Source organism: Amblyomma mixtum, chromosome 9, assembly GCF_055824585.1.
Source record: "Amblyomma mixtum isolate Tamu chromosome 9, ASM5582458v1, whole genome shotgun sequence".
Classification (NCBI taxonomy): Eukaryota; Metazoa; Arthropoda; class Arachnida; order Ixodida; family Ixodidae; genus Amblyomma; species Amblyomma mixtum.
Window position 1 is genome coordinate 82,898,525 of NC_143020.1, and position 70,674 is coordinate 82,969,198.

At 47.0% G+C, this 70,674-nt stretch overlaps 4 protein-coding genes across 4 annotated transcripts; 2 read left to right on the forward strand and 2 right to left on the reverse strand.

Annotated features, from left to right (window-relative positions):
- The first annotated feature begins 3,750 nt into the window (after positions 1–3,750).
- Positions 3,751–10,520, forward strand: LOC149329886 (dehydrogenase/reductase SDR family member 9-like). Its single transcript, XM_089560623.1, has 6 exons — positions 3,751–3,970; positions 4,736–4,939; positions 6,497–6,679; positions 7,537–7,669; positions 8,019–8,201; positions 10,295–10,520. The coding sequence occupies exons 1-6, from the start codon at positions 3,751–3,753 to the stop codon at positions 10,518–10,520; spliced, it is 1,149 nt and encodes a 382-aa protein (XP_089416749.1).
- A 4,564-nt stretch (positions 10,521–15,084) lies between these two features.
- Positions 15,085–31,074, forward strand: LOC149329887 (retinol dehydrogenase 5-like). Its single transcript, XM_089560622.1, has 5 exons — positions 15,085–15,307; positions 16,399–16,602; positions 19,076–19,258; positions 27,575–27,707; positions 30,520–31,074. Exons 1-5 carry the CDS (start codon positions 15,085–15,087, stop codon positions 30,998–31,000), a joined length of 1,224 nt encoding a protein of 407 aa, XP_089416748.1. The 3' UTR covers positions 31,001–31,074.
- On the reverse strand, positions 30,306–39,936 carry LOC149329888 (uncharacterized). Its single transcript, XM_089560624.1, has 5 exons — positions 39,801–39,936; positions 37,657–37,777; positions 37,027–37,221; positions 32,769–32,924; positions 30,306–31,183 (listed from the first exon to the last, which is right to left on the reverse strand). Exons 1-4 carry the CDS (start codon positions 39,913–39,915, stop codon positions 32,798–32,800), a joined length of 558 nt encoding a protein of 185 aa, XP_089416750.1. The 5' UTR covers positions 39,916–39,936; the 3' UTR covers positions 30,306–31,183; positions 32,769–32,797.
- A 12,992-nt stretch (positions 39,937–52,928) lies between these two features.
- Positions 52,929–64,753, reverse strand: LOC149329889 (pancreatic lipase-related protein 2-like). The gene is made up of 9 exons (XM_089560620.1): positions 64,476–64,753; positions 63,049–63,195; positions 61,808–61,916; positions 61,411–61,533; positions 60,618–60,737; positions 58,944–59,210; positions 57,196–57,313; positions 55,167–55,337; positions 52,929–53,341 (listed from the first exon to the last, which is right to left on the reverse strand). The coding sequence occupies exons 1-9, from the start codon at positions 64,731–64,733 to the stop codon at positions 53,233–53,235; spliced, it is 1,422 nt and encodes a 473-aa protein (XP_089416746.1). The 5' UTR covers positions 64,734–64,753; the 3' UTR covers positions 52,929–53,232.
- Between the last annotated feature and the right edge of the window lie 5,921 nt (positions 64,754–70,674).

Consider the following 70,674-nt stretch of genomic DNA (forward strand, 5'->3'; position numbering starts at 1 on the left):
TTCGGAATGGCACCAGCACCGACCTACCTTCCACTCCCCTCCGTCCCACTTACCCACCTGCAGCAAATCCCATCATCAGCATGACTACGCCCACTGCAGGGCAAAGGCCTCTCCCATGTCTCTCCAATTAACCTTCTCCTTTGCCAGCTGAGGCCACAGTAGCCCTGAAAATTCCTTCCCGATCCGAGCAGCAAATCCCAACCCCATCCCAAGCCCACCTTTGTGACAAGATAACCGGTGACCCGTTATCTCGGCCAGCTACACGTGTCCTTTCGCTCATGCCCATGTGGTAACCATTGTCCTCCGACAGCAAATGAAGGGAAGATTTTTTTTTACACCGCCTACACCGTTTCAGTGAAACAAAACTCTTCATATAGCTATCGATGTGCCAAAAGTTCCTTAGCTCTTCGGTCTGATCTTGCGCCGACGCAACCTCCGCGCCATTCACCACTGCAGCCCGGCCCCAGCAGCCCACCGCGCAAGTTCATCTCCCCTCGGAAGGCCGAGGACCTGCAAAGGCACAGCACGACCGATCAGGCGGAGCCGGATGCGGAAGTGGTGGACTCAGACCAGAAGGTCTCGCCGGAAGACCCTTCCGCCACGGACGTCCAGGACGGGGGCAGCCTGCGCCGCAGACGAAAGACCAAGGACGACCATGAGGAGACCCCATATTATTGACGGGTGGCGTAAAGCACCGATGCTCGGACTGTACATAGCCACCAAATTACAATGTTACAGTGATACCTTTCGCAAATCAGTGCAAATAGAATGGTCGATTACCTATTAAGCACTGAGTGCAGATTTTTTGCAGATTTTGTTTGCACCTGCTAATTAGCTCACTAATTAGCTTTACGTATATGATGCGCAAACGAGTTTACTGCTGTTGCACGTTTTTTTTTTAAATGAGCGCTAAAATATTCTTTTGGCGCTAATATACCTCCCATGAGACATATTGTTTTCTAAATGTGATTTATTCTGTATTGTCCTCGTCTTTTCACATGAATTCATCGCCTTCTATCGTGCCTTCAGATACTTCAACGTAGCTTTTGTTGCTTCATGAAAATAAAGCAGACCACGGTTCTGTCGGCGAAAAGTTAGTTACTTCTCTTATTAACAACGTAGCATTTGCTGTCTTAAAATTTTCATCCCTAAGAGGCTATCTAGAACTCTGCTCAACACTGGCATAAACAGAACCTACAACTCAGTTTTGCTGGTGCCACATCAGGTGTTGTTATATTCGCGGTGAGTTCGTTTAGTTCTGAGCTGGTTTTCTTAGTTCTATACATTCATGATCGGTTTAATTTCAGCGTCTAGTGTCTGTTTTCTTAAGTTTTCATGCACTGTGCACTGGTTTTTAAAACTATTTTCCACGAACCATTGTTTCCTTTTTCTTTATCATCACAGTTCTCTTGCTGTATTGGAGTTTCGTTTGTTTGCCTATATACCTTAATTTTATTCCAGCTTACTTGCCATCTTATTTGTTACTCCGGCTTATCCTAATAACACCATCTCTTATCTTGTTCGTAGTTATGACTGTTTTGCTTTCATGTCCCCCTCCCCTATAAATTTATAGGGGGGGGGGGGGACATGAACTTAAAACAGAAAGGCCTTGCTGGGCCTTTAGGGTACTTGAATAAATAAGTGGTTCGTAGGTGTGGTCTGCTCGTGACGAATGAATGCGATCTAGGTATCAGCTGTGGACACCAAACATTCGCCAACGCACGATCTGCTGTTCTGCGCATGCGCGAAAATGCGGCAATACTTTTGAGAACAAGTAAGACAAAAAACCCGTTTCCGTTGCTCATGTAGCGCAGTCAATTAGTACTGCGTTTTCGAGCGCTTAGAACGGAGAACGGTCGTTCAAGCGTCTGTGGATAAGTTCCCTGTGGATAAGTTATCTTTTAGGTAGTGCTCTGAGGTGCTTTCAAGTCGAAATCGCCTTTAAACACATCTCTCTTTTTTTTTCTGCGCCTAAAATTATTTGCTCGCAAACCAATTAATCCTCTGCGGATGTGCGCTAGGTTTTACGCAGCATTTCAAAATATTTTGAACAAAAATTTGCCGTTTAAAAATCTCATAAATCCGTCGGAAGGAGAAACCGGAAATTGCTGCACTGCACCGTTGCGCATGCGCACGACGCAAGATCGTGCGTCGCCGAATGGCAGGTGCTGTAGACTGCAGAAATGGGTCATCAGGGAGGTAGAGAATGCCTTATACCCCCTGTCAGTTAACTATGCTGGAATCAATGTTGGTGATAAAAAAAAAAAAATCTTTAAGCCATGGTCATACAGCAGTAGCAAGCGTTGGTGTTTGAATTACATCGAGGAGTTCATGCGCCCTTGGCTGCAAATCTCACCTATTTTCGAGTGTAGCAGTGCATAACATGCTAGAATTAATATTAATTGCTGCTTACAAATGAAATCAGACTTTTAAAAACTTCAGGACGCAGTCCTTTGGTGGCCAACAGCATACTGCAAAAACAGTATTATCCAAGCACTGTTGGCGATATTTCGTATTCTTCAAGAGAAGCTGTAAACTGCTATATCAATTCAGACCACCAATCCTTCTTAAGTGATTTAGAAACGCCACTGACAAGACCAATTTTTTATTCATAAAAAACAACTGCTAACCAGGTATGCAAAGTACATCGGACTCATTCGTAGACCATGTTTTGGTAATCATGATGGTGTCAATGAACGCTTCCAACAGTTTTCAGGAAAATCGCTAAATAAGCTTCCTTATATCGAACAGACCTACCATTAATATAGCGACATTTGAATGACGCGTAGAAAGCTGGGCCGACATAATCCTTGAAGTTATCTAGAAGTAGAAAAGGCACATCTGTCGGTGTCTGTATTCCTGGTAGTCAATGAAATGAAATTGCAGACTCAATTTCACCATATCTTTCCAGCTTGTCAAGGTCGCAAGCTTATTTTACAATTGCTGTTCGCGCACCCAGAGTTTTTTTTTTTTTTTGTCAAAACTTTTGGCTTACTGTTCCAGTCCTACTTTTATCTATTAGTCTTCGCCAATTCTTTTACTTTCTTCAGCAGTGCTCGATTTCCGTTGGTCAGGTTTTCCAGCCCGTTAACATTCGCTTTCCTGCTTTAACACCAATCGGTAGGCTGCCTTATCAGGCTACAGTAAAGTCTTGGCAAGGAACAAATCAAAACAAATCATCAGAGACAAAGACTGCCATCATGATGTGCAAAGCCACCAACAGGTCACATTTACGGCGCTGCTTTATCCCTCCGCTAGCGTACCCTGGCGGCCATACTGGTTAAATATGCGAGAAACAGGCCTGACAAATAACTGGTCTTGACAACTCCTTCGTCTTCCTCCGAGGTGCCTGGTTTCTGTGAGCCTACCTCAGTAAAGCTCCTTTTATCATGTCCGCCGTATGTTGGAGGAAATATTACATCCAGTTCACAAAACCTCACAATCTTCCTCGTCTGGACCGCCGGTCATAAGTCACAAGGTCGATTCCATACGGGCTACTAAGAATCTTGGCCATGTACCACAGCGGACAGGGGCGCTACTGCCGACATTCTGGCATGCACATGCTTTCAAGCTTTCCAGGACCGAAACCTACTTCGCACTTACTATGCCAGTTGCTGTATACTGTCAAAATTTTAAGCGACCGACACGTTGGCACTGAAGATCTATGGTAAAGGAAGACGACGACGTTCCCCACCTGGTCCGCCTTAGAGCCCCTTGTGGTGCCTTTGGGGCAGACCTTGTGGAATAGCGATGGAGGAGCCCGGAGGGGGCCGAGACCGCCTCCTAGGCATGATCGTGCTATCCAGCATCACCTTCATCGTTATGGCCATCACGCCTCCCCTGCGTTTCCTCATCGGCTTCGTCTCAAATGTTATCTTCTCAGTGGTCGTCGGCTTCCACCTGGCAGAGATAATAGACCGCAAGTACCGACGCGAGGTTCGGCTCAAACATCCAACAGTCTTCATAAGCGGTGAGGTCTATAGACTGGTTTACAATCAGTACAGCGGCTTTGAACGTTTGGAATGGTGTTAGTTGCACATTGGTGCCGTGAAGCAACACGGCCCACATGTCGTGTAGTCTGTGCACGTGTAAATTTTGGAAGTGTTTAAATAAGCCGTATTTACTTTTACCGTGATGGTAGCAATGCACTAAACTTTCTTATTAACAAAACAAAACTAAAACAGAGCACGAATAGCGCGACCCTTACTTTCATTATCGTGATCTGTGTTACTCGTGAGCCGCTTTTTTACGTTCCCTGGATTAGGAGCACGGCTTGTCAAGAAAAGAAAAATGACAAGGGTAGCATTGAAGTGTAAAATAAACAGTGCAAATTAGAGCACGAACTGCAGTTAATTATTTAGCAGTGGAGATTAGTAGAGTAAACGAGCATGCCTAGTGATGTAATTCGGTGAACGGTATACTGATGATCTGTTAGGACAATAGAGTAATTCTGAGAGAATGGAAACTTGCTGAGTGTGTGCTGATGTAACGTTGTGTGGGCAGATAAGGTTAGGAAGTTTTCACGGATGTAGTAGCGCGGGCTGGTGAAGGCGTTGTTTGATAGTTTGAGAGAATGTTTCCTCTTGTAGATTATGCAATTCAGCTGCTGCTGATGATGACGGAGACCACGATGATAATGACGATTATTAATTATTATATGGCCCCAAAGAATGCTAGATTTCTTATTCACAAACAAAAGGATGCAGCTAAGTCACAACGCACTGCCGCCTCGCAGGCTGCGACAGCGGCCTGGGCCTCCATACGGCCCGTCGCCTTCACGAGCACGGCTTCGAGGTGTACGCCGGCTGCCTGGACCCCGGCTCGGACGGAGCCAACGTCCTCAAAGACATGCGCGTGCAAGTTGTGCCTCTCGACTACATGGACGAGGAAAGCATCGTGCAGGCCTACAAGACAGTCGTCACCCACCTGGGCGAAAAAGGTATAGTGCATGGGTTGGCTCACCAGACTGCCCGGCAAAATCAGTGAACATATCAGCTACATCTTAACGTAGCCTGATAGGGTGTGACGAAATTAGAAGGCGCCGACCAAAAGAAAGCCTGATAGGGAGAGTTTTAATGTCTGTATATCGAGGAATAAGAAACTTTGAGATAACCATAATAAGAATGGGGTTGAGGGCATATGGCAGGTTCTTTCACCATGAATGGCAGTTTACCAATATATCTTATTAAGAGAAAACAATGTAAAAGCTGTATCTTACCGGTACACGCCTATGAGGCAGAAATGTAGAGGATAATAAAAAGGGTTCAACTTAAGCACTACGCAGTAAGCTATGAAAGGAAAATGATAGGTGCAGCTTTAGGAGACAAGAGGACAGAGTGGGTCAGGGAACAAACGCGGGTTAATGATATCCTAGTCGAAATCGAGGGAAAAATGGAGCTGGGGCAGTACATGTAATGCGAATGCAAGATAACCGAGGATCATTAAGGGTAACGGAGTGGATTCCAAGAGAAAAGAAGCATAGCAGAGGGAAGCAGAAAGTAAGGTGTGCGAATGAGATTAAAAAGTTTACGGGGATATTGTAGCCGCAGCTTCCACAATACAGGGTCAATTGGTGAGATATAGTACAGAAGTTATGGACGGTGCGGGATAGAGAAATCCTAAAGCTAGCTGGCTTACTGTATTGGTTTCAGCCTTTTTCCAAGTAAAAACCGGGTCAGAACCGATTAGTTCCAGCACGTTAAGCTTGAAATGATCACCTACAAATCGCATCATACTGCACATACACTTTTCATACTTTTTTTCTAGCCACGTATATGGCACGCACTGCTGCATTACCGCGTAGTTGGTGGATTGTTATTCATATTACCCTGGTGAGCTCGGAAGGAGAGAAGAGATATAAGGGATTCTATGGGAGCTCTCTAACGAAGTAGAAGAGCGGAAAATGGCGATATAATTAGTCACGAATCAAAGAGCAGTCAGTGGGAATGGTATTTCGCCATCACTTGCCTCAGACGTTTCGCGGATGAATCTGCGATATTTTCACTTGTTCTCGTCAAGGCTGCAGTAGTCACCCTTGAAGAAAGCCGTGTTGATCTAGTTCAAGGGAACGAGCAACACGAGAATACCGTGACATATTATCCAATAGCAAAAAGTGCTGTGGTCGGCAAGAAGTCGAGGCGCTCAATTCTCCCTCCTCCAGGAAGCTCTGGCCACGCGCAGAACAGGCTGCGACGCATTATAAAGACCAATCGCCCGTATCCGATCATCACAGCGATCGTTACTACTGGAACACAAGACCAGATACTTTAGGCGGCACAACAAAGAGATGAAAGCGTATGTTATGTAATTGGTAGGTCGGTTGGTTGGTTAGTGAGTTTGTTTTTAGTGAGTCATTTAGTCAGGCAATTTAATTGGCTATTAACTCAAGCAGATTAGCTGGTTTGTTGTTTATTTAGTTAGTTTCTTTGGGTTTATTATCACATAAGTGACCAAAGGGGTAAATTGGGAGAGCTTAGCGGGTCGCTTGCCACTGCAGAGTTGTGGGGCATCGTGGCCAACGCGGGCGTGACCAACTACGGCGAGCTGGAGTGGATGTCGTTCGACGAGCTGCGCTGGCTGTGCACTGTCAACGTGAGCGGCACCATTCGCTTCGTCAAGGAAGGCATCCCGCTGCTCAGGAAGAGCAAGGGACGCATCGTCATTATGTCCAGCGTACACGGTAAGCATAGGAAGGCATGAAATCCTAAGTAGTCGCGAGTTCTTTGTGGTTTCATCTCCGGACTGCCTGAGCGCTTCCCTATACGGCAAAGCTAGGGTGCCTCAATGCAGGAACACTGTTCGAGGCCATGTTGTAAGATATATGTATGTATATGTAAGATATATGTATAATATATGTATAGATGTACGGTATAAGATATATGTACGTATATGGCGAAGAAGCGGACAGTGGCACCGGACGGAGCGCTCGCGCTAGGCCCGCGAACATTAAATTATGTCACCTGTCATCATGTTATCCTGTTCCTTGATTTGCAACTCCATGACATTATTTTACACCGGTATCTAGGCACCCATCCGAAGTTCGCTTGTGCTGCCATCTACTTAGCGTCCTTGTCAAAAAAAAAACAGGCTGCATAGTTTGCTTCTCACCCTTATAGTGGGGACCTTACGGCTTCTCTGAAGATCAAGATGTCTTGAAAGGGGAGGACAAGGACTTTTTTTGCCTCAAAGATTTAGAGCTTGAGAAGTGGCATAAGTGCTTCACTATACGAACAGTTGTGCAGTCGCTTTTAATCTTTTCCTTGTTTTCCTGAGCACAGCTATAGTTGAGGACGATAGCACAATACTCAAAAGTATGGTGTTGCCTTCGCACCAACCACGCCCAACACCGTGGCTGCTTGTACTCTGAGGCCATCCCAGCTAGCGGCGGCTGCTGATGAAAAATTCATATTTCTGAACAAGCTGGATAACACTAGTATTTATTTTTCGAGAACGACTACCGCAGTCACTTAGTCTAAGTAAAAGCTTTGCGTCTGAAGCTTTTTTTATAATTTTCTTTTCTCGTACCTGTTTGCGTAGGGCGTATGTCCATACCAGGATCAGTCGGGGCATCCGCGACGTCCGCAGCACTCTGTTCGCTCGCCGATGGTCTGCGGCGGGAACTCTACAAGTGGCAGGTGAACGTGTCCACCGTGGAGCCCATGCTCTACAAGTGAGAGCCCCGTTTCTACTACTCTCACTTCAGCTGCTTTTCGGAGGGAGTTTTGTAACGCTTGAAAATAATCTAAAGGTTCCATTAGGATTCTGACTGCAAATTGAAGCAGTCATACTAGAGCAGAAGCACAAGCCCTTTCGATGTCATTCTTTTAATTAAAAACACGATTTCCCTGGACATTCTACTGCATATTTATAGAGGTCCATGGTTAGTTTATCAGCCGTGTTTACAATGAGCTCCTCTAATGATCTCAAAGCTATTGATTGCCATGTGCGCCGTAAGCACCATGGACCGGAGTGTGCATTGTCGGTAGTAATTTACACAACACGAGCCGCTCTCTCGACAGGACACGTATTACGGACCCGGAGAACGTCAGGATAGGCATCAACGAGGTCGTCAACAGGATGAATCCCACAATGAAGGAGGAGTACGGCCAAGTGTACCTGGACAACTTCAAGAGCCTCATCCCCAAGCGCATGCAGAAGTACATGCACGTTAACCTCAACGACGTCTCTAAGGCTGTTCACTGGTGAGCCCAATGTTCTCCAAGGCATCATCTGTTTCTACCACGATTCTGATGTGGGTGCTAACAAATTTGGGAGGGGATATCACTGAACCGCAAAGGAAACTTAGTCGGGCATTTTCAGCGTCTGACTTGATTTCACCGCGTCTGAAGGCAGACTCTAAAGGATAATGAGTCGTCATATCCATGCTCGCAGGCAAATCTAGGCTATTTGAAAAATTACTGCGATTGCGCACTGAACTTCAGCTGGAATCATGAAGCTTCGGCGACTATATATACCCTGTTTCATATATCAAGTGCAACACTGTCAGATCTAGCACGCTTGTTCGCGCTGCCTACATCCGCTATCAGAAAGTAACGTGTTCCTTGTGGTTACCGAAAAAAAAAATAAATGCTTTGCCTGCAGGCTTTTTACATTATACATTAGCCATGAGCTACATTAAATGCACTGTTACTGTTGACGACACGCTGTCGCTTTCTCGCGCCTTAGACCACTCGGCCAGAAAACAAGCGCGTTGTAAGACGCCACCTTTTATTTTATTTTCATGCGGTATACTTTCGTACTTTTGAAAGCGTTGCACCTGGTATGTGAAACAGAGTACAGGTATGCAGTGTAAGATGCCTTGGTCCATTTATTGTGCAATAAGTCTTGGGAAAACTTCCCATTTCATAGGCTTTCGGCTGCCCTGCTTCTGTGTAGTTGCGCTATATGCTGTTCTGATCTCTTCGCCAATTCAATTCTTGCGAAACAGCACCGTGGTTCCCAGGAATTCATTTCATGGCTGTTGCAGTAAAGCTGCATTTATACACACCGCATATACTGCACTAATGCCCCATTCCGAACATTGCACTAGTTGGAGATGTGGTGAAATACGACATAGGTATGCATTTAGCTGCTCTAGGGTGCAGTGCACGCGGTTGCACTTTTTTTTCTACAAGACCGCTTTTCGTTCTTTTTTCGGCGACCTCTTTCTCGGCAGCCAGTTCTTGTGCTGCAGCCGCTGCGCGAAGCTACAATGGCGGCGACACCTGTCGCTGCCTTAAGAAAACACCTTTTGTTGCTTTAATACACCGCTCAAAAAAGAAAAGACACTTGACCCTCGCTCGACCGCACGGGAGGTGTAGGGGGGATAGAAAGTAGTCGTTGACATCCTTTCTTACTGTAGACATTGGTGTTTCGTACAAAATTTCCTGCACATAATTTTTATTAATTGCTTTTTGTGCATGCCCTTCGGACGTCTTTTTGAAGGATAGGAATGTTAAATGTGTGTGGGTATAAAATATTTATTTCAAGATATTGTTAACCCCTGCAGGGATTTTAATAGGGGTCGGGGCAAGAAGAAATGGACACAGACTGCGGCTAAATCTTTGGCACACAAGCATAACATAGGACAAAGAGGGTTCAGCTTAAGTTAAGGGCAACGCAGCGAGCTATGGAAAGCAAAATGATAGGCGTAACGTTAAGAGATCGGAAGCGGGCGCAGTGGGTGAGGGAACAAACGCCGGTTAATGACATCCTAGTCGAAATCAAGCGGAAGAAATGGGCTTGGGCAGGACATGTAATGCGATGGAAAGATAACCGCTGGTCCTTCCAAGAGAAGGCAAACGTAGCAGGGGACGGCAGAAAGTTAGGTGGGCGGATGAAATTAAGAAGTTTGCGGGGATACGGTGGATGCAGCTGGCAAAGGACAGGGTTAATTGGAGAGACATGGGATAGGCTTTTGCCTTGCAGTGGGCGTAGTCAGGCTGATGATGATGATGATGATGGGGACAAAATGTGGCACAATCAATGGCTGAAATTATAACAGTCGCACCCCAAGGATAGGTTCAAGTAATAAAGGAAGCGACACACAGGTTTGTGTTTCAGCATACATCTATAATAATGACGATCACAAAGTGAACAAGGGAGGGGAAAGCCTCATGGTGTTTCTCAACGCTTCGACAAGAGGACTTTTCTTCGTCTGACACAAGAGATGGGCACACAAGAGGTACAATCAGTGTTCAAAATACATGCAAACAACCTGTAACAGGAAACACGAAAAACAAAACCATAATACAAAATCTAGCAGCACTCTAACTATTCAAGTTATTGCTTCCAGTGCCCTGACGGATCCCGTTCCCAAGGCCCGGTACCGCTGCGGCAGCACAGACGTGGCCTTGTGCAGCCTACTCGAACTGCTGCCTGTCGAGATGGTGGACAGCGTGCTCATCAACGCCTTCCAGCCGAGGTCCAAGGCACGCTCCGCTTTCACGACCCTGTCCGCACCCTTGTCATCCATTTCCAGCCCCACGTCCTCTGCCCCGAAGGTGATGAAGGTGCAGTGACCGATTCCCACCGCCACCAAAATCCCACGTTTGCCACGGCGCAGATGAAATTGTCTGTGGGCGGCGGTACCCCCGCTGACATGTAGCGCGGATGAGACACCAATAAAGATCCCGGCCTTGTGACGCGTCGGACCTCAGCCGATGTCTTTCACGTGATGCTTACATGCATTTCAGAACGCATTGTTCCTTTGGAGCGAAAGCTCTACTTCTCCAGTACAAAGCTCAAGGTCATGTGGCTATTAAATTCGACCTTCAAACCAGTAGGAGCGAAGGCTTGGCTCTGACGTCATGCTACATGACTCATCACGCCTCGCTACAGCTGCGCGCGTTGAGCCGACAGCGCTCGCTCGGCTCGCAACTATCGAATCACGTGACTTGCTGCGCCTCGCCACGGCTGCTTATGCGGAGCCAACGGCACTCTCGCAACTGCCGGAAATCACGTGATACGCCTTTTGCTATAAGCGCGTGGCGTGTGCTTACCTTAACAGAGCTTTCGCTCGTCTTACTAAGTGCTGCGGGGTTGAACCACAGCAATTTTTTTTTATCTTTTAATGCGCTAGCACTAGAACTCCCATTATCGCTAAAAGTGCCCGGCGTTGGCGTGTCAGGACTCGGTGGAGAGTGGCCAAAGTGTAAAGAGAGAAAGCCTCTATTTTTTAAGCACGGATGAGGGACAAAGAGGAAAAGTGGGACAGGAAGAGAGGGTGGCAGGCGAAGGGTGACGAAAGGGAAACCGTGATAGCCAATCAGAGTCGAGGGATGGGGATAGAGGAGAGCGGGTATGGCGCGTCACACTATGATTGCTGGATTGGATCGCGAGAGCGGGGGAGGGTCACTGCTTGTCACATGGGGATTCATGGAACGAATCACGCCACTTGCTCGCATAGTCTGAACATAGTCATAGCTGTTGCTTCGTCCGGAGGAAGAGGGAGAGGGGAGAAAAACAGGCTGCCAACTTCGACCTAGAGAAGCATTATGCCTGTCAGTAGAAGCAAGAAAAAAACAGAGGATTTCGAGACACAAAAAAGGGTGAAATAGGACGTCATGCGATGACACTGACGTCATTAGCTATTGTCCTCAAGTAACACTAATTTGTCCATCATGGAAGAAGCGCAGAAGACAAGGCCTCAAGAATAGCGCCAACACGAAGGGAATATTTTTGCGCTTCTTTCATGATGACGTCTCGATCCCTTTTCTTTATCACCGCACAGCGCTCCGAAACAGGGTGCATCACCGTCTCAATTCACCTACGTCATTGGGCGCCGATGTCGATGTAATCCGACACCAGTACTCTGCTTCGAAAGGGTAAGAAATTTCGAAATCAAACCGTAGCCGAATATCCTGTACGAGAACACACTTCCGTACCAATTATATAAGAGCAAGGTAGGATTGGCCCAGTAGCAGCCAATATCGTTTGCAACCACATATACAATATAATCTGAATGCGCCAAGACCAATGAGGTCATATTTAACTATGTGGGTTCCCGAGCGAGGTCCTGCATATCCACAAATTTAATAAAACCACGATACGAGCCACATACGGAAAAGCTGGTCGTTGTGACTGTCGTGGCAATCAGTGCTGCTAATCTTGCACCTTTACGAAGTGCAACTTTTGCTGAAAAGGACTTCTAAATGTCACCTAAATGAAAAGACATCTCGTGTAGACGGAAAATGATTTTCGTATTGTTTTTGCGACTGTAAAAATTACAGGCGATAAAAAAATTTTCGGGAGTAAGGGATCCGAACTGCCGTCTTACGCATCCAAAATCATATCGACGATTCATTGCGCTACTGATGGTAGGTAATAAGAGAGAGAGAGAAAAATTCTTTAACGGAAAAACTTAATTTAGGTGGTTTAAGGGCTTTAATCGTCCACTATTGCAGTCTCATAAAATTTCTACCATTTGCCCTAGGTGGCACTGCTTAACCGCAAGCTTTGGGACTACCGCTCAGAGAACGGAATCCCACCTGAGATGTACACTTTCTTTTCAGGTTGTTGTTGCTGTCGTTGTTGGCCTGATACAAATGGCGCATACCCACAAGGTGATTGGCCATGACCAGACGGTGACTACCTGTTTTTTTAGAGTGCATGCGGCAAAAACGAGATGTTATTCGTAATTTGAGCAACTCACTTTCCGTGAGAGGAATGATTGATGGTGTTAATGGGGTTTAATAAGCTTAAATTTTTGAGAAATAAAGAACAAAAGAAAAGACAGAAATAAATGAACAAAAGGAGCATAACGAAAAATCATGATGAAAGTCGTTTTGATTCCAGAAAAAAATTTGAATACCGGAGCAAACAACTAGCTTTGGCGAATCTTATTTTTCCTCTTTCTCGTGATTGTTTAGGAACAACCGTTTTTTTTTTTCGGTGTAAAGTAATTTACGGTTGCCTTCACCCTCCCAGCTCACCATTTCACGTCATGCCAGTCATGACATTAACTTAGGCTCGACAGCAGTGGCTGGCGGAAGCCTTGGCGTTCGTGAGACAGAATGTATAAAGCAGTTGTGCAGTTTCTTGCTGCATTGTGCCTGATTTTAACGCAATCAGCACCCCCCCCCCCCCCCCCCCTGGCTACAATAATGCCCACATGGCACTGCAGATTTCTAAATAAATAAATTATCTTCAGCTTAACAATGTCCACTGCAGGACCAAGGCCTCTCTAAGGAGGTTATATCTCTTGATATCCAATAACCTTATTAAATAAGTCTGCCAAGGTATACATTAATAAATTATAACCAGTGTTTGATACCAAAGCTCCTCCGTAAAAGCAGCTATAAAACGTTCATTCTCTTTTTCGTTCGCTAATATAAAACCTCTGCTACCACGAACCAGAGGCAGACACCGCCGCGCTTGGTAGTGCAGTGCGAAAGACAACGAAGTCAGTAGCTGCCTTTTTGGTGTGCGTAGTGAAGAAGAAAGAAGTCTAGCTAGTTGTATGCGAGATGTAGGGGGCTACTGAGGGACAGAAGTCGCTACAATTGCGACTCCACTGACCCCGACGATGCTGCAATTATGACCAGAGCCGACTGAAGCGGTAAGTCACAGCGGTACGGTGTTTAGAAAAAAGAAGGCACCGGAATGCAACATATATTGAATATGTAGGGCCCCTAAGTTGGGGCTGTTGTGTGCATAAGTTGTTAAACGTGCTAAACCATACCACACGAAAAAAAAACACTCAAGCTAGTAGTAGCGAACTGGATATATATTTCGGAAGTTAAAAATTATCCGCAGTATTAAATAATGTCCTTAGTTCATCGGATTAGTTTCAATTTGTCCAGTACGCTGGGTTTTGTTCCTCTGTGTAATATCAATACCTTGGGGCAGTCATACGCTCTCCTGAACCAACTCGAACAGACGAAAATTATGGTGTAGTGTTAAAAGACAGGAAGAGGGCAGAGTTGGTCAGGGAACAAACGCGGGCTAATGACATCCCAGTCGCAATCATGATAAAGAAATGGGCTTGGGCTGGGCATGTGACGCGAAGGCAAGGTAACCGGTGGTCCTTAAGGGTAACGGAGGGGATTTCAAGAGAAGGGAAGCGTAGCAGGGGGCGACAGAAAGTTGGGTGGGCGGGTGAGATAAAGAAGTTTGCTGGGATATGGTGGCGGCCGCAACTGGCAAAGGACAGGGTTAATTGGAGAGACATGGGAGAGGCCTTTGCCCTGCAGTGAGCATAGTAAGGCTGATGATGATGATGGTAATGATTATAGTTGTGCCGTGCTGCAATCCTGAACGTAGCTGGGAGTCTTGAACCGCAGCTAAAGCAATCAGTCACGTAACCAGTGCCATCTTTACTTACCTTTTCTATCTTCTGATTTCATAATTTCGTGCCTAGAACTACAACTCGCACCTACGGTTACAACTCTGTCCGTTCTGTAGTAGCAGCTGGACGCAGTACTCAGGGGAAAATAAACTTGCTTTATGCTTCCAAAGAGGAATTATACTCGGAAGAGACGGCTACATGAACACCAAAGAGCTTTATTTGGAACGTAGCTTATTTGGAGCGATCATTCGTGCGTTCTTAATGACTATTACAATCATCGTTATTACACTACTAATGACTAAATAGCATTTCATATCCTTCCAATTAACCCTTTTATCTTCCATAAGCGGCCACACTATGCCCATGAGCTTCGTAGTCTAATCCACCCACGACTCTTTTCCACCTTCTATTGGAATACACTGCGCTAACCCACCGAAAAATCGGTTATATTCTTTTGCATTACATGTCCTACCCATGTCCATTTCTTTCTCTTAATTCCTGCTCGAATATCCCTAACTCGCTACTCTAACTTAACCCACCCTTTTCATGTTGCGACTGCATTATTTTCGTTTCCATAGGTCACTGCGCTGCCCGTAAATTAATCTCAAGCAGATTATATACTACTCCAAGTTTCTGCCCACGCATCCACCGCCGTATAAAAAAAAAACACGCACAGTCCTCAGCCATTCATAGCGTAAAGTTAATGAATTAGGAGGCTAATGCAATGCATGCATGTCCTTAGCGTCCAGGTGTGCCCGCGGGCCAACGAGGCCGTACCAGCGAGCGGAACCGTCGCGATGGAGAGCGGGCGGCGCCAAGCGAACGCGCCCATGGTGGCCTTCATGGTCGTGGCGCTGTGCACCTTCGTGGTGACGTCCCTGACGCCTCCGCTCAAGTACGCCGTGTCGGTGTTCGGCCTCGTGGCCTTCTCCATCATGATTGGCTTCTGCATCAAGCGCCACCTGACGGCCAGCTTCGGCCGCAGGCTTCCGGTTACTGGCAAGGCCGTCTTCATCACAGGTGGGTTCTATTGTACCACTTGCCGTTTATGTCGGTGTTCCATTACCCTTTAGTACCCAAATACTGGAAACGCCTAACAAAAGTTGACCTCCAAGATTTCATCGCTAACGTGCCCCTGATTGCAGAAATGTAAAAAAAACTTGCAGACCTATTTTTTAAAGATAATGCACACCACATATAAATGTTCCCAATGTTGATAATACCTGCATGTGTGAGGACGAAAAACTGAGCCAAGTATGCAGCATACATAATAAAAAGAGCAAAATTGAAAACTGGTTAATAAGCTCTCAGTGCAACATTACGACGGCAGGAACGTTAGGCTGTTTAGCCGTTAGGGTCAGATTCTGCTTTATTTTGACCTTCAGCAGGCCTTGTGCACTTCTTCCAGAGGTATTTCGATCTTACTTTTATAGCTATGTCCGAAAGGGCCGTATTTTTTCGTATGTTAGCAATACATGTAATTCTGCAAGTTGAAATGATAAACCTTCACATTCCTGCACTTTCTTTCACGATCGAATATGTTCATTGATCAACCAACTGCCGAACACAAGCTGTACTCAAGTCAGGAGGAAACGGGAAAGAGAATATCAGACTAAACTAGGGGATTGGTAAAAGCCAAATATTGTTCACGTAATTACTCAACCAACTATTCCATGTCTGTCCTCGAGCAAAGGTAATAAATAACAATGGACTAGCCTTAAGCTTGCACAGGTATAAAGCCGTGTTTAGAATTAACGACACCTGCCAAAAAACGCGAAAAAAAAGCAGAAATAAAGTACAGGGCACCCAGTTGTGTTCTTTCTAGAATTTTGTACGTCCTGCGTGTCTGTGGAAAGTGTTTGCCTACAGGACAGGGTATAAAGGAAAGAGACACACATTGTATGCTTGTCTACTTAACTACTTTCCCTCTCTCTCTCTCCGCAACCATTCAAAATTTCTAAAATTCTATGAGCAGAATCACTGTCTGTTCTATACAGCCTTATCATCTATAGCCCCAACTATCCTCTAAACCAAGGCTAAGACCAAGCCTAAAGCAGAAGATGACGGTGAAGCCTAAAGCTCAGCGGTCTCTCTCCCATCGCACTGCGCAGGCTGTGATTCGGGCCTCGGTCAAATCGTCGCTCTGGCGTTGCAACAGAAGGGTTTCACCGTGTTCGCCGGCTGTCTGGATCTCGACTCGCAAGGCGCACGGAACCTGATAGCCAACGCAGTGACCGTGCTCCATGTGGACTACCTCAAGCACGAAACCGTCATCAGGGCCTACCAGGACATTAGCGAACGACTCGGTGGAAAACGTACGCCAAAGAGGGCGGGCACTATACTCCATTCTAATAGTTCCTAGCAGCACATTGCCAAAGCTGCGATGAGTGCATAGTCAATGTTCTGACGCTACGGAATGTAGTGCCAGTATAAAATAGGCATAAGGGACAGCAGGACAGTGCGTATGCGTCAAACGCTATTTCGTGGCGATCCCTTAACGTCCACTCGCGCTATGTACGCTATTGTCGTCAGCGTGTGCGACTCTTGCGTGGTCTTAAAACATCGTTTCCAAAATGGCGGCGCCCTTCGAAGTAGGACCCCTTGCCTCATACTGAATTCGTCGTTGTTAATGCTGTTTTCAGTATGTTGGCTGGCCACAAATTGGGCACCGGGCTTTCGCTTCGTCTTATATCGCCTATAAGAAAACGACTGAACAATAATTCGCTTTATTTTTTATTTATAGTGACAATTATTTCACTTCTAGTCCTAAAGAGGAACGTCGATTAGTTGACAAAAATTCTTCCCGTTCTAAAAACCAGATGGCGCCACTAGGTGAAGGTTATCTTTAGGTCGCCGTTAGCATAGGACGAGCTAAAAGTGCAAATGTGACACATGACGTCACGTCCCACAAAATGCTTGCGCTTAACGTATACGTAAGCGTGCATACGCTTATGATATGCAGACAAAGTCAATTTATACTTTTTTCTAACCATACATGTGTGCCACGCAAGTAGACGACATGCAGACGACTAGGCCCGGAGGGGCATTTTCGACGAGCTCTCCTGATTGGCTGAGCAGGTCTCTTCTGCCTTTGGTAATGCTACAAGTTATGGCATGGAGGCATAAGGAGCAGTGCATAGTTACTCAGCGCTGTTTGGTACACAGTTGAAGACTAGCTTTTGAGATTTGCGAAATAAAACAAAATAACCCCACGAAAAGAACAGATGGCATGAAAGCTAAGTTCGCAAAGTCGAAAGTGTTAAGACGGCGTTTGTCCATACCTCCAGTGTTCGTCACCTCGCCTATGTATGTCCTTGATTTTAATACTGATTTGTTTGCAAAGCGCCAGTCTTCCATAATCGGCATCCTGATGTAGTTGCAAGCCATGCAGCGAATCAGTAACTTTGTGCCCTGTTTCATCTCATGATAAGGTGTACACATTGAGTACTCTATAAGAAGGTCACATGGCCAGGCAAACTTCCGGTCAAAGACTAGATAACATAACAGGATAGCTAAGCGGGCGAGTTGGTGATACAGTGTGCAAAAAACAGCGCGAACAAACGGTGTATTCTCCCTTTCGTCCCCGTTTGTTCGCGCTGTTTTTTGCATAATAGATAACATAGTTGTCCAAATATTAATTAACAATATTGTGGCCAGGTGTACAAAATTAAAATTAGCAGCCGAATTCTATAGCCTTTGTGCCGTCGCGGCGGGTTTCACTCAAAAAGTCAGAGGTTGGCTTCACCGACCACGTAGGTACTACTGAAACATGCTTTCGTAGAGTTGTGGATGCAATAAAAATAAAATGCAACATTTAACATTCAGCTAAATGAAAGGTCCGGCAAAATAGAGCGTTGTGTTTTTTTTCTTTACCATTATCAAACTTAATGACGCTTCTCCTGTTTATAAGCATAGAGCAGAGCTTGCGGACCTCGAAGGCACACACGGTGCCAATATCTTGGTTCACAGCAGTGGTCTGTCGGTCTTTCTTCGCTGTATTATATGTCAGTTAAGAACACGAACCACATAGATGGTAACCCTTTCAGAATCTCTGAATGAAAGGCTCCTTTGCTGCTGAGCATTTAAAATATCTCCTACGATTCTTTCTCGAGTATCTTCTCGATGCCCCCAAGTCTGGCTTTCCATAAGCGTCTTCTCGCAGACTTATTTTTAATAACGTTTCCTAAAATATTCTCTCGGCCGTCTAGGCTTCTCCGTCACTTAACATACGTAACTTTAAGCACTGTGCGTGCTGTTGGTTTTGACGCTTTGTAAAGTGTTTTGTTCTGTACTAGTCGATGAAACCCGCTATATGTGTTGTTTCTTTTTTTTAAGGAGAAAGCCTTATAAGGCGCATTAGCAACGATACCAGGCGTCGATGCTGGCGTCCAGGAAAAAGTGTTCGAGAAAACCCCCAAAGACGCCATCAGCAAAGAAAAAATTATTCCGAAGGTGCCGGGAACTCAGCCGAGGACATTCAGATTGCGAGGAAAGGACGCAATTTGTCGGCAACTAAACCATGTTGATTCTTGGCTGTCTTAACTACTCCATGCTAATTAGTATAGGCGTCATTGGAAAGGAAGGAAAAAACATAAATTAAAAAATTAATGTTTTCGCCTTCAAAGCACATAAGTAGTCTTAAGTTGCCTCCGTGATTTTTTTTATACGACAGCAATGTGTAGTTGGAAGTCACAGCATCGTGCTGTCTCCTTTCTCGCTCCCTGCACGGTTCTGCGCCGTGTGCACCATTATAAGTCATTAGTTTTCAAATATATCTTTTCTCCGCAGCCCTATGGGGCCTTGTAGCCAACGCCGGCGTGACTTGCTACGGCGAGGTAGAATGGCTGCAGTTCAAGGACCTCCAACGGGCCATCGACGTCAACATCTATGGCACGCTCAAGTTTATCACGGTGGGCCTGAACCAAATAAAGAACAGCAGAGGCAGGATCGTCATAGTCACCGGTCTACATGGTGAGCTTCCTCTGTCTACTAACACCCTTCCCTCTAATTCAAAAAGCGTCTAACTCCGATAAGGAAAACCGCAGTTGCAAAAAGCTTCCTCTTGACACACCACTTCTTGTCGTGAAGGCCAGTTCATCGTTTTCCTTGGTTATACATCACCACAAGCTAAGAAACTCAGTTAAGATATGCACAACCGAGGAAAACCAATTAACTGGCCTTGACGAAGAGAAGTTATGTGTCAACGGGAAACGTTTTGCAACTGTATCCCTTATCGGAGTTCGACGTTTGCTGAATTAGGGGGAAGGCCATAGTAAATTTCAGGTTCTTCTACTCTCCTTGCACCAGCGGTGCCCCGCCAGAGACGGGTTGGTTTCAATTCGAAGACTGAAGCTCTTCGCACCAGGGGTGCCCGTCAGAGACGGTCTTGTGTTCAGTTGAGACGCAGGGGTAAGGCGAACACTTCAAATTTTATGTACAGTATTTACAATAGATACAAGTTAAGGCACTAGACACATTAAGCGGCAAAAAGGACAAACCAAACAACAAAAAGGTGGAACTGGCTAATACTAGGGGAGGCCCCTACTCGGCGTGGCCGAAGATGCGTAGCATCTCACATTAGCGCAGAACCACCTTTTTGTTGTTTGGTTTGTCCTTTTTGCCGCTTAATGTGTCTAGTGCATTAACTTGTATCTATTGTAAATACTGTACATAAAATTTGAAGTGTTCGCCTTACCCCTGCGTCTCAACTGAACACAAGACCGTCTCTGACGGGCACCCCTGGTGCGAAGAGCTTCAGTCTTCGAATTGAAACCAACCCGTCTCTGGCGGGGCACCGCTGGTGCAAGGAGAGTAGAAGAACCTGAAATTTACTGGCGCAGTCGACAGGATCCTGCGGCTATCGGAAGACGGCGCAGGAAGAAGACAAGGCAGGGAGAAAGGTGACGACAAGGCGACAGGTCAGCGTTCGTGAACGGACCTGCGGAGACACGGCGGCAAGGACGCAAGGACCACGGCAGTAGTCCAGCGACGCGGGACTGCGTCCGGTCAAGGAAGCAGCGCGTCGGGAACTCGACGATCACCGGCGGCGGACCAGCGGCGTGCGACAGCTCATCGCAGCGTCCGGGGAAAGTGGCGGTGGACCCCGACGCCAAGGAGCTGGCAATGCGGATCGACGCATCGAAACCGTGAGTTTCCTTGGTCGCATTGTTCACGTCCCTGTGTTCGAGCCGATAGGACATCTGAGGGGTACGGAAGGCGGTATGGAGAGCTATCCAAGCCGGCCCTCACTTGATGTGAAGTACCAAGTTGAGTTAGCGAAGGCGCGCTTAGCGGACCTTCAGGCTCAACTTGCGAAAGTAAATGGCGGAAAGGCGCTGCTTCGCGAGGAAGAACCTCAGGATGTTAAGTATGTCTTGGGGGTATTAGAAGCGAGACGCCAGCAGGTAGAGCTCGAGATTTCTAAGATCAAGGAGTCTAGGAGAGCTAGCCAACTAGCCAGGGACAACTGCTCCGAGTCACGAGCAGAGAGGTCGCCAGCGCGGGAAGGCAACGGCATATGCCTGCCGGGCGCAGGTCAAGAGGACAGCCGGGCAGAGGTAAAGGCTGAGCCAGATTTCTGCGAAGCTGGAGTCGCAGTTCAAGAAAGCAGCCTGACGGAACGCAGCGTCGCGGTATCAGAGGCGGTGAACGCGCACGCCGACGACACGGCCGCCCAGGTTAGCTCAATCCCAAATGACACCAGGGACGCGGACGCGTGCTCAGGATTGTTGGAAGTGAGTCTCACAATTCCAAAAACGCAGTCTCAAGCAAGCTGCAGAAAAGAGCATTTAGCTCAGCAGGGAACGGCCAGCGACGACAGATGTCAGATCGCGGACCTAGTGACAGGAGAAAGTCTAGCGTTGCTGGAACCGCACACTGTGTCGGTCATAGGGCATGAAGGGCCCCGTAGCGTCATTGATGGAAAGAGCGTTCCATGCGAGCCAGGGAACGGAGGCGGGCTTGCTGGGCCGACCGGGCAGAGCGCCACACAGTTGTGGAACGCACCCGATGTGCGTCTGGCCAGGTCATTTGAGTACCCGGAAATGAGTGGCGACTTGCCGCAAGGCAAGCTCGGGTCAAGCGACGGCGAATCAGCTCGTGCAGCAGACGATGCCACGAAGCCGGCCAGCGTCTATCAAGCAGGGAGCGGCGATTTAAATGTTTGCCCGTGCAGGAACGGTGCAAATAGCTCCAAACGCTCCAAAGTACCAGGGGTTCTGCGCTAAGGTCAGATGCAACGCATCTTCGGCAACGCCGAGAGGGGCCTCCCCTAGTGATTAGCCAGATCCACCTTTTTGTTGTTGTTTTGTCTCTTTGTGCCGTTAATTTGTCTCTCCAGTGCCTAAACTTGTATCTATTGTAAATTGCTGTACATAAACTGTACATAAGTTTTCCCTTCCTCCCTGCGTCTCGAATCATCGAGAGACCGTCTCTGACGGGGCACCGCTGGTGCGAAGAGCTTCAGTCTTCGAGTTAATCAAACCCGTCTCTGGCGGGGGCACCGCTGGTGCAATAAGGAAGACGGAAGAACCTGTGAAAATTTACTGCGCAGTAAAGATCCACAGGTTCTTCCGTCTTCCTTATTGCACCAGCGGTGCCCCGCCAGAGACGGGTTGGTTTCAACTCAAAGACTGAAGCTCTTCGCACCAGCGGTGCCCCGTCAGAGACGGTCTCTCGATGAATAGAGCCGCAGGGATGAAAAAGGCAATGACTGGAGATTTATATACAAATATGTACAATAGATGCAAGTTAAGGCACTCGAGACAAATTAAACGGCAAAAGATACACAACAACAAAAAGGTGGAACTGGCTAATACTAGGGGAGGCCCCTAACTCGGCGTTGCCGAAGATGCGTTGCATCTGACCTTAGCGCAGAACCCCGATTCCGGCTCCGGGGTCCTGTTTTAAAGACCTAAAGGCCCGGCCCACATTTCGTGGCTTCCAATCATGTTGCGATGTTCACATGATTGGCTTATCGAGAGCCTGGCCAGCCCTCCAGCTTCCGTAGGGCAAAACGCCCTTTCCACAAATACAAACGCACGGTCGTGCCAGTACGTGCAGAGAACATTTCCTCCACCCTAAAATTAAAATAGAACAAACACAAATACACATCCGTGCCAGCACGTGTGCGAATCGGTACCGCGGGTGGGTGGGCACCCGTACTTCCCGGCGCGTTCGCGAGCGGCCGCGTTCCAAGAAAGGAGACGCTTCGCTTTGAGCACCCCCAGCCGCGTTCCGATGACCCCCGCGAACGCTACCGAACCCTTACACGCCCTTCCCAAGATTCTACAAAGGGCTCAAATGCCACTTTTAGAATTCTAACAAAGGGGTCGGTACGGGTCACAAAACCACCCTGTGGGTGACATACCGCAGCTACACAAACACTGGCACGAACAAAACCAAAAACAACAAAATGCACACGGGCACCAACACAACATCACGCAAAATGCACACTTAAATACACACAGTGGCATGCCTGCCGTGCGCCGTAACACAGCGTCCAAGTTCGTGCGTTGCACCCAGTTCGTCTGCATGCACGCCGTCGTCCTGCTCGCGAATGAGCACACAGACACAGACACTCGCGACTGGAGCGTTCACAGCACTCGCCCAATGCCCACGTGAGCCTCCTTAGTCGCACCGAGCGTCCCTGTGTACATTCGAGCCACCACGTGTTGTCAGTAACACAATTAACGCCTAAACGGTAACTCACTCATTAGGCTGGCGCCACAACGGGGCGCGAACTGAAAAGATGGTGCCCTCCAGGATCAAAAACGTCCCGGTTCTCGATGGGTCTAAACCCCTGACCACACAACGCACCTAAGGGCACGCTCTCTCCGGCGCGCCAGCAAGGGCCGCGCCCTGCGCGAGGGGCATATCCCCTTCTCAGTCTAACCGTACCAGTGAGGCCGGTTTTACTACACTTGATCTGGCGTACTGCAGCACGGAACGAACTGTTCCACGCGCCGACTTTCAAGGCGAAAGCCACGCATCTGCCTCCTGCCACTCCACCTCGCCCGGGGCCATCTGCACCTTTACTGCACGAGCAAACTTTGAAACCGCCGCTCCGTGCTTGATCAGCGCCCGCTGGCCCCGTGGCATAGTCTGACTCCGAGGCTCCATGAGCTCCCTGACAGTCACTTGACCCGGGCTTGCCTTGCGGCAAGTCGCCACTCATTTCCGGGTCCTCAACTGACCTGGTCGGGCACACACCGGGTGCGTTCAACAACTGCGCGTCGTTCTGCCCGGTCGGCCCAACAGGCCCACCTCCGCTCTTTGCCTCGGATGAAGGGCTCTTGCCACCAGAAACGCTACGGGGCACTTCATGCTCCATACCCGACACAGTGTGCGGTTGCGGCAACGCCAGATTTTCACTGGCTGTTACTAGCTCCGCGTCAGAGGTCACAATCTTAGAGCCTACAGGAATTCCACCGCTGTCCTGCTTGTTATCGGACACCTTGGTCACGATTGGCCCTAGATCACTAGAATTGGGCTGCTCCTGTTCTTTACTAGCCGCCCGCGGTGGCGGAAAAGCTGTGGTATTTCCGCGTCCTTCAGGAATCCTGTTGTCACTTCCTGAACCTTTTGCGGCGTTTCCTATCAAAGATGCGTTCCCGCAAACCGGCTGATTGCTTTCAGCGTCCTGACTGCTGTTTCCCTGATCTGTGCATGACAAGCATAATTCTTTGTCTTCCAGCACAGGCGGCCGCACCACTCGGGAATCGGAGCAGTTCTCCCTGGCTGATTCACTAGCTTTCCTAGCCTCCTTGAGCTCAGCGAGCTCCAGCGCTAGCTGCTGGCGCTTTGCTTCTAATTCCTCCAAGACGCACTTAACGTCCTGAGGTTTCTCCTCGCACAGCGGCGCCTTTCCTCCATTCACTTTCGCAAGTTCAGCCTGAAAGTACGCTAACCGCGCCTTCGCCAGTTCAACCTGGTACTTCACATCAAGTGAGGGCCGGCTTGGATAACTCTCCATACCGCCTTCCGTACCCCCCAGCTGTCCTACCGGCTCGAACACAGGGACGTGAACAATGCGACCAAGGAAACTCACGGTTTCGATGCGTCGATCCGCATTGCCAGCTCCTTGGCGTCGGAGTACACCGCCACTTTCCCCGGACGCTGCGATGAGCTGTCGCACGCCGCTGCTCCGCCGCCGGTGACCTTCAAGTTATCGACGCGCTGCTTTTCTGGACCGTATGCAGTCCCGCGTCGCTGGACTACTGCCGTGGTCCCTGCATCCTTGCCGGCGTCTCTCCACAGGTCCTGCCTCGAACGCTGACCTGTTGCCTGACCGTCGCCTTTCTCCCTGCCTTCAAGTCTTCTTCCTGCGCCGTCTTCCGATGGCCGCAGGATCCTGTCGACTGCGCCAGTAAAGATCCACAGGTTCTTCCGTCTTCCTTATTGCACCAGCGGTGCCCCGCCAGAGACGGGTTGGTTTCAACTCAAAGACTGAAGCTCTTCGCACCAGCGGTGCCCCGTCAGAGACGGTCTCTCGATGAATAGAGCCGCAGGGATGAAAAAGGCAATGACTGGAGATTTATATACAAATATGTACAATAGATGCAAGTTAAGGCACTCGAGACAAATTAAACGGCAAAAGATACACAACAACAAAAAGGTGGAACTGGCTAATACTAGGGGAGGCCCCTAACTCGGCGTTGCCGAAGATGCGTTGCATCTGACCTTAGCGCAGAACCCCGATTCCGGCTCCGGGGTCCTGTTTTAAAGACCTAAAGGCCCGGCCCACATTTCGTGGCTTCCAATCATGTTGCGATGTTCACATGATTGGCTTATCGAGAGCCTGGCCAGCCCTCCAGCTTCCGTAGGGCAAAACGCCCTTTCCACAAATACAAACGCACGGTCGTGCCAGTACGTGCAGAGAACATTTCCTCCACCCTAAAATTAAAATAGAACAAACACAAATACACATCCGTGCCAGCACGTGTGCGAATCGGTACCGCGGGTGGGTGGGCACCCGTACTTCCCGGCGCGTTCGCGAGCGGCCGCGTTCCAAGAAAGGAGACGCTTCGCTTTGAGCACCCCCAGCCGCGTTCCGATGACCCCCGCGAACACTACCGAACCCTTACAGCCATTATCGTAGATTAGGGTTGTCTGGATTGGTTCGCGCCTGGCTCCACTCCTGTGTGACATTATCTGCCTGGGCTTGTTGTGAACATGTCTGGTACGCGTATGACTACTACCAGGTGTTCGTGACCGATCGTAGTTGTAGCAGGCGCTTCATGGACGAATCTGAACGAAAAAACGTAGCGTTGAAACAGGACACCGAAAGATGAGGACAGGACGGGGCTACACGTAGCCCCGTCCTGTCCTCATCTTTCGGTGTCCTGTTTCAACGCTACGTTTTTTCGTTCAGATTATGTATGACCAACTGGCCCCACAGTGTACTCTGTTAAGCTTCATGGACGCTCTGAAAGTTTTCGGGGAAGCAGGTCATAGTCTATCGTACATGTTTGAGATAATAAAAAATGACATCATCAGAGTTTGATACATTGTAGATCCATTATAAGATGCAGTTTCATTAGCAAATTTTTCGATCGGTGCACAATCCTAGGTCCTTCAGACAATTCAGTTAGGCCCCTCAAAGGTAATTAAACGCGCTATCGTTGCCTCGTGCTTGATATCTGTCCTTTCAAAATCATGCCTGCACATCATGAGGGAAAGTTTAATGGCGCAGACTTATAAACTGATGAAGGCAGGATACACACAGATTCTCCTCGCGCAAGCTTGCGAAATGTTGTTGCAATGGATGAAGTGTGCAAAAACATGCACAGAGCGCAGGAAACGCACTGTTATAACATGTATGCGTCTTTTTTGCTCCACGGTATCAAAAACATGGCAACGCGATTTGACAGAGAAGTCGCCTTTTTTTTTTTTTTTGCTCCAGGTAAGCTGTTGGGTTCCGCACGGCGGTTAGAAGAGAAATAGAAAACGATTAATCGATATCGGGTGTCATAAAACACATCACCACTTTTGTGCCCCGCACCAAGGCAGTTGCGTATGCTATACCTCCTCCTTGTAAGTGAGTTTACGTGGACCAGGCAGGGTTTTGCTTCAATGTGCGACTTCAAGAGGACGCGTATTCAGTCAGGGCACAAACACAATTGCCCATGTCGTCCCACTGGAAATAATGCCGGCCTGCTGTTATCTGCCAAGATTTAAACGTTTTCCTTCGGCACAACAATCAACTTTCAAGCAATATTATCGAAGCCTGACAAATTACAAAGCCTGGATATCATTGCATCAGGCACGCTTCCATGCCTCTGAAAAGAGCTTTGAGACTTTACTTTCTTTTTGCTTGCTCTAGTACCAAACCGTAATATTGCCGATACTAAATTATGCGTGTTTTATTTGGGACCCTTTAACAAAAGTTGCACTAACAAGATGAAAATGGTGCAAAGATATCAGCTCACTTTATAACAGATTTATACGTACGTCTGTGACAAAACTCTTAACCAAAGCGGAGTCGCCAACATTAACGCAAAGAAACCGTGCGTCACTGCTAAAGTTCCTCTTTCAACTAATTAACGTCCACTATAAGACTGATCTCACTGGAATAATTTTTTCCCTATGGTTAAGACAAAGACACAGCCGCACAATAACCACATTTACCACTCGTAATAGCTGTTTTAAGTATGCTATCTTTCCACGAATAGTACTTGAGTGGACTCTCCTAACCAATGAATAAGGTTCAAAATCATCTACTTCGACATTTGTTTCCGGTATCGTTTATAAATGTGTTGTCTATGCTTATTTTCCAAAATGTTCAAGCCGCGTTAATCTAATTTGTTCTTGTGTTCATTGCCTGTGTTATTACGTTTTGGTTACTTATCTGTATCCCACCCTGCTAAAATCCCCAGTGTGGACTGCAGTATATACAAAATAAAATTTTCAAATAAAAACATTTTTTTCTAAGGCAACACCTGATGCTCCCATCTTCCACTGGTCGCCCCAAAATAACGCCTGCGGAGATCACTACTGCTTTCTTTTTAGGTAGGCTATATATTGTGTGTTTCGTGCAGAAAAATTCTGTTGCAAGTCTGGGTTGTGTTCGCGTTTTTTTCTGACATTTTTCGTTGAGAGGTATCTTAGCATCTAATATCACTTGGTAGTTTCACAAGTGCCATATCAGAACCTCCCATTTTTGTTCGCTATTCTGATTGATAAGTGTGACGACACAGGCCAACCAGAAAGTTTTCTTAAGCTACAGTTACGGCTCCTCACCTGAGCACAAAGAAGGCAGCAGTGAACACTGTCTGTTAACCTACGCAGGCAGGATCTCCATTCCCGGCATGGTCATGGCGTCCGCAACATCGGCGGCGCTGTGTCAATACGCTGACGGCCTCCGCCGAGAAATGGCCAAGTTTAACGTCCAAGTGTGCACCTTGGAACCGGCGTTTTACAAGTAAGCCGCTCGTGAGCTCGTTGCCACATGCAAAAAAACCAGGTTCGAAGTGAAGCATACGTCGAAAAAATTGCTGGGGTTAGCTTTGGTTAAGCCTAGGTAACTGCGAAAGCAGCGTCTTGCAACGCTGCCAGGGAGTCCACAGAACGCCATCGCCCATTCGGCTCCACGCCTTGCTCGACAGTAAATTGTTTTTTGAGGAAAGGAAATGCATCTCTCTCGCATACCTCAGTGGACACCCGAACCTCGCCGTAAGTGAAGAAGATGGGAGTGAACGAAGACGCCGTATTAGCGCCTTTGTTCGGTCGCAGGTGGTCAACCGGCCGCGAAGTTCTAGCTGTTCTAGGGAAGAGGCTGTAGGATGGCGTAGGCTACAGACGAACACTTTTCCTAACCTGTACATATACAGCAAAATGTCACCAACGCAATTCAGATCAGACTGTCCCTGGTGCGGCGGTACACCTACACTCTATCACATTACCTGGGAGTGCGAAAGAAACATAGCATTCCACAATTATCAAACACCGAGTGAGGAGCAATGGGAGAGCTGTCTCTCCAGCAGCGAGCTCGAGGTCCAGAGGGCCTTGGTACAGCACGCTGTTGAAGCGGCACGACTCAGTGGAGCCCTGGACTGAGGGCCCACCCTTGCTCGAAGACTCAAGTCGCCAGCGCCCAAGCAGGACGACCAAGAAGTCTTCATCTCCGCGAATCTCTTGAAAGAGCAATAAAAGTTTTCTCTCTCTCTCTCTCTAGCTGCGGCGCGCTGAAGAGCCGACTTGGTGCCCCATCTGTCGCTCTGGTATGACGTCAGTAGTCACATGACCGACCGGCAACTGTCGTTCGGCCGTGAAGTCTAGCTGCGGCGTGCTGAAGAGCCGACTTGGTGCCCCATCTCTCGCTCTGGTATGACGTTAGTAGTCAAATGACCGACCACCGACCGTGAAGGGTAGGCTGTGGTACCGCGAAGAGGCGACACCTGGCGTAGTATTGCTTTTGCAATAAAATTGGCAGTGGCTTAGCTCGGCTATGCCAAGATATACGTAGCGAAAGCAAGCGCAACGACGAGGCAAGCATTGTGACGTCATACCAAGCGGCGGCGGTGACTCTGCGGTGAGGTGCGCGGTGTGACGTCATGCCAGGTGGCGTGGCGAGCGCGCGATGTCCGCCAGCTGCGGCGGTTGCGAGGCAACGGCTCAAGGTCGGTCTCTGTGCCTCCTCGGAGCCAATATCCTCCTTGCTCGGAGCACCGCCAGAGCGAAATCGCAAGTTCGTGGCCTATGTAGCTTTCGCTACAAAACGCGTATAACACTTTTACGACATAGGCGTGGTGAATGGGGCGTGTCGAACAAAACATTCTCATTGTACAAATCTCGAGCTCTTCACAACAATGTACATGCACATATTGGTCTGCTCAGCATGCGTCCTAAACTCGTTATCTGCTGAATCTCGTTTTCAGCGCGCTCTCTTCATCAACGAGATAATGCTCCTGCTCTGCGCCAACTGTGGCGCTGACTGCTAAGAAGTACGCGTTCACACTTTGAATCGGTTGTTGCTCGAAGCGCACAATAACGCACAAGAAATTAAATCGATGTAAAAAACACGACAGGGGAGAAAAAAATATTGATCACGTTCGGAACATACTCATGCCGCATGAAAAATTCAGGGGGCACTTTGACTCTCTAAAGTGTCCAGAGGCGAAAGCGTTTTCCGCACCACTTCGACCGCCCTTGTGGCACTGGTGACGTCAGCACTGGATGACGTCACATATAATGAAGTATTAATTACGGAGTAATTAAAAATTACTTATCAATGACTAATTACTGATTAATGTCTAAATACTAATTAACTGCTAATGTATGATGCTTAAGCCTCGCCTTTAGGAGTGGAAAGCGACAGCGTGCTGTAGCGCTGCCAGGGAGTCCACGGAGCGCCACCACCCGCTCGGCGCGATGCCTTGCCCTTTGAACATAACGCTTTTTGAGCAATGGAAATGGCGCAGTAATTCTCTGTCTTGTCGGTGGACACCTGAACCGCACCGTACAAGAAGGAAGGAAGTGGGAGTGAAAGAAGAAACAAAGAGGGGCCGTGATGAAGGAAATGAAAGTTGTATTTGAGGAAAGGAAATTCGACAGTAACTGTCTCACATATTTCGGTGGACACCCGTCATCCGCTTGTAGAGGAAGGAAACGACTCCCATCAGCGACTCCGGGAATGACCGCAAAATATAATCATGATTTCCTATTAACTGCTACTAACTAGTTGCAATTGGTTAAAGTTTTTTTCAATCCATAACCAAAATCTCCAGTAGCCTAATGCACCTAAGTTTTCTGATTAATTTGCCTTGATATCCTGGCAACACCAGTGCCTGGACGGCCTGCTTAGAGGAGCGTTTGCCGCTGTGTTGTTGAGCTGCATCAAGTACAAAACAATTCAAGTATTCCGAACAATGCTTTTAATGCTTTATTCGCACCATCAATGCGGTATGCAATGCATTTCTGCATCGTCCAAGGTTGTCCCTTGTTGTAAAGTGATCGCATAGACCCCAACGGGCCATTTCGATAAATTTACAACAGCCTATCTGAACAAACTGCGATAAAAACTTTGTTGATGTCTAGGTGAAGTCAGAAGCACGGTGTCACCTATCTGGACAAACTGCGATCAAAACTTTGTTGACGTCTAGGTGGAGCAAGAAGCACGGTGTCAGAAGGTGTGCACCACATAAATGCACTCACACGCTGCGCCAAGAGGCATCGGAATCCATGTCTTGTCACAAACTCCTCAGCGTGCTTCCACCCTCCTTGCACCCTCGCAGGACCTCGATGACCGACCCGGACGCCATCACGCAGGCGCTCAACGACGTGACGCGGCGGTTGCCACAGCTGGTCCAAGAGGAGTACGGCTCCGCGTACCTGGACAGCTTCAAGTTCACCTTCTCCAAGAAGCTTCGGCGCTTCTCTCGCCAGAACTTCCAGGAGGTGTCCACGGCCGTCATCCGGGCGCTGCTGAGTAGCGAGGCCAACGTCCGCTACTGCTGCTCGGGACTGCGCCAGAAGCTCACGTGGACGGTGCTCGAGTTCCTGCCACTCAAGATCTGCGACTTCTTCCTCATCCTGCAGTTCACACCCAGGGCTGGGCTGGCGGGTAACATCAAGGTGCGCAACGTGATTGTCCAGCCTCTGCCAATCACCGACGTGGCCGCCGACAGCGATACCGAGAATCCTCTGGAGCACATGGAGTCTGTGCCACCCTACTTCCCGACGCCTCCAATCATTAAGCCCGGAAGCCGCATATAGGGAAGACATAGCAGATGCCACTGGCTCCCCGAGGATGGCGCTTATGAGGCGGAGAAAACTGCGGTAGAGCTTGACACGCCGCTCGATGCAGTGCAATGTCCACTACGTCGCATTGTCCTAAAGCGCCGTGTGTAATGATCAAAACGAGGCTTCTTCTGGTAGAACGGCGTCAGTCACACAAGCCTGGGGTTAAAGAAAAAAGAAAAATTCATCAAGATTTAACGATAAAGCTCAATGATAGAGTGATTACTCCTTCCGGCTGTTGAACTAAGCGGCAGTGTGCGAAATAAATTATTTACACGTTGTTACGCGGTGCATTTTAATCACGGTGGCTTGAAAAATCCTTTCACTACGTCATTAATTTCATAAAACTCTACACATTGATACTGGATTGCATGCGTAAAAGAAAGCGAAAATTTCAAGTTAATTACAACTTCCGACAGTGCGCATTCGTTGAAGGTAGCCAAGCAAGTCGAGGGAACCAGTCTAGCATATAGTGTCACAAGTTTTCCCATTTGTGTGTGCCAAGAAGCAGCATAGCAAACAACTTGCTTTTTGATGAACCGTCCATGGAACCGAAGCAACACCTCCAACGTCCGTACCACAAGAAGGAGATCAGGTAACGTGAAATCTATTCAGAGCCGAACTAGAGGAACGTAAGCAATGCCTTGTTTTGCAGTCATGGGAAAGGTAAAACACAGGATATGATAAGCAAAACTACGCTGAACGCCTGTTTTTTTTTTCTGTTTGGCAGTCGAAAAGCTTCAAGCTGCTCCAATACTTCTAGAATTCAATGTCATTCAATGAACAATCAACTTGCTGTGGCTGTGAAACTGTGGGTTAATTTAACAAACGTTTTAAGTAAAAACCTGTTGCAGTGGACAGGAAGGTAGGAGCCTGAGGCCATAGCTTCCGTAAGTGTCACTGTTCTGACATGCTCACGAGCCTGGGAAAGCAAATGTGGAAGCCGTCGCATCCCGCTCATAGTTTCCACGGACCTACAAGAATTAATGAAGTAGTAAGATCGAGCATAGACGTTTTTCACAAGCAGCTCGACAAACGAAACTCTGTAATTCATTGGACTGTGTGTAGCACGTGGTGGTAAAACTGAGGGAAGGTTATGTTAAGCAGGACATTAACAGTCGTTGCAACAAACGAAAGCACAGAACAAATGTTAGTTTCGTTTTAATGGCGCATCGATCAATGCTGGAAATTAGTTGAGCAATCATTTGTGACAGGAAATAATTTATCAGAAAGTTGACAACAAAACAGCGACATGTCGCCGGCAGGATCTGAGCCTAGCGTTGAGAAGAGGCACATGATTCCTACACGTGGTTGCCTCAGTTCAAAGGCAACGTTTTTGGAGAGTCGTGAAGCGATTTATCAGCGCTCCTGTTCCTCATCTTTCAATGGATTCCTCGAGTCCGCAAGAGTGCGGTTCAAGTGTGTACCCGAATTAGGCAGCTGAAGCACCTCTCCTGTCCTCATAGCGGCCTCTTGCTTTTCCCTTGCGGCAGGAGTCACGAACACGAGGAGTTCCACGTATGTGCTCTTCTGACGCGCATGCCAGCCAGGCACACAGGTCTGCAAGCTTATGGTCCGCACTCGCAGGTTATACTGCAGGGTCAAAGTTATTCCCTTCGTATTTCAAATGCCTACAGCAGCTAAGCGCTTCAATAGCCGGCCGCAGTTGTTAAACTACTGTCAAATCTTTTCGTGAATCACTACGTGCTTGAGATCGGAGGAGGCAGCGATATAAACATGTCACCGTCTTCTGGCGGCAATTTCACTGGCTTGTCAGAGCTCCACTTCGTCGTCGTCGCTGCCGCAGTCCTCTTCCGGTTCCAGGACCATTTCTCCAGGCACTAGCGGCGTTCCTTTGAAGCCCCCTCTGCAGAACTTCCACGTCTCAGTACGCCGAGTCCTGGAAAATTACGGCACCCTTTTAAAAAGGAAGGGGGGGATGATCAAAGCGTCATGATTGATTGATCGATTCTATTGATTAAGAAATTAAGTATATGATTGATTGATTGATTGATTGATTGATTGATTGATTGATTGATTGATTGATTGATTGATTGATTGATTGATTGATTGATTGATTGATTGATTGATTGATTGATTGATTGATTGATTGATTGATTGATTGATTGATTGATTGATTGAAACTTGAAAGCCGTCACTAGGGTGGTTTGTGTGCTACAGCGGTTCGTGAGGGGCGAACATTCGCGATAGGAAAAACATCCCCACTCCATGCGCCGCTATAGACCGACCGACCGACCGACTGCATTCTTTTAATTTTTATTATGATTATTTTTGCCCGCCGAAAAAAACAATGGGCTGTGAAGCACGGTGGGCACAGTAGAGGGCTTCGGATTAGTTTGTACAGCCTAGGGCTACGCCGATATTCACGTCCGATTTTTTAGCCCACTGGACATGATAATGGACGCGCATCATCAAAATCCTAATTTCTTGGGAACCGGTGCGTTTTCTGAATATTGTAAAAAGAGCAGAAAACCATAGGTGGAACGTATGCGGCGCAGAGTGGCGTTTAGTTCTATACCTTTTCATAGCCAACGCGTAAGCGCTTAACGCTATCATTTTGACCCACTCTTGTTCGCACACGGGCCTAATTTTCATGCTCCTACTGCAGCCCTTTTGCTCATGAAGCGTTATCTGCATTACTTCTTGTTTGCATTCTGTTTTTAATTATGTGCTCCTGCACGCAGACCTGGCAAGGAATGAAACATATTATTCTGAAAAGCTTCTTACCGGCCACTGATTGGCCTTTGAATATAACGTAGCAAACTCGGTATCCCCTGCAAAAACAGATGGACTGTGTTCAGAATTGCATGAGCGATACTGTTGCAACGTATTTGCAGAAGCGACCCAATCGACTGCCTAAGTGCTCACTGGCACACCTTTTGTCTTTCGCATATAGAAATAAAATTTAATGTGTGGGAAATACAGTTTCTAACCACATACTGACATTTTTCTATTTTGCCTATAGCTAATTCATGGAACCGAACCGTACTTTTTTCTGCCTTTTTGATCGCACTACTGGGGAAATCTTGCGGCATGGCAAACAGAAGTGTAGCACCGCATCGAAATGAATATTTAATTTCTTAGTACTGAGCAATCACGGCGGCAACATAGCAGCACGCCACGCTGTGTTGCGCAAACCTTACCTCAATTCGCACGCTTTGCTCCACAGTGTCCTCCTGGTTGATGCAACCAACGGTATCTAGAAGTTTTGCTGCCAGACAAGCTTAATTTGTTCTTTAACTACGAAGTTTGTGCGAGCAGCTGTGTAGCTTTCCTCTGTAGACGTGTAGCTTCCCTTGGGTGGATAATATTGAGTAAACACTTCCTCATTACAAATCTAGGGGATTCCCCTGAGGAGTGGACTAATATCGTTCCCATTTCGAGTCATTGATCAACTGTTTTTCAACCTACCACCTGCCCAGTCCTGCATGGTTGGTTGAGTTGGTAGAGCAATCGCCCTTGACAGGCAGTGGTCCGGGTTCGAGCCCCGGACCAGGACGCATAATTACTAAGCTTCTGTGAAAGTTGTATAGCTATTCTTTCTTGGCGTAGGGCCAAGCTTGGGTGGATACTGTTTAGTAATTACTCCCTTATTACTAGGGGCTGGACTATTCGGTTTAAACCAAAAAAAAAAGAAAACGATAAAAGCACGCCGAATTCAGTTGTTGATATTCGGTTTTAACCGAAAGAGGTCATTATTCTTGGCATTTAAGTAGAGGTGTGTGAATATTCGAAATTTTCGAATATAATTCGAATATCATATTTTTAGTATTCGTATTCGATTCGAAATCCAAGTATTCGTGTTGTTTCGAATATTCTACCCGACGCGAATATTCGTATCTAGCCGAATATTGTATTGCGAGCACCGGCGTTCATTTCGGTCCGCAAGTCCTATTCACAGAGACATAACAACATGGCGGCGCCCAGAGAAATACGTAACGTTGGGCCATGCAGTAGCTGACTGCGCTCGTGATCTTCTTTGTGGCTATACCTGCGAAGCTGGTATAGTCAGAGCTGTGCGCGAAATACCTCGCAATACCTGCCAGTTCAGTGCCAAGTGAGAGGACATTTTCTGTGGCTGGAGAAGTCGTTTCAGCTAGAAGGGAACTACTTCTGCCTGACCATGTGGAGCAGCCGGTTTTCCTTCACGACAATCTTTTATGTTCATCCCAGCAACGCGCTTTTGTGCTCATGGCAAGCTAGCCTTAATCAATGCTGTGTACTAGTCATCTTCTCTGATATTACCGCTCTTCTAAGAATAATGGTTTGGTTTGGTTTATTGGTGTTTAACGACCCAAAGCGTCTCAGGCTATGAGGGACGCCGTAGGGAAGGGCTCCGGAAATTTCGACCACCTGGGGTTCTTTAACGCTTACTGACATCGCACAGTACACGGGCCTCTAGAATTTCGCCTCCAGCGAAATTCAGCAATACTGTTCGAGACTGATATTTTTTGTGTAGCCACACACACCTCTTGTGTTCATTTCATCACTGATAGTTGCACTGTTATGTTCTTGGGTGCTCAAATAATGTTTTGTAGTGGTTAAATGCGTCTTTCCTTGATTATTCGATATTCGATTCGATATTCGGAACCAAGTATTCGTATTCGATTCGTATTCGAAAAATACGATATTCGCACACCCCTACATTTAAGGCATTGTAAACTGGCTGTTGAGTACGAATCACACTAAGTCATAGTTGGAAAAAACTTGAAAACTCAGCCATAGTTCGAAGCCATAGGCCCTATGTGACGGTAGTATTGTTGGATAAGCAGCGCATTCGTGCGATTTGAGGTATTGTTCCGCTAGCTTACACGCCTCTCTAGACATGGAAGCACCACTTCATTGTTGCCCTCTAGATAAGCACTGTTTGGTCGCTACCGGCGCCCGCTTAGAGCAGTTAGTCGGTTAAGTAGGTTTATCAACTGCATGTAGCACAGTTACAAGAAACACTCCACTGACGTCAAGAAAACTTATCTTGTTCTGGTGGTCACAACAATTAAGCGCCAGTTCTGTCCTTGCCATCAACACGCAGGTAATGTGGTGTCTCGCCCTGTTGCCTTACCCTGCGCGAAAACCCAGCGATGCCATGTCAATCTAGCTCTAATTAGAAGTAACTCGTGCTTGCGTTTTTGTCTGTAGGCTATCTCATTTCTCTTCTGTTGCATTATTAATGACGATAGCAATTCCTGCTAAAAGCACAGCTTCAAGTATTACAATTTGCGCGTTAACTAAGGATAATTAAACTCCTAATGCTGAAAAAGCACCCAGACAGACTCTGAGAGACTTTCGACCCCACAGGATTCCCGCAGTAAATCATCGGCAAAAAGTTCGCAGTTCATTCGTCGAAAATATTATTCGCCGAAAAAAAAACGATTCTTGCCTTCTGATATAAACACCAAAAAAATTCGAGGGGGCTCATAAGCTCCACCTTAAGGGTATGACGAGATAGCTTCATTGGTTTATGCCCATATATGCTGAATTGGTCATTGTCTACCTTACATTCATAGATCGCTGGAAATGTTCATGCCACGCCTGGCGCCATGGTGCAGCGGTTAAGCGATGCGCCACTGCCCTGCGATGGCAGGTGCTCCCAGTGGTGGGACTTGTGAGACTCAGGTTGCTCTTCCCGAGTGGCCAATCCTTAATTTAACTGTGACCTGCCACGGTGGGCAGTTTGCACACAATCCGATGGGTAGGATGTGATGACGCCGAAATGTTACGTAACCTTTGTGGCTCATCTGCCTTCTAGGCTGCTTCTCGGGGGTTTTTTCATAGATTTTTTGCTCATGGTCAATGACGCCGTTGACGCCCGATTTTCAGCAAGACGAGCTCCTTAACGTTTTCGCGTTAAAAAGGTCGCTGAATTTTCAAGAAACGACTAGCAAAAAGTTCAACCCTTAAGTTTAACTTGCCTTCGACAACTGTGTTGTCCCCGTCACTGCAGGAGGAAAGAAGGCAGAAGAATACAGAACTACCCTCACCTTTTTGAGAGCATGTGCAAATCCAAAGGCCTAATCTTGAAGTACAGAATACGTGGCACAGGCCCCAGACTTGCACTGTCCGCTCTTCGACCCACGACAGACTTCCAGTGGAACGTCACGTTGTTCACGTCAAACAGCCTCTTCTTGGTCGTGAGCAGCGAGGTGTATTTTACACCAGGCTTCATGCTGTGGGGGCTGAAAGCGATAGCGCTTTTTAAAGACCAGGTTTAGCTCGACATGTTCTAGTAAATGGGAAGCATCAAGTGGCGTACTCAACTGGTCCGACGTGCAGTATTATTTCAACGTCGAGGGAGTCTACCTGGCTGTAGTAACACCGTACAGCCTCAGTTCTCATAGTTGTTCTTTTAACCGCTTCTAAGTTGTCTTCTGACTATCTCAGTACAATTCAGAAATGCCTCTCCGCTTTTCAAGTCGTATTTCTGCCTTGTGGCTACAGAGTTTGGTCACAAGTATTGTAGGTTGCAGATTGAGTGCTATAAAAGTTTGTGTTGTTGACTGATGTCTAGCTCGTTATGGAAGGAAGCTCGTTATGAGCTTCCTTAGCACTGCGTTTCCCTATAGCTTTAAAACAAAGACTGCAGCGTAATATTTGGAGGTGGATCTTAGTACCTTTTGTGCATCCGGATGGCAATCTTTTTGTCAACGCCAGGAAGCGTCAGCTGGACGTCGCCAAAGAGATCCCAGAGAGGCACCGACTTTGTCGTCTTCACGATTATCTGATACTGAAACACTTGCAAGAAGAAAGTGGAACAATTTGTTTGCCAAACAATTTTTCTGTGCTGAGTCAGCTTCTTGGGCTTGGTCGCTTCGATTATAAAGCTCATAGAATGCCTTTAGTATCGAACACCCCAAGTCAGTAGCTCCATTGATCGCAGTTCGTATCATTGTCATAGCTTGTGGTCACCCAGAAATCCACGTACCTATCAAAGAAAATCTTGACACTTCGCTGACTTCTCAAAGCACTTTTCATCTCTTGACTCGCAAAGCTCTAATGAGTCATCATAATTATCATCAGCCTGACTACCCCACTGCAAAGCAAAGGCTTCTCCCATGTCTCTCCAATTAACCCTGTCCTTTGCGAGCTGCGGCCACCGCATCCTCGCACTCACATTTTCGTACACAACAGTAAGTCTGCGCCCCAAAAAGGCGTCGTTATTCTACCGGAATTTGTATTAATAGAGAACAAAACAAGAAAAATAACAGAATGGATAGGATGAGCGGTCAGCTAGGCATACCCAATGAGCTCCTGGGCATGAAACCAATAACACCAACCAAAAACAGCAAATGGCAGAGTAACCAACAGGAAGGTTTTCGGAAAAGTAAGCACATTTGTAAAATAAAATAAAGTTTGGTTTGGTTTGGTTTGGAATGTCGTCACGTGAGGCTTCCTGCAAAGTATTCTGCCTAACAGTGACATCCAAAATGCTATGCTGTAATGTCATGGCTAAACCTGCGCGAGCAGGATTAGTCTGGCGTTAGCAAGGCTACAAAATCGGCTACTTGGTTGTACAAGTGCTCCAAGAAGAAAGCGAAGCACGAGAGCGAAGAACTAAAATCGCAGAGAGTTTTAACAGCGAATGCGCATGTATGGGCGCATGTGGTACACCCGGCTAACCAATAACGAACTTTATATGTTCACCTTAAGAGCGTCGCGGATGATGAGGCGCAGTTTTTCCACAGCCTCGCACTCTATTTTACATTTGAGGCGCTTGTACATTCTGCAGTGATCTACAGAATGTAACAACGTAATAGTGGCATTTTTTGTTCGTCGTTTTCTTGTGCGTCATTATAGAGGAGGTTTCACCTAAGACTTTCCACACTTTTTAGAAATAGGCTTTTTGAGTTATAAGAGCGTTTTTTTTTTTATGACATGGCACTGTCAGCGGTGCACTACCATCAGAATGCAGCTAAGACGTGCTGGGTAGCATTGGTTAGCCAGTATTGAATAGTTGACTGTTTACCAGTTTTCGTTCGGCTTCTTAATTATTAAGAGGCGTGTAGCCCACCGTAAGTAATATCCATATTAGTTTCTAGAATTTCAAAAACGCGGTTAACGTCGGCACTGTGGCTTAAAAATTTTGGCTATTTCGACGAGTTACGTGCAGTGGAGAGGTTGCTTTGCCATCAAGCTTCTCGAAAGCGCGTGTATTTTGGCGCCATGTAGCCAAAATTTGTTGGGCCACACCGACGAGGGAAGCCCCATTTTTTGAAATTATAAAAACTGATATGAATATTATATTTCGCCGCCGCGGTGGCTCAGTGGTTATGGCACTCGGCTGCTGACCCGAAAGACGTGGTTCAATCCCTGCCGCGGCGGCCGAATTTCTATGGAGGTGAAACTCTAGAGGCCCGTGTACAGTGCGATGTCAGTGCACGTTAAAGAACCCCAGGTGGTCGAAATTTCCGGAGCCCTCCACTACGGCGTCCCTCGCAGCCTGAGTTGCTTTGGGACATTGAACTCCCTAAAAACCATAAACCATGATATGGAGATTACTTGCGTTGGGCCACGCCTCTCAGTAATTAAGGAGCCTAACAGCAATAGCTAAAGTTAACTATTCGTTACCAGTTAACCAGCCTGCTTAGTTAGCGTGTCTTAAATATATTCTGATGTGGCACACCGCAGACAATGCTATGCCGAAAAAAGCGCTCCTCTAAATCAAAAAACCTACTTTTAAAAAATTGCGCGAAATCTTAGATTAAGCACCCTGTATACAGCGCGCCCTCATCACAGCACAATTCCGGTGCAAACTCACGGCAGTACGGAGGCTCCGGGTCGGTTTTCAAGTACAGCTTGACGGCACGTCCCCGGCTGCCGTTGCCGCTTGGTCCGCGCGGCAGCCGCCGGGTCCTGTCGGCTAGGAAGCCCATGATGGCGCAACGACCGCGACCGGAGGCACAACCACCGCAGCGACCGGCTGTGAATTCTTCCCACGACCTGTGAGAGACGGAAAGCGGTGAATATTGAACACCTGACCGCAAAAACTTGAGCAAACGGCGAAACAGAAGCATCAGCCGACTGACCAGCGTGTCTGCAAAAGAGCATGCGTTCGAGACAAGCCCTCCTGTATTAAAGTCTTCAATTTGTCTTCAAGGCAAGTCATTAAGGTTTTGTAGACAACTCTTTAATTTATGTTGCCTTGAAGAATTCGGTGCTTACGTTCGAGAAAACTTAATGAAGAATTCAAAAAGGACGACAAGTCGCCCACTTTTTGGAAATTGATTGGCAGGCTGCGGCTTTCTTCCCGGCCCTGTGACAACGGAAACTCAATATGGTACTATATGTCATGACTATGAATGCAAGATGGTTGGAAGCGCTTTTCAGCCAATGTATAGTTGCACAAATCGAGATCACAAGCATGCAGCTCGTGTGGGCAGCGTTCCCCTCCCAGCAGTCACCACTATCAGAGCGCTCACTGGAAGCTTTGTGCTGAGTTTTCTTTCATCCTATGAGAACAAAATACGCTATTTCGCCCCTTATCTGGGAAAAAATCTCTCCTCAGTATTAGGCTAAGTTCTTTCGAAAAAGCACAGTAGTTGGCCTTCTGAGGGCACAACGAGCTCAACTAGATGGGTGCACTCAAGATATCTAGCACCATTTTAAGAGATACAAATTAGTGTTCAGGAAAGAAAAAACAGCACTAAATTCTACACAAACCACACAGAAAGACGGACAGGACGGGCGCTGACTCCAACTAAGTTTATAGGTACCTGGATACCAGTAAGGTATGTACAGATATGCCGCGGCTACGCACGTTCGTATTCAGTGTCCCATACCTTAACGTTAAGACTCTCTCCCCTCTGCTCCCAGGGTAAGGCTCTAGCATGGTCACGAGCAACTCATGCCCCTGGTTTAACATCCGTGTTCATTCCTCAGCTACCGCAAAATACTGAGTGAATCCGCGAAAACAAAAACTCCGTTTCAGATTCTAGATGTAGGAAGCCGCGATAATTATCTAGTCATACTTGAGAAAGCCCAACCGATGACCCAACTAGTCCATTTGCCCTCGCTGTGTAACTGTAGCAGTCGTGTAATAGTCCGTCTTCACTTCTGCCTTTTAGCGCTAGTACAGTCGTCTACACGCCTGTTTAGAGCATTCGAGAGGCGCGCTATGTTGTGCACTTATGACCATTGCTGATTGGCGGGTCCGGTACAGCTTTTAAAGACATAAGGAGAGAAACATGGTCCATGTGAATGCAAGCTCCATAAAGTCCTGTATCGAGCCGTAGGTCATCAGTAAATTGACTCAAATGTACTCCCCGGCGCTCCGTTCGAGCGCTCTAGAAAGGTATATGGACGGCTTCACTCCCACGCCGGTTCAAAGACACCAAATAACACAGCTGTCAGCATTATGTGTCCAGCGTTCAGGATGCCTTAGCTCGTTTTCAGTCCTTGTCTCTTAACGCTGCTGCTTTCCCATCATGGCTCAAAACGCACTGTGCAGCTCCGGCACGTGATAAATTGTTCATTAAAATCATTTTCTCATCGCATAAATGCCGAAACCACCATACACACAACGAATCAGATAGCTTATGGCGAACAATCGTGTCGCGTAGCCCGTTGAAACTCACGGGTGCGTCGCAGAAGCTTAGTCGCCTGGTCCGTGATCCCTGCACTGACCAGGCTGCACAGGACAGCTGCTGTGCTGAGTCGGATCGCCAGTGCAGCAGCCATATTTCCGGCGGCTTCTAACGCTGGCGCACGCCGAAATCCAAAGACGGCGAGCCGTGTGCCTTCCTTCGTTGCGCTGCGATGGTTCCGCGCTCTGCGAACGTTGAGAGCAATGAGCGGAGCCGAAACGTCAGCACCCCCCCCCCCCCCCCCCTGCTGGCGCAGGCCGTTGCCATTATTTTCCTCTTTTAAGCGCGAAAAGAGTGAAAGCTCGTGCGTCCGGATCACCGACCTGGTGGCGGAAACTGTCGCCGGTCGCATACGTGTGACCGGCTTTCTTTCTTTCTTTTCTCTCTTTTCTTTTGCGTCCAGCGGTAGCTATGAATTACAGGCATAACTGCCGTCGCACACTTCCGGGCCCTGCTTCTTTGTGCCCGCTGCTTTGAAACATGCGCGTATTTCTTTATGTATTTTGTTTTGTTTACCTACCAATAGCACACTCGTACATTGTCCGTTATTCAACAGTATCGTAATACCTGAAAGCATAAGCCCATCCTGAAGCGATTGCAAGCAGAGAGACATGACCTCACAGATTGCAGCCAAGTTTACCGTTTTTCACATTCCTCGTTTAGGTTTCTCAATGGCGATTTAGGGGAAATAAATCAAATAAACCAAGAATGTAAACAGAGTGGTCGACAATAATTTACGCCATATAAACTGTCATCGAATTTCTCATGACGCCGTTCTCCAAAGTATTCCGTCGTGAACTGCGGGTACAAAAAGTACTGCCTTCTACTTCCGGGCGCTGCTATTCGCAGATGCGCTCTAAGTGACTTTCATCCTTGTTTTACACGCCGCGATGGCTCAGTGCTTTTAGCGTTCGGCTGCCGATCCCGAAGTCGCGGGATCGATTCCCAGTTTCGGAGGATGCATTTCGATCGCGGTGTAATACTGAAAAGTCAGCGTGCTGTGCGATGTCAGTGCGTGCTAAAGAACCGCGGGTGTTCTACGGCATTCCTCATAGCTCGCGTGCCACTTCGGGAGGTTGAACACCACGTAAAAAAATTATTTGATTAACAATTGCTTTTTAGCTTATTGCTGCCTGTCATGGCAGGCCGATACAGATGCTCAACAACACTGAGGTGTTCTATGCACATGCACAGAATGACAGAACTAAAAGTAAATTCAGCTGAGTGTGCAGAGCATGCGTCAGATATGCGTAGACATTCACCACCCTAAAGAGGGGCTTTTGCGGTAGATGCTAGTGCCTAATGGGCTGGACGTTATCCTCTGTAATTTGAGCAAGAACGGGGTACGTAGGCACGACATACACATTTTCGAAATAAATTAGGCGCGGAGGACGTAAGGCAAGAGCAGACAAACAAGGCATCCGTTTTGTATGTCTCAGTAGTCCTCGCCTTCTAAAATGTTTGACCATTTTGACTGCCCATGAAAGCTTTGTTGATATTGGATACTAAAACGCAGTTAGACGAGCACACGGACGAAAGGCCACACACGACAAGCGCTGTTGCATTCTTTGGTCTTCGGCGAGAATTTTCGTTCGCAAAGATTTCAAGGAAATAAAACACGAGAAACTAGGCGAAATAAAAAAAAATGAAGGGAACAAGACTGTGAAATCAGTGACATACCTCAGTCTCTTGATGCAGTCAAATCGCGGAGCTATCAAGACTCCACAGGACCACGCTGTTGTCTTCTTCGATGCACCGCAGCAAACACGTTGTCCCTCGGCGCAACTCTAGTTGATCCACAGCGCACACGTCTCCTACCGGCAGACGTTGTTCCACGCCGCACGTTCATGGTCCGCAAGAACGCGGCGGTCCGACTCCGACACGCTCCAGCATCCGGACGATCCACCACGTGCCGTCTGAAGACCGTACGCACACACACGCTCTCACACACTCAGCGCCACGAAGGAAGGAAGGAAGAAACAGGTTGTCGCGTGACGGACCACTCGACCCCCCGAAGTAAGCGCAACGAGCCCGCAAGAGGATGAACCGGAGGAGGACGACCACCACCACCACTACGGCGCGCGGCGACCCGCAAACGGGGTTGGGCCGATTCCGGGCCGACCTGCCGCCGCCAAGAGTAGCCTCCTCTGCTGCGGCTGCCAAGGAGATCGGCGCCCAAATTCAAGCTGGCCCAGTTTATTTATAGTTTTTCTTTTCGCCTCTCTCTCTTGTTGTCGTTCCCTATCCTCTTTCGTGTGCTTGCCGTTGAATCCTTTCCTGGCCCGCCCACTACAACTTGGCCCGAACAAGAAGCATGCAAATGTCGCGAGTACTTTTCTTTTTGTACTCGTTGCTACTGTTCTTGGCGATGTCTGCATGTGTACGGTATTTGATTGTTTTCTTTAAACAGATGCAAGGAGGCCAGCTGTAGAGTAGCCGAGGTACTTAATGTCATCAGATAAAGACGCTCTGTAAGATAAGAACGGCAAGATGAACAGTCCGCGCGGATGGCACACGTGTAGCATCCGCTTCCATCTCCTGCTTCAAATGCATGTGCGCATCGCTTTCCTCATTTCCTTTTCCCTTTCCCTCTGCTTTGTTTGTACCTGTTTTTCTGCCTCCCGGAGGCTTGCCGCGGACGATGCCCTAGTGGCGGTCATTGTTCTTAAAGAAGCAAGCCCCGTTGTTACCGGTGTCCTAGATGTCCTCGAGGGAAAACATGGTTATGTAACAAGGCATTGCTTGCTAATGCCGTATCCGGAAGGCACCGTCGATATCCACTTCCTATAATCACGGTCTCACGTGCCACCCGTTCTAGACAAGTGTTCTTTACTGTATCAGTTCTTTGTTTTCTTTTTGTCAGTCTTGAAGGGGATCCCTACGCGCCAGTAGTAGGCGCTCCATCCGGGCTCATTGTTTTCGAATTATCCGCCGAGCCTTCTCCCAGTCCCTCTCTACTCTCCACCCCTTTTATTCCCCGGGTTTATTGCATAATTACACAGCGATCCTATATATGGCCACGAGAAAGCTGCAGCCGGAAAGTGGCTCCTCGAACTGTACAGACGATGTTCCACTTCCTTCGGCAGTTCGACGCAGTTGTCTTACCGGTGATTGCTTGCGTAGCACTCTTGACGAGACAAAATCGTCTGCCTATTCTGGTTTGTGCTTGCATCCGGTTCGTAAAGCTGCTAACAATGCGAGCTTAGTCCTCAAGTAGATACTGTTTACTAACCTCGTTCTTAAGTGCTACATCGCTTGCAAAGAGTGTCATCGATAGTTAAGTCACGAAGTCTTCAAGTTCTTTTCTTGTCATAGCTGAATAGTGCACCTTCCTTTATTTTTGTAACTTCTCTCACTGTGACTCATCGCAGCCAAAAGGAGGCTAAAGTAAAATAAAGAGGGTGAGAACATTTCTGGGCGAGCCTATCGCTCAGAATAATGTCGGTAGTGTAGCGGTAGTCTAGAATGCAACTGCCCTTCCCCCATCTCTCCCCGCCATCCCAGTACAAGGCCAAAGAGCCATCTCTTTACCACTCGTTTTATTAATCAATCCCTCAATATCGCTAGCGGTAAAACTGCAAACTTAATTACTCACATCTCCATCAGCTTTTCCCAACCTTCACTTACTCCTGCCTCCATCCGGTGCCACTTCGATTTGTGTAATAGCCTCTACTTAACATTGAAACATTCGCATGATTAGCGCCGATAGTGGGGCTCGAACACCGTAGCGCTTGAGCTATGCGTGTTCGTGTCGTACACCAACTCCTCAAGCCTCCCTCAGAGGAAAAACTGTACATGTTATCTTTGCCCACAGATATGTTTGCAAACATGTAAAGCATACAGCTTATAACCGGAGGTCTATCAGTGAGAGTGTCGGTACCAATAGAAGGGAGGGCAATACACAGTCGAAGGCAGCATGTACATAGATGAAGTGACGAGTTTACAAAAATTATTGGAAAAGTGTTGACCGTGGCGGTGTGAGGCAGAAGTTAGTGCTACAACAGTTCTCTTTCCGCCTCCCTAGAGGGCAAAAATAACTAGTTTTCTTTTTTTATCGTTCTCTCTGTTGCATCTTGTGCGTTGATAACCAAAAATTCTTATTTTATTGTTGTATTGGTGCTTCGTGTATACGTTCACATCATGAACTGGGCGCTCCCTTTGTAGCAGCGCTTGCGCTCGCCTTCTTCTCCCTTCCATCGTTTCCAAATTCCATGTAAGAACTCATTACATATCAGCATTTACTAACCAACCAGGAAACATGCTTTGCTCAGCAGTCTGCTCCTGCTAAAGTGTACGACAAGAAAGCGCAAATATCTTCTACGCTGCTCTTCTAGTGCATTTTAGGGCCCATTTTACGTACCCCTACATTACCACTTTACCTGGTAATGCAGTTCAAATACTATATCCCATAACGTCGCATTATTACATTAAACAATACCAACATCGCGAGTATTGCGTAAGGAGTGGGTGCAGGAATAAACATATGCTTATGTACAAAAGTAGTTTTGGATAAATAATATGCATGTTACGCAACTCGAAAATTTACGCGGATGGGCAGTTGAGTTGGTTGCAGTGGCGTCGTGTGAAAGGCTGTTCTAGTCTATAGCTGAGCGATGAAAGATTGATGCAGCGAACGTTGTAGTATGAGCATGTAGACTGGCAACTAGCAGTGGATGGCAAATGCGTAGTGAAATGCGTGTCGGGCGGATAGTGTTTGGGCGCAATACGAAGTACGAGAACTTATGAAATCTGCACATACTAGCGATACAACAACGACATTAATTTACTTTTGAACATATACTTTTTCCATCTAGAAAAGCACTTCGATACTCACTCATTTCTCTTCTCCAATCAATACATATTTCGCCCGGCCCTTTTTTATGAATCTAAACTTTTTGATTCATGATTGATCTACACATAAACCCAGACTCATATTTTCCAGCAGACGTGATTTATCTCATTTTATCTAAAGCTTTTAACCGCATTCCCCACCAGTGCCTCATGACCAAAATTACTTGCCTTTCGCTGAACCCGCTAATATTGTCATGGATTCACTGCTTTCCAACTAATCGTTTGCAGTATACTGTCATTGCCAGCCATCCATCTGCCGCTACTAACATTACCTCAAAAGTCCGTCAGAGCTCAGTTTTGGCCCGCTTCTGTTTCTAATTTTTATCAGTTCCGTTCCTGCTAGAACCTCATTATCCATTCGTCTCTTCGCAGATTATTTTGTTCCCTTCCGCCGAAGTTTCACTACAAACGACCCCTCATTGATGCAGGATGACTTATATTGGTGTTCCAACTGGCCCATGAAGTTTAATTCAACTTCAATAAAATCGAAGTATATGCACGCGTCGTGTAAACGGTATTGCCTACACTACTCATACACTCTTAGAATGTCTGTGGTATCTAAGGTTGGATCTTACACATATCTCGACATCGGAATGGCAAATAACCTAAACAGATGAAAGCGCTTAACTTCGCTTTCTGCAAGCGTTTCTAAGTCACTAAGTTCCATCAGGCAATCCTTATATTTACATCGCCCATGGCAAGAAAAATCGAATATGAAACATTCATCCGAGTTAAGCTTGAATATGCATTGACTTTTTAAAACCACTAAACGTGTTTAAAACCACCAACGGGCCTCCTTATATCCGACTATAATTTTGACGTTTTACATGAATACAGTTTCCTCCACCTTGCGAATAGCATGGCTTTTCTGCCAAATAACTAACGCAGTAAAACATTTTGAACAATTTCTTCGAATTTCGAATTTCGTTGGAGGAGAAATTCTAGAGGCCCGTGTACTGTGCGATGTCAGTGCACGTTAAAGAACCCCAGGTGGTCGAAATTTCCGGAGCCCTCCACTACGGCGTCTCTCATAGCCTTAGTCGCTTTGGGACGTTAAACCCTATAAACCAAACCAAACCACAACAGACGGCTTGATCGTCCTCCGCAATTTTCTTCTCGACAGGTTTTGGCATGAGTACTGGCGTCTTTTTTTTCTAGATTTCATGCATGATTTGCATCTTCAAAATATAAAGCCCAGTCCTATTCCTACAATGCTGTTTTTATAAATCCGAGTGTTTTAAAGTGACAATTTCCAACAATTTTGACAGTTTGCGAAAAATTCTGTATGTGCGAGCAAAAATTTACCAACTGTTGTTTTCTGTTCGAAAATTACCGTATTAGCTTTCTTGCACCCCGACTATGCTAACCAGGCCGAAAAATACCTATTTGAACCAAAGCGATATATGGCACTTGAAAGGGTTATGCTATAAAGTGTATTATAAATCTGCTACATATGTACCGTGCTCATCTAGTAGAGTAGACGTGATGGTACACTCTACCTTTTTCTGTGGTCGGATACAACTCAAGTACGAAGCCTCAGACTTCGCTCAAATCAGGCCCTCAGCTAACGGCGTCGATCGATTCCCTTGTCATCGCGATTACCCAAGTGGTTAAACAAACTATGTTTGGTTAATAGATGGTTAATCCGCTGCCACGCTAGAGTGACAGGTGATAGGGCATGTATTAACCACGTAAGGAACGGTCCAGGTCGATAACGTCAAACACGGAGGCAATCGGCCTCCATCAACTCCTGAATCCGCTTCGCCGCGACGCACGGCATGCCTAAGCCGCGCCCACCAAACCATGGAGTATGACATGGCCGCTCTCTGAACAGCGGCTAGGAAGCGAAAGAAAAGAGGCATAAGTTTTAGGTCACCAGTGCAAATAGTTCCCAAATAGAAATGTCCGGGCTGCTGTAACGCTGACGACAAAATTGCGCCGTGTCTAAGTTCGGAAGTTTGCATCTTTTATCTTTTTTGTTTCCTTCACGCGGCCTCAGAAGCGGCGCGGTCCTGCAAGGTGCGATGTTCCGGCTAAACGATGCGGAAAGACATTGCGCAAACGTAAAAGGAACTATAAATTCACTTCCTTCCTGACTTTGTTCCGCCGTTGTGATGCCATCTCGACCCGTGGATGGAGGAGTCCTATTTTTAGAAACTCTTACGGCCTAGAGGGACGCGAAGAATTTTTCCTTGGTCATACGCTGTGCATTGCACAATTTTTTGCCTTCTCTTTTGTAATGCAAACGCCTAAAAATATACCAGGTGTTTCAGGGTAGGTGATCACTAATTTTTTAAATTGGGCTTTTTGAGGTACAAAAGCTTTTTGTGGCAAAGTCACACCAGTTTTGACGGACATCAAAAAACAGGTCAGTCATGTTAACTAGGAAGTGGTTAACTAAATTTGAACAGTCAACTTTTTAACTATTACCATTAGGCACCCGCTTGTAACTAGAGATTTGTAGCCGGCCGTTAGTAATACCCATACCAGTTTTTAGCGTTTCGAAAATGCGATTACCCTCGCTGCTGGGGCGCAACTAATTCTGGTTGCATCGCGCCAAAATGCAAGCAATTCCGAGAAGCATGCAGGCAAAGCAACCCCACCAGTGCACGTAACTAGTCGAAATATCTAAATTTTGTAGAACCACAGCACCGAGGGTAATTGCGTTTTCGAAATTCTAATAACTGACATGGCTGTTACTTACGACCGGCTGCAAACCTCTAATAGCGATCATGTGTCTACTTTAATCGTTACAAGTTAGCTATTATAATTTAGTTAATCTCTTTGCTAGTTAACATGATTCGCCTGTTTTTTGTCGTCCGCGAACGCTGCTCTCACTATGCTGCAAAAGCTTAGCTCGACCTCAGGAACTATACTTTTAAAAATTAGTGATCACGTTCTCTGAAACACCTGGTATATGAGACTTTTTTTTCCACGCGCAGATTGAAATTTGGTTTGGCTTGAGACGTGTCCGCCTTATTCATATTCGCATTTCACTATAACTTTAGCAGTGCTCTAACGAAATCCTTCCGCTGTGACCAATAGGATTCCTGCACTGTGAGCAATAGCTTTGTCTTAGCAAGAAAATTATCGCGTTATGCTTTATTTTGAACTAGTGCATCCGGAATCGTCTCTTTTGACCCTTTAACACGTCCACTACGTCGTGAGTCACAGGCAGGTCGCGTCATTTATTTATGCTGTGTGGTCACGATTACTGGGTCACACAATGAAGTCGCGAAACAGCAGAAATCTTTCACGCAGCCTTCGAAATGCACACATGCCTTAGCACCTGCTTGGGGTTGAAATAAGCTGGCGTCAACAGTATGCCACTCCTGGGCTACACCGAACCCAACAGAAATTAAGAGTGGACCACGGCGCCCAAGGATTATGGCTCGGAAAGTTTCTGCCTCAGTGAACATGTTAAACATTCCTTACTTTAATAACATTCAACTGGAGTTTGGGCATTCTATGACTTACACTACTTCTGTCGTCTCTGCTGCAGAATTGCATTTCAGAACTGAGAAGATATTTTTCGTAGCGCTTATTTTTTGCTCCTAATCATTACTGTTGATATTCGCTCCTTATGAACGGTCATTTTATGTTTTTCTGTTTCGAAGCGTTTGTTTGTTTCACTTTGATTCATTTACTCTTTCTCGGCCTGCAGAATAACCTGAGAAGTTCTTCCGCATTCTTCTATGCGAGCAAGATACACTTTATAGTGCACCGCTTTTCTACAACTGACATATTTTTAGATAGAAGTGAACTCATGAAAGTCTGATCACTTTGTTCTGTCGTGGTCAGTGGCGACTATTTACAACGTCATCATCATCAGCCTGACTACGCCCACTTCTGCCACCCCTTGCTACGCTTGCCCTCTTGGAATCCACTCCGTTACCCTTAAGGACCAGCCGTTATCTTGCCTTCGCATTACATGCCCTGCCCAAGCCCACTTCTTCCTCTTGATTTCGACTAGGATGTCATTAACCCGCGTTTGTTTCCTCACCCACTCCGCCCTCTTCCGATCTCTTATCAGTATACTCTTATCATTTTTCTTTCTATAGCTCGCTACGTTGTCCTTAACTTACGCTGAACCCTCTTCGTTAGCCTCCACGTTTCTGACCCATAGGTGAGTACCGGTAGGATACAGCTGTTGTATACTTTTCTCTTGAGGGATATTGGTAAACTGACATCCATTATCTGAGAGAACATGCCTTATGCGCTCCACCCAATTCTTATTCTTCTAGTTACTTCCCCCTCATGATCCGGATCAACGTCACTACCTGCCCTAAGTAGACATATATTCCCGTATTTGGACCGTATTTCATCATTTATAGGAGGCCATAATGGAGCCCCGCGTCATTAAACACACAGACGTGATGAGGTTAAATGTCTCGTTCGGCGTAAAACCCGACGTCGGCATGACTGCAAAATTGTGATTGGTCGAGACGGTAGTGACTTGTAAAAGCAGACTCGCTGAAAAGAAGAAAAAGTGGTTAAGCGTGACGTTTCCCTTCCTATGTCTCCGGTCCTTTGATTCGCCCAGTCCTATATTTTATTGAAATGAGCAACTGGCCAGCAAGAACGTTCTATTCCGAAATATAACCGCTGTCCTTTGGGTCGGTAGACGGGCACGCTACCTCTACACGGCTCAGGAACGTTTGTTCGGTGGGTTAGCGACCTTATACGAGACCTCACACTGCACAGTAGGCGAATTACATTAAAGACTCTCTTCGTTAATCAGGGTCTCTAATTACCGTCTCCAACTAATGTCAACAACTGATGCCTCCAACAATAAAGTGGAGAGTAAGCACAGTAAAAAAGTTCAGAATGAGCAACTCCACATACACCCTCCAGAGAGCCTTGCAATCCAAATAAATATCTGAAATTAATCTAAATAAATATCTCCAGTCTCGGGGGTCCCGTGAATGCACGCACAAAATCTGGCAACCGTATGTCCAACAGTTCTTGCCTTATGAGTTTTCGTCATGCTCTCGGCTACTGGCCACTGGGCCTACATAAACATGGAACAACGTTTTATCGAGAATATTCAGTTAAACAGATGCATCAGAGAATGCGTATTTAAAAAAATTTTGCAAGAAAACTCTCGGAAAATCTTCAGCGTCTTGTGAATTGTTCGACCGCTGGGGGCATAAATCTGCTTTAGACTCAAACTTGGGAGGCTGCTTAGAGCACCCCCATCATTTCACACCTTTTGAAAAGCTGACTACGTGGGAGCAGAGTGAGTTCTCTCAGACTCTCAGTGGCGCTTAGGCTGCAAGAGTGCAGAGATATTTTTAGAATAAATCCTTGAAACATAACTGTACATTATAATGTACGCGTGTTGTGACGATGATATGGGTGCATAGGCAGAACTTAAGCGAAATAGGATTATATGCGTGGGAGGGATCTCTAAAGCTGTCACGTTGTGCTCTTAAGGACAAACTTAAGAGTCTTGCGATGTTTACGAAACTCCACAATATTTTATGAATAAGCATACTGTAGTTATGCTAAATTCTGAAGATCGAAGGGTCAATGTAGAGCAAGAGAAGGCTATACTTACGGAGCAGTGTGTGCAAAACATGATCACTTTGACCCGTCACCGCTTTCAAATAGGAAGATTTAAGGAAGAACGCTTGATCAATCTGAGAATAGTCTCTGCTCTGGCATTCCGAGGGGGTAACCCTCGCAGTACTTATACGTTGCCTGGATTGGATCGATTACCTCTGTACGGGCTAAAAGGTCAATGCGACAATGTTTAAAGAGTGTAGTCATCGAAAGCTACAAATTTGCGAAAATAAGTCTACCTCCCATGATAAATTTTCAAGTTTTGAGTCTTTCCTCTTCACCTATTCGTGCAATGAACGCAAAAAAAAGGAGCCGAAAGCTCTGCTCACGTCACTACGTAGATATATGTGTAGCTTAAAAGCTGTTACCGTATCGCAGCGGCTCTAGATAATAGACTCGGGAGGCTCGCCCCTGTCGACAGCGCATATAATCTCCACCAGTTCCAGCATCCCAAACTGAACACCCACCTCATAAGAGCTGCAGCTGACTGGCCTCGCTGTGGTACCGTTCTATCATGGCTGGTGGCAAGAGCTGAGAAGCCGCCAACCATCTCAATATCCGTGGGTACCACCTAAGGGCTACGCATTTCCCTTTTAATCAAAATCTTCATCCACGGCCAACCCCCCATCTTCTCTTTTAAAGCGTATCTTCCGGCCAGAGACGGTTCCTTTCAGGCCGGAAGGAAACGGCCCTATTGAGCAACTATTTGTTTAGAGCCGGTTTAAATTGCGGGAAACGTTATATAAAGGATTTGTACTACCCCAGGCACCCCTGATCGTTTTATTTTGCGCACCAGCGAAAAACACAAACAATTCACTGTGGTTGCAAGATGTGGCCGAAGGTGAACGCTACTCAACGTCAGCTCCGACACTCAGATGATGCAGCACTCCATATGTATGCGTGTCGGTCGTTGACCTTGCGCAAGCGCAACAAATGTTCTCGGAATCTCAACCTTTCCTGAGAAAACTGGGACACTTAGAGCAAAGGTGATCAGTTCAGTGAAACAAAATGTTCAGGCACAAGCGATGTCGATGAAGAAGTCATGGCACACTATGGAGGTGATTGCACAGTAACGCCATCGTAACGTCTCTCACTAGTCCTTCAATCCTCGCTGCAGATGGGGTGATAGATGATTCGCAGCTTCAGATCATTTCTGTAGCGTTTGAGCGTGTCGCGTTCTCAACAGTGTCGTCAGTACTCTGGGCAAAAGTCTGTCTCTTGTAGGAAGATCTCCTCCCCTGACGGCAACGCGTACGAGTTGTTGGCGCAGTAGAGGGTGTGGTGAATGCTCTTCTTGCCCCTACAGGAGAAAAAATATATATACAAACAAAGCTACGTTATGAAAACACCCTCCCATGTGGTTTGCACTTCATGCAACACGTCAAGCAAAACAGCCAAAAGGCAACAACGCACTGCCGTGAAAAATGCGTAAAACCTGCCATGAGCTGTCCGCTATCTGAGCTAAAAAAAAAAACTTTGGACGTGAAAAATTCTTAATGCTTGAAGCTTTGGTGGCCCAGTCTTTTTTTCACTCAATAACGACTTAGCTTTACTGTTGTGAACACTTCGCCGGGCGTCTCTACATAGCTGAAGCCTCTTTCTCCTCAATTGTACACTCTTAAAAAAAAGTTAGTAGAAAGGTAGTAAGGTAAGGTAAAGGTACTAAACTCCCCGTTACTAACCGCACTTACTAACAGGGTAGTAACGTATGTGACATCCAGTTACTAACCCAAAGTTAGTAAGTACTACTACCTTTTTTCCGAGAGTGTATAGCTCTGTAATTGATTCATACATAAAAATTGTAAGGAATCAGGAGCCACATTTCTAAATATGTTCGAGCGCGGAATGATCTATATTTTGTCCGCAGCTTTAGTTGTCGTGAGTTGCGGTACATGAGGGCCGACGAGTCAAGGATTGTGCACATTTGCTGTCGCTTGCCTCGCCTTCTGCAAAGCAAACCGTTTTCAGCTGCACTCTTCCTCACTAATGCCGGGCACTGAAGAGGAAGCCAGAGTTGTTCCAATTGCAAAACATTGCATCACAACCCACACGTGATCTGCGGCCGGTTTCCGGGGTTCGGTATACGAAGGCGCCAGCTGTCATGACCACCATGCAGATATCCTGAACTCCTACGCTTAAAACTATGGTTTTCGGGACAATAGTCTCAATTCCACAGATGGCGTGGCAGACCGCCAACCTCAAAAGTTATATTAAATAGACCGCCGGATTTCGTTACGCGGGCTCTGAAATTAGGGATGGTTCCTGGTTGAGAGGAGCCCTTAGTCTAAAGCCCATGCGGCTTTTGCAGCCAGTTTCGCGTTGTCGATTGGTTTGGTTTATTGGGGTTTAACGTCCCGAAGCGACTCAAGCTATGAAGGACCCCGTAGTGGAGGGCTCCGGAAATTTCGACCACCTGGGGTTCTTTAACGTGCACTGACATCGCACAGCACACGGGCCTCTAGAATTTCGCCTCCACCGAAATTCAGCCGCCGCGACCGGGATCGAACCCGCGTCTTCCGGGTCAGCAGCCGAGCGCCGTAACCACTGAGCCACCGCGGCGGGGCACGTTGTCGATCAGTCGTAGATAGTCTTCAAGGCTCTAGCTGAATAGCGTCGCCTTCTAAAGCCCAACTTTTCTTTTCAGCAAAGTTTTCACTCACTCACTACAAGGAATTCGGCGGCTATAGTAGGATACAACTTTAAAAAAACAGCAGTTGCTAACACTGGGACACGGGAAGCGGCATTCTGTGTTACACCGCTGGCCAATCACAACAGTAAACGAAATGAGGTTTTCAATGTCTTACTATATTAAACCGGCCAGGCGACAAAATTCTAGAGCTCCCAATTTTTTTTCTTGTGGTTGACTTCTTATTACCTAACAAGAACAGTTTTAACATCGTACTAATTTTCTGTTGTGAAGGAATTCTGAGCGGCGGTCCTGTATGTCGGCGGAGCTTCAATGAAGACTTAAGGTGTATCTGACTATAGCATGATCGAACAGCTGTTGGTGGAAGCTACTGGTGACAACCAGAAATGGAGGCTGTAGTTTTCCCTTCAGCGCGAACACATTGCGAGACGCATGCAGTAGTCGTGAAGATCATATGTAAGCTGGAAGGGCGCCAAACCGCTTGAAGAAGCCGTCGAATGGCCGCAGCTTGACCGAGTGCACGAACAGCCGGTTGTCCACCTCGGGGTCCAAGTTGTTCCACTCGAGTCCCAGTTCACTGGCGTCCGACACTTCCTCCCGTGTGGTGACGTAATACGTGTACCGGCGGCCGCCCCGGATGTCCTGCGGCCTAACGCACACCCCGACGTCATTGAAAGCCTAGACACCGCGACTAGGTGACACACACACACAGAAAGGTGAAACGCAGTAGCGAGTTGTGTGTTTTCAGGAAGGCCCCCTTTTTAGTGAGTGAAAACTTCAGCTTGTGTTAACCGATGAAATCGAGATATTTAACTAAAAGCTCCCTGCTACCTCGAAGAACAGTGTTCCGAGAACTGCTTGAAGGTGACGTTTTCTCTCGTTGACTGACCGTTCTTTTGAAACAAGATTCTGTTAGTCAAAAAATACGACAGCCGATCCTAAACTACAGCAAAACTTTTTTTGTAGTCCTGTCTTTACGACAGATTTTTCTGTAGTATTGCGATGTTGTCTGTTGCTGCGACAGAACTGCTCTGTCATTAGGACAGGACACGGCTCAGTACCTCAGAAGCTCCTATTGCTACTACAATAATTTGTCTTAGGTTCCAAAATACTACAGGAGAATCTGTTGTAAAAACAAAATTTTCTCTGTGTTTTTAGACAGGGATATATAGCAGTTGCGTTATGTTCGACGATCAAATGTGCAATATAATGCTTGAAGCGAGCACACTTGGTGTCATGAACTGTTCTTTGTCCGATATGCATGGGGCATAAGTGTCTTTTAGAGCCTGGAATGATTATAGTCGGTAAAGCATACAGGCATAGCGTATCTTTAACAGAGCCCTAACATTTAATACAGTAATGTATTATTGCTTCGATGGAAAAAGCACTTCAAAATTCAGTCTCGATTTATTTACAACTTAGCACATTAAAACGAGCAAGGAGAGAAGTCAGAATCCAGGCAAACAAAATGCGGCACTTCCCTTTTGCGTGAAGCTGGCAACCGTGAGGCATGAAAGCGAATCTGAACAACGCTAATCTTACTTTAACCGGGAATTGCTGGTATCCATGCTTGACAGGTGGATCGAGTAAAGTCAAGTAGCCAAACCAACCCTGCTGTACCTTATTCGCATATGCGTCATTAAAGACTGTTTCTCGATGGCTCGCGAGGGACACTGACCCCGAATGACAATTGTTCAGAGTGACACTCACCTTTTTCGGTGAGGCAGGAGTTGTAGCGAGTTGTCCCGCGTTAAAAATATGAATACACAAAAATAAAAAATTGGTGGGAATACTTAACCTTCTTCTTAAGGATATGAAGCAATGGCTAATTAGCTAATGCCTATATATGCACAATTAGGCATTCTTTACTTTACGTTCATAGATCTTGGTAGTGCTCGTACCACTCCTGGCGCAGTGGTGCAGTGGTTTTGCAATGCGCCACTGCCGTGCGATGACAGCGGCTGCCACCGGTCGGCATTGTGCGATCCAAGTTGCTCTTCCGAGCAACATCTCGGGACCAATCATTAATTTACCTGCCAGCTGCCACGGTGAGCAGTTAGCCCACAGTCTGGTGGGCAAGTTGTGATGACGCCACGAGGTCACGTGACCTAGCTGGCCCACCTACCTCATATGTTGCTTTTCTGGGGATTTTTCGCTCACGGTCAACGACGCCGACGCCGCGGACGGCGCCGACGACGACGCCGGATTTTCTGCGATACAAGCTCAATAATGCTATCGCGTTAAAAAAATACAGTATAGGGAATTGTATAAATCATAAATGCACTCACCTAACGGGTCCAGCTTGCACCCACCGCAGCGTTTCAAGGGGCGGATTGCTTTTCTCTCTTTTTATGCGCTATTTTGCATGCATGAACAAGGGGGACAGAGAGCCCGTCCATTGCCACAGGCCACGGCGCACGACCTCTGGTGGCGTCCACACTGGCGGCTCGAGCGGAGGGAAAGGAAGAATGCCTAAGAGGCGGTGCCCAAATGGGAGAGACACAAACCTCTTGCCCAGCCGGATATGAAACTTCCCCTTCATGTTGAGGTAGAGCTGTCCGAAGGCGTCCCACACGGCTCGCTTGGGGGTGTTGGACATCTGGACGGCCACCTGGTACTGATGGACTGCGCGCGAGGGGACAAAAAAAAGCGAAGCACTTTTCTCCTGAATAAGGAGGGATTGTAGATCACTACAAAGCGCTTCCCAAGGCTCCCAAAACTATTAGAGCGCCTGTTAGAAGACTTATTAGTGCAAGACAAGATTTTACCTCATGAGCACACAGAGTCATCTTATAGAGCGCACATTTCTGACCTCATGAGCAGAGAGAGTCCTCTTCTAGAGCACCCATTCCTGACCTATCAAGATAACATGCTTAATAATCAGCTGAAGAAAGCTAGTGGCTGTGCTAACGACATACGCCGCTAGTGGGGATGCTGTACCTGGATAAAGTGTCCCGTGCAGCTATCGTTGCAAAGAAAAAAAATAATAATCAGCTGAAAAAAGCTAGGGGCTGCGCTAACGACATACAGTGCTAGTGGGGATACTGTACCCGATCAGTGTTTTGTAAAGCTATCATTGCAAAGAAAAAAAAACGATTTCGCAAATACAGAATCCTAGGTGGCCAAAACTATTGGGAAGTTCAGGTAGCCTCCATTTCAAATCCATCCAAGCCACTCGTTTTGCACCTGCGACACTCTTTAGTATCATGACCAGCATTTCGAAGCTTTGAAGGAACGTCAAAAAAAGTCTCGTCCTCCAAAGATCTGCTGATACGCTGTACCAGCCACACTGAAGATCGCCAAAGTCAAATCAGCTCGCCCGGTAAAATTGAAATGGATGACTGGAGCATTCTGGCAAAAACTCGTAATATCTTTTTCTTCCGTTTGTCACTGACTTGATAGCGAATATATCCCGAGCGTACAACGTATTTAGCATTCTTCCCGCCAAAAAAAGACGCGTTCAGCTCGGTACAGCTTAGTCGCCATCTGCCGGGAAAAGGCAAAACGCTTACCTACAAAGAGTAGGGAAACGAATTTCCCTTGCCTTCTTTCCGGCAGGTGGCTATAGCGATCCACTTTCTCATTTCATCGAGGTCCCCGATCAAAAACGAAGGCGGCTTTCAGTTTCTCCCGACGTATCCACTCAAAAATGATTGCAACCGCATTCTTATTCCCCTTACTGACTCTTTTCTCATGATTTGAGTGAGTGGTAACTGCATGACTGACATACACTCAACCGTCATAGCTGAATTAAGCCAGTTGTAAGAGAAAAAATTGGGGATACTCCTCTACAGCAGTACTCCTCTGCTGACCGTCTTACGCTAGCCGCCGTCATCTTTATTTCAGGACATTTTATTCATCTCAATTAATCCGATACTGAGCTGCTTTCCATGATGTCTCTTTTCTTCCGTTGGTGTAAACTCTGGCCGTGTTACAGAGCACCAGTCCACGGAGCACCAGTCAGTCATATGTTGGAAATGTTGGCACTAGATGTCCTACCAAATTCTTAATTCCTCACTTTCTTGTCGGCTACAATTCTGGCTGAGGTATCTAATCTCCCAACGTTCATCGCTCATCGCCACCAGTACGCACGTGTACGCTTAATTGTGAGAGTACTGATTCATGTCAGATTAAGAAGTACGCCGAGGCTGCAGCTGGCAAAAGGACAGGGTTAACTGGACTGATATGGGAGAGGCATTTGCCCTGAAGTGGGCGTAGTCAGGTTGTTGATGATGATGATGATTCATGTACGCACGGCAGAAGGGATGGTCGTCGTTGGTCTTCAGGTACAGCTTGCGGCCCATGCGCACGCCGCTGGCGCTGGTCTTCATACGGTCCGCGTAAAGGCCCATGACCGCACAGTCGGAACCCTTGGCACCACAGCGCGAACATCGGCCGGCCTCAAATTGCTCCCACGACGGGCAGGACACGGCCACTGGCAGGCATCGCATGTCTCGGGTGATGGACTCCATGTAGTAGTCTAGCGAACGGATGTGGTCGCACGAACTCAGCCTGCGCACGCCTGCGGGCCATAGAAAAGAAGAGGTCAGCTGATCACAGAAATAACACCCAGAGACATTTCATAAAAATGACGCGTATATCTTCTCAGTGAAACCTCTCGCTCATGCGTGCTACATGTAGCAGTCTAGCTATCGATTATTAGGTCGCGCGAGCTCACAAAGCGAACGCCTGCGGGACGCAAGAAGATGGCCTCTCAAAAGCATGTCCTGAAAATTTGTATTATTCTTGTAAACGTTGTTTCGGTTGTAACGGGTACATCAATAAAATTTCGATTGGTAGTTAGTGCTTGGTATTCTTACTTAGTTTATGGAGTTTAATGTATCAAATAGACTCCGGCTATCAGATATGTCGTAGTTGAGGTCTCCGGATAATTTCGGACACCTGGGGTTCTTTGACGTGCTCTGACATCACACAGTACATATGTCTCTAGCATTTCGTCTCCACTGAAATGCTACCACCTTGGCCGGGATCGAACCTGCGTCTTCCGGGTCAAAAGCTGAGCCCCATAACCACTGAGCCACAGCGGCGGCTGAATGTTATTCGTGAGGTGAAATGTGAGCGCAAACACAACACAACGCACAAAGAAGAGGCAAGGAGAAGAGCTACTTGTCCTTGTAATTGACTTGTAGCGCTTGTCCTTGTCTGATCTATGTGGGTTGTCTTGTTTTTGCTCTCACATTTAACCTTAAGAACACAGGTACTTCGGCGAAACTAGGCTGAACATAAGTCACAGTTTTCTTTACGATAGAAACAGTTATGCCAGTAACCTTCGCATCAGAAAGCAGGGCTATTTACTGAGTGCAGATTCGCCATCAGATACTCTGCTTTCATGCCTAAGGGCCCAGCAATTACTTTAAGATGATCATGCTTTTTTCGTTCCCACACAATGCAGGCCGATGGAAAACTGAATATTAAGGAAGACAAATTACGCGCGGATGCCAGCGAATAACGAGACATTAATTTCTACCCGAAAGAGATTTAGGATATTCGTGCAAGCACGTGTCTTTACGAAGAGATCACCCACTTAAAGTTAAAGAATACAGATGCCGGACTGACCTTTTTAAAATGTCTTTTTTCCCTAAAACGGTTTCGGAATGGAACAAGCTGCCTGAGGAAGTAGTGTTCATATTATCAAATGATTCATTTTCTTCCATGCTGTGACATTTTTTATGTATAATAATTCCGTGTTCTTTCTATCTCATTGTTATCTTTTTTTTGTAACCACCTTCATGAGGTAGCATTTGTGTACTTTTTGTTCAACCCCCCCACTGTAATGCCAGACAATGGCGCTGTGGGTATGGTGATAAATAAATAAAATAAATAGAGCGACCTCCTCTGGCGAAAGGTTCAGTAGGTCCCCATTGGCTGCAGAGCCAGAACTTCAGTGGCGTAAGATTGGAACACTGACCTTCAATGAGGCCCCCTTCGTCCACAAACTTCCTGAAGTTGTACTTCTGGCAGCCGGGCTGGTTGTTGCCGTTGTTGGGGTAGAAGTCCAGGTGGCCGACCATCTGGTCGACACCGAAGCCTGCAACGCATCACGTGAAAGCGGACAGACTAGCGACTAGGGCACGAATTCAGGCGTATGATTTAGCTCCTCATACGCCATACTGCGATAGGTGTAGCTCTAACAAGCGGTCAACACACTCCCTAAACCACTGGCCGGGAGACAGGTGGCGGTAGGCGTTTTATAATCAGTCACTGAAGAAACCGTTACAAGAGTAAGAGGCAACCAAAACACACCAGACGACCGTCAAAAATGATGGTATTTCAAGTGCTAACCGAAACATCTTTTAGACATCCCTTACACAGTTACTGCTGCAAAAGCTATCTTGGTTTTTGTCGTAGTTGTATCCTGTGGGCAGTTACGCGTTAGGCGTTAAGCATTGATGTAATAAAGGTCACCGAGGCGTCAGCGCTACTCGAAACCGCCAGCTGTTGTCAGACGCATGCTAAGAGTCACTGAGTTCTTCCATAGTGCAGATTACGTCATGAAGCCTCTGTGTTTTCTTGTTGGCACGAATACACATCACTGAAGAAAAATGCCGCTCAACGACCATAGAAGTTGGTTGTGTAGTACTACTTCCAATAGCCTAGGCAAGCTGGTGACTACAAAGTCAACACAGATGCAAATTCCTAGTTGGCGTTGGCCAATCCTACCCCGTCAAACACATGAAAACCAAAGAAGCAGCCATACTTACCTTCCAGAAGAAGGTACGGCAGGCTGGCGTCCGAGTGGATGACGTCGACGAAGTTGGCGTCGCTGGGGTCCAGCCGGACGTCGGTATGCATTCTGTAGAAGAGAGGACCGGCAGGGTCCAATCCTGGCGGCGGTCCGTGCAGTTCCCGTGGTTAGGGCTAGCGCGAAGCGGTGTTCGCCTCGCTCCGACAGAGGCGCAGCTTACCACACTCCATGAGATACAGAAGCGAAAGTCTCTGGCTGTGATTTGTTTTCCGAAAGCTAGTCGCTATAGGTTCGGTTGTGGCCTTTTAGTCTTTTACAGGAAAGTTAGAAAACAAAGCGTCTATCCCGCCACCAACATGTCAAGCTCAGAGAAACTTCCGGTTTTGTTTCCATGGAAGCGTGAGTGGTCGTACCTGAGATTCGACCAAGGTTTTGCAACCTGGCGCCCGCGTAGCCGCAGATCTGGGCCCCAAGGCTGTGTCCAATGCAGTGGAAGGACAACTGGCTGGTCCCAAGCACTCGCTGCGAACATGGTTACGCCGCCATTACTGGACGCTCGACATATCTTAGAGTAGGGCAACTAATCACATATCAATGAATTGAAAAATTTTCATGTCACTTGGCACTTGACCGAAATGGCCGCATGGATCAAGCATTTTTTTGCTTGTCGTAATTACCATGTTGTCTATTTTTATTTTTTTCTCTGAACTCTGCTTCGCTCTATGCGTTCTTTTTCGGAAGCAGCTTATTTTTAGCATGTGCCCTTCTACAACGTCCCCCTTGCAGTCATGCTGTTGTCATGCAGCAGGTACCTGTGTAAATAAAGTAGCGAGTGGTCCCGCAAGGAAGCATTTCAAAGGACCACTATCTTCTGCTAATGAAGGCACAGATAGCAAAACAAGCTGTTCACAAACTAGATAGTCGCCTCTGCTTTTTGTAGGGAAGGTTTCGTTACAGGAATAACTTCAGGGGTCTACGTCGTAGACTCTAATTTGAAGGGTTTCCGAGCCAACCACTGCTTAGAGCATTCAAACGACATTATATTCGCTGTTCACGTATCTGCAGTCATAATCCTCCTTGTCTGTGCTAGTGATGCAATGAACTTGTCCTCCCCTCTTTCACAAAAAGTTACTTAGCAGTCCATAGACAGGATATGGGCTGCAAATCAAAATTTCAAAAAAAAAACTGTCCCCATCCCACCCTTTCCGTGCAAGTACATAACGCTGACTGTTAGGCGCCAAGTATCTTTGTAGCAAATCAATCACAATACTTCCCCGCATGACGAGAAAAAAACCATTACAAAAGCGCGTAAGGCTAGCATGGCGGACTCGGCTAATGTGCTTTGCATGTTGATGTATAAGATTTTTCAGCAATTACTCTTTGTCTCAGGACCACGGCTGAAGACAACCTCCCAGATCTACCTTGCGCTAAACCTCTGTTTTACTTTGTAGCGTCTGTTCAAAGAGGCTAAAACGCGTTGGTTGCCGATGCATGCGCTGCCAATTTTTTTTTTTAACTTAAGTCCCACTAGTCCCTTTCTAGCACTGAATTCCTGCAGCGTCTAATACGCATTATTTCAGTACTGCGAGCCACCCAAGAGGCAAGAACAGGTCAAGAGAAAGGATAGGCCTTTTCAGGAAAAGAGAAACAGTACCTCAATCATCTTGACTAGAAAGGCAATCTCGGCCCCGACAACCCTGCAGTTCGCAGTGGCTTGGCTATAGGGAAGCACGTTGCCTCCTCGCCAGTCCACCACTATCACATTGCAGTCCATGGTGTCCAGGAATCTATCCTTCATATCCTGCGGATGAGAGAGACAGGCATTCGGTGTCGTCAGTCTTCACTAGGAAGAATTCTTCAGCACACAAGCTTCTGGCCCAGTGATTCGATGCACATTCAGAGCGCGTTGTCTGAGTGTATTCATGATATTGAGGCTCTAATAAGTCGACTGAAATAACACAGTCGTGGATTAATGGATGACACTTTTGACATCCTATTTGAACCATGATTACGGCTAGCGCCATTTTTCCGGGAAATTTTCAGCTAGCATCTTAGTTGGTCAAATGTTTTAGGGGAATCCCCCAAGGTGGAGTAAATTTGTAATAAGGGAGTAATTACTCATTGGCATCCACCCAAGCGTAGCCAAACGGCTACAAAGGAAAGCTATACAGCTTTCTCAGAAACTTCGTAGTTTAAGAAAAATTCGTCCTGGTCCGGGGTTCGAACCCGGGACCACCGCTACACCGGAGCAGTCGCTCTACCAACTGAGCTAACCGGGACGGCAAGCTTATGGTAGGGCGAGAGCGAATTGATCAATAACTCGAAGTGGTAGAGCGACTGCTCCGGTGTAGCGGTGGTCCCGGGTTCGAACCCCGGACCAGGACGAATTTTTCTTTAACTACGAAGTTTCTGAGAAAGCTGTATAGCTTTCCTTTGTAGCCGTTTGGCTACGCTTGGGTGGATGCCAATGAGTAATTACTCCCTTATTAGCATCTTAGTTATTTCGTACATTTTTTTTTACTTTCGGTTATGTTCTGGTTCTTTACCAAACGAAGCTGCTTTTTCCTGCGTTCTAAGCTATATGATTTTGAGTTCTGTGATTGTGTAATTTCTCTATCCTGCTTTTACTACACCAGTACTCTACAGGCCTTTTTTTCCGTCTTGAGTGCTAATGCGTTATTTTTCTTTATATTTTCCTGAAACCCAGGCATCTGTAAAGTTCAGTATATGTCCTCTTTGATATCCGGATATAGTTGAGGGTTTGACGGAATCCCGCCTGGCGAGGAGGGAACATAACAGCAGAAAAAAGGAACACACGCCAAAAAAGAAAAAAGGAAAAAAACAATTGACGTTTCGCGTCCCGTACGGGTTTCTTGTTCACAATGGCAGCGGATGGACGAAGGTGGTCACTTATGTACGGTGCAGGTGGCGTAATGAGCATGCGTAAATCTCAGGAAGAATACCGCGCGTTCGGTTCAAAACTTGTGGTGTCCGGATGTATGGGTTTACAGTCAGTCAGGACATGATTAAAGTTATTTTCAAAATTCGAGCAAGCGCGACGTCTAGGGATATGCCACTCACGAAGAGCCATTTGCCGACGATGATGTTGTCCATGAAACCGTGGACGATGATCTTGGTAGGCCTGTGCGGCTGGAACACGGTGTGACGGAGCAGGTGCTCGGCATTGGGTTGCAGGAACTCCTGTATCACAGGGTTCTCGCGCGTGAACAGCAGGAATGTGGTGTTGACCAGCTGCCGGTCGTCGGGCAGCAAAGACACCGGTCGGTACAGAAGGTGGAACCAATGGCCGCCGCTTCGAAAGCAGCCCAGGTCCGGCATGCATTTTTCGAGGAGCCCCAGCGTTCCTGCGTTAAGGAAGACGGGCCGCCCTTACAAAAATTCTTAGACAGTCTATAGACTGTCTGTAGACTTCTGTCTATAAAGTCTATACACTCTCTATAGACAAATCCTAGCAAACAGTCTATAGGCAGTACAAATGCTATAGACAATCGACGATCTTTAGATTGACGGCCATACACTTTTAGTAGACTTTTTTTTATAGGCGTCTATAGGCTAAGAATAGACAAAAAATATTTATTGGAAGGCAATAGAGCTTATAAGAAGTCTATAGACTCTCTATGGACCATTTTTTAAGGGCGTCGTCCTGTGAAGACGCAAGCAAGCAGTCCGCCTTTTTCAAACGAATGCTCTGCTCATGCGGCCTCTCCTCCTTCAGATCCGCTGGTTGAAAACAAATCGCTAGCTCCTACCGCGCATGCGCAGTTCATCTTAGAGACAGGCGCATGCGATAGGTGGCGGCAGCTGACCAGCACTCGCCACTTCGCAGGCGCATAGCGCCTCATGGAACCGGATCGTGTTTGTGCCTTCCAACTGCGTTTGTTTGCAACCAGTTGCAGACGAATTTCCGCTATTTCTCAGAGGCCGCCACATGTTGTGAAAAAGGCGGATTTCACAGAATAGGTACGCTCATGCAGAGTAGTCTGCGCATCTAAAATTAAGGCCCCAGGAATATTAAAGATGTTCGCGGGTTACCCGAACCATATGACATTTATCACGACGCTCTTTAGTTTCATTTCCCTTGAAGAAAACCTTCCGTGCTTATGCAAGTTCACCGCACGAATCAAATGGTGCTTCGTCAGTTACTTCATTCAGCATGGACTGCCAAGAGAAATAAACTGTTTCGAGACTTCTTTCACTGTTATTTCGTGTGCAGGTATGAAACACGTTACATTTATGTCCGCATATATTTCCAATCACCCCTTTTATATGTTTGCCATGACAAAGCTGTGCTCTGCAGTCACATTCACGAGAGTTGAAAGGCTGCTCATTGCATTTATTTTTGCTGTATACAAGGAGGCACTCTACTGCTTTAATGGTAAAAGTTGTTCGCCGATAGTTTCATTTCTAAGCCCGAAGCAGTTGGCATTTAGCTCGGCGATTTATTGCGAAAAACCGCGACAGGTCACAAGAGAACTGTGCCATCTTAGCGCCTCTCTCTTTCTGTCATATTTCTTAAATGCTGGAGCAACCAGAACGTTAGCCTTCAAGTAAGTGAAAGCAGCTTCCTCGCAAAGTTTACTTTCGATTACAGCGCTCGTCAGTCATATTATCGCTGCTTGCAGCTCGTACCCTTGCGAACTGCAAGTACTGGCCGTTACCGTGGCGCGTTCTGACAAGGGACAATTTCATCCTATTATTGTTCAGAGCAAACATTTATTACCTTGCTCTATCTGGTTAGGTTGACGTTGGTCGAACAGCAAAAGGCGCATTTATAGGCGAGAAAATTATATTTAAAAATCTTTCCCGCCAGTCCATTCAAACGTTTTTACTGAAACAAACTGGTTGCCACCACTGCAAGGTGAATGGCAGCGTACCGTAGTCTCTGAGATCGTAAATCGGTCTTGACGCACGCATTTTGCTTGCGAAATCGGCCGGTGATGGCGACACCTGCATTTCGTTTTTTTTTTTTTTCTGGCTTATAAAAGAGTCGCTTCTGGTGCCAGTGATATTTTGCCTTTAGGATTCCGTACTCTACCGATACAGCCCCGCTTCAATGAGTCCAAAGTGTCCGGGGACTTAACGTCTAAAGGCAGTTCGAGCATATAACTCCGCTTTGTAAGCAGCACAAGGCTCGACACGCGGCTGTATCCGACAAACATATGATGGGCGTGTATATTCTGTACCCATCCTCATACCCCTCTTTCTTTCCCAATCCTCATTCCAAACCGCGTAGCAAAAACTACCTATATGCCTTTCCTAGTAAATGATGTTCGCGTCGCCCGCCCCTGGTTTTCTACCCTTGCGTTACCTCTTTAACTGAAGTGTATTTGTCGTTGGCTGTTTTATCGAGAAACGTCACTCCTTCTCTTTGAATTCATCAAACAGCTTGTTGAAATGAAGTGAAAGACTGACCAACGCATGAAAACCTGCAGGGAGCAGACACAGAGATATAGCATACACCCTTCCCTCGCCTCCCCTCCCCCAAATCCGCGGCCGCGGGGCACCACTGCGTGCATGCTGATTGGTCCCGACGCGTCTCGACACGTGGCGCCATCTGGCGCCGTCATGGCGTTCTGCTCACGCCCAGTGGCGCCTCGCGGAATCGGATCACAGATTGCTCTGTGCTATAACTCTCTGCTGCAGTATGAACGCTATGGTATTGGTGTCACTTGCGTGTCCGATGCCTCCCTGCGGCAGGGCGTATGGCTGTGGGTCCGAGCAGCAGCAGCAGGGCCAGCCAGAGGGCCCTCCAGGAAATCCAGGCCCCCATGGGCCTGGGCCGCTCTACGTCTTCGGGCCTGAGGGCGCGCCGCCCAGGGGGCGCGCCGCGAGGCTTCTTACTTCACGGTCTCTGCGCAATGGTTGGAAGGAGAATAGGCACGCGCTGTTCAGCCATCTTATTACGAGCTTGGGGATCATGCGGATTGCTTTCGTTGTATCCGATATTCGTTGTAAATGGACTTCCAATATTAGAGAATGATATCAAGCCAGACAAACATGGTGATTCATTCTTAAAACGCACGTTATGTGCGTCTACTTCTTCAAAGCAGACCCTATAGTGGTGCTTTCCAATCCCTAAAGCAAGGTCATGTTGCCGAGACCCTCGCTACCAACAGCGCGGTTTAGAGACGTGATATAACTAATTGTGGTTGGAGCGTTCACAGCAGCTGGTGGAAGAAAGGCCTGGCAATCGGGGAGTGGTCATACTATGCGTTCAATGGCTTCATCAGAGCACAGCTCTGCGTTGTTGGCGAGCGGACGGGTGAAATCATCCCAGATGACATCCGACCATTTAAGCACTAATGGCACGTTGCCACAAATCCACACGCGTCTGGTGAAGTCGATTTCCAACAACGTCATCGTCTCTCCTGGGCCTGCGCAACGACAGAACTGTACTCGGAGACAAGTTAAGAACGCTGCGACTTTTCCCGTTAAAGGATCTCCTTCCAGTCAGTGTCGTCGGCCAAACCTCATGACTCTGCTAGAGTGACAAAGCATAAAGTAGTAGATAAAAGGTGATAATCCCCTCCCTCCATAGTAGGGGATAGACTCCTCTCTCCATTGTGGCACCGCTCCCTGCAATGTCACCCTAGCAGAGTCATGAGAATGGGCCGACGTCATTAGCTGGAAGGGTTCCTTTGACATGGAAAGGCTGCTGCGTTCTTAACTTTTATCTGACTTTATAGCAGGGCACGCGCGCATAGAAGCTGAGACCCCGACTACTTTTGTGTCCGGTTGTGCGCTTCTAGTCGGACATCAAGCCAAGAAAAAGCGACTTTTCCCCGACAAAGGGCTTCCTTCCAGCCAATGGCGTCGGCCGATTCTCAAGAGCCTGCTAGGGTGACAATGCAGGAAGTGGCAGATGAAAGGCGATAGTCCCCTCCCTCTACTGTAGGGTCGCGCCACTGCTTGCATTGTCACGCTAGCGCCTTTCCTGACGCCCTTTCATTCCCAGGCTGCATGTTTCGCATGAAGTACTGGACAACACTTTGAAATATAGCCAGTGGCTACAGCAGATACAGCTCAAGAATGAAGCGGCAGATGCCCCTCAAAGTAAGTCCTCTTGCTATGGCGTTGACCGATTCTTATGGAATCGTGGTTTATCGGCTTAAACCGGCTAGCCTGAGATCACAGCGGGGAAGGGGGCAGAGAGGAGGTTAATCACTGCTTAATTGGATTAACCACAGTGTCTTGAAAATCGGTGGACGTTATTGGCTGGAAGGCTTTCTTTGAGAAGCATCTGCTGCTTTGTTCTTGAGTTGTGTCCAGTGGCTATATTTCCAAGTGGTATACTGTGCTTCATGCCATGCAGCCGGAAAATGAATGGGCGTCATAAGAGTTCACATTATTTGCGACGCTCAAGGACATACACGAATGTTATTCCATAGCAACATCCCAACATTGGTAGCAGTTAATCCGACGAGTACATATCAGCAGTGAAGACAAACGCTCAATGCTGCCAAAGCTAGAGCACCTGTTCGCGCAAGCTTAACCCGCGCCCGAAAAGTAGTTCGCCATTCAACCCATACAACCACAGAGATCACAACCATATTTCGCTTTAACAAATCTCAAGTACCGTGTGTGGCAAACTCCTGCACTCCGTTTCAGATCTTGCCAAATATTAGTCCCCCGTCTCATCGAGACTTCGAGAAGTAAAAATGATAATGCGGCGGTATGATGCGCGGCTGGTAGGTCTAATCGCTGCAGAGTAATATGATTTCGCGGACGCACTATATCCGAGGCCTCCGCTGCGTTGCCTGCTATGTATGAAGCAGAGTATAGTCCACTTGAAAATCAACTGCTCTAAACTGACTGTCAATGCATATCTTACATTTCCAACCGGATATCAATATTCCTTACATTTGTGTTTCCTATTCATCTAGCAGGTTTCTCACTGTTCCTTAGTTCGTATTGTTTATAATATTCATAAACAGCGAAGCGTAATTACATTTTGGACCCCTTGACTTACCAATGGCTATGGGTACCGACAGCGTTCCACAAACCTGCACTGTATTCAACAATAAACAATTAAAGCCACTTAATGGCCTATATCTACATTAAGTTTAAAACGTTGAAAAGCCATTTTCAGCTGGCTGCTCAAACCTGGCTATTCTGAAGATGAACAGTTCATCATCATCAGCCTGACTACGCTAACTGAAGGGCAAAGGCCTCTACCATATCTCTCCAATTAATCATGTCCTGTGAAAGCTGCAGCCACTTTAACTCCGGTAACTTCATCTCATGGCCCCCCTCACTTTCTGCCGCCCCCCTCTACGTTTGCCTTCTCATGGAATCCACTCCGTTACCCTTCAGAACCAGTGGTTATCTTGCCTTCGCATTACACGCCCTGCCCAAGCCCACTTTTTCCTCTTAATTTCGACAAGGATGTCTTTAGCCCGCGTTTGTTCCTTCATCCACTCTGCCCGCTTCCCATCCCTTAATATTACCACTATCATTTTCCTTTCCATAGCCCGCTGCGTTGTCCTTAACTTGAGCTGAGCCCATTTCATTACCCTCCACGTTTCTGCCCTATAGGTGAGTACCGGTAAGATACAGCTGTTGCATACTTTTCTCCTGAGGGATATTGGTTAACTGCCATTCATGATCTGAGAGAACCTTCCATTTGTGGTCCACCCCATTCTCATTTTTCTAGTTATTTCCCTCTCGTGATCCTGATGTGAGGTCACTACGTGCCCTATGTAAACGTATTGCCTTGCCACTTTCAGCGCCTCGTACGTAAGCAGCTGTTCTCTTCCGAGGCTGTTGAACATTACTTTGGTTTAGCGTCCTGTTTACATTGGCTACTGCATAGATTTGTGTAGAACTTTTCGGCTACTTTAACATATATCCATATTGCTGATGACATAGCTCCCTTTGTCTCTTAACGCACACATCTGGTTTTTTTCTATGCTTAGTTTCGTTTTCACCACTTTTAGGCTACTTCTGTTCTTTACAGCATGCTCTATTACGTCCATATGAAACTTCATTATGTCGGTAACCGTGTGTTTATTGATTAGCTTTGATAGCTCAGCCAGTTCTATTCTATCTGTAGGGCTAGAACCTTCCATGCACCAGTGTTTCTTAATCAAAGCTTTCGTCTCCTGAGAGGTCTTGCCGGTATCCTGTCTAACCATCCTACCGACTACTTCTACTGCGCCCTCCGCAATTGTAGCTCTAAGATTATCGTTCATTACCTTGAACATTAATGCGGTCGTCCTCTTTTAAAGCCGAATATCTGTTCCGCCGCGATATCCTGAAT

Bases quoted from the DNA above. Each gene is read 5' to 3' on its own strand.
- LOC149329886 (XM_089560623.1), top strand. From the start codon at position 3,751: ATGGAGGAGCCCGGAGGGGGCCGAGACCGCCTCCTAGGCATGATCGTG. The intron at 4,940-6,496 runs GTATAGTGCATG...TTGCCACTGCAG, and splicing joins CACCCACCTGGGCGAAAAAG to AGTTGTGGGGCATCGTGGCC. The intron at 6,680-7,536 runs GTAAGCATAGGA...CTGTTTGCGTAG, and splicing joins CATTATGTCCAGCGTACACG to GGCGTATGTCCATACCAGGA.
- LOC149329889 (XM_089560620.1), bottom strand. From the start codon at position 64,733: ATGCCGGACCTGGGCTGCTTTCGAAGCGGCGGCCATTGGTTCCACCTT. The intron at 61,917-63,048 runs GTACTGTTTCTC...CCATGTTCGCAG, and splicing joins TTCTAGTCAAGATGATTGAG to CGAGTGCTTGGGACCAGCCA. The intron at 57,314-58,943 runs GTGCGTACATGA...CCTCGCGCGCAG, and splicing joins CGACGACCATCCCTTCTGCC to TCCATCAGTACCAGGTGGCC.
- LOC149329888 (XM_089560624.1), bottom strand. From the start codon at position 39,915: ATGGGCTTCCTAGCCGACAGGACCCGGCGGCTGCCGCGCGGACCAAGC. The intron at 37,778-39,800 runs GTGAGTTTGCAC...TCTTCTTGCAAG, and splicing joins CCCGGAGCCTCCGTACTGCC to TGTTTCAGTATCAGATAATC. The intron at 32,925-37,026 runs GTGAGGGTAGTT...GTAATTTTCCAG, and splicing joins TTGCACATGCTCTCAAAAAG to GACTCGGCGTACTGAGACGT.
- LOC149329887 (XM_089560622.1), top strand. From the start codon at position 15,085: ATGGAGAGCGGGCGGCGCCAAGCGAACGCGCCCATGGTGGCCTTCATG. The intron at 15,308-16,398 runs GTGGGTTCTATT...CGCACTGCGCAG, and splicing joins CAAGGCCGTCTTCATCACAG to GCTGTGATTCGGGCCTCGGT. The intron at 27,708-30,519 runs GTAAGCCGCTCG...GCACCCTCGCAG, and splicing joins TTGGAACCGGCGTTTTACAA to GACCTCGATGACCGACCCGG.